General features: G+C 36.7%; 3 protein-coding genes and 1 non-coding gene across 7 annotated transcripts in view; 1 reads left to right on the top strand and 3 right to left on the bottom strand.

Moving 5' to 3' along the window:
• Positions 1-4,952, bottom strand: part of LOC132191460 (UBP1-associated protein 2A-like) — a 5,211-nt gene extending 259 nt beyond the window's left edge. The window contains exons 1-2 of one of the 4 annotated variants that reach the window (XM_059606478.1): positions 3,409-4,952; positions 1-422 (exon numbers count right to left, since the gene is read on the bottom strand). The exon at positions 1-422 is cut by the window's left edge and continues 259 nt beyond it. In XM_059606478.1, the coding sequence (XP_059462461.1) occupies positions 3,425-4,924 (1,500 nt within the window). In that variant the 5' untranslated portion in view covers positions 4,925-4,952 and the 3' untranslated portion in view covers positions 1-422; positions 3,409-3,424. Of the gene's footprint in view, positions 423-1,590; positions 1,978-2,708; positions 3,203-3,408 lie in introns of those variants that run through there. The other 3 variants (XM_059606477.1, XM_059606475.1, XM_059606476.1) reach the window with 3 other exon arrangements.
• A 35,619-nt stretch (positions 4,953-40,571) lies between these two features.
• Positions 40,572-41,093, bottom strand: LOC132162308 (uncharacterized). The gene has a single exon (XM_059572557.1). The coding sequence runs from the start codon at positions 41,091-41,093 to the stop codon at positions 40,572-40,574; it is 522 nt and encodes a 173-aa protein (XP_059428540.1).
• A 1,920-nt stretch (positions 41,094-43,013) lies between these two features.
• On the bottom strand, positions 43,014-43,535 carry LOC132162307 (uncharacterized). Its single transcript, XM_059572556.1, has one exon. It carries the CDS (start codon positions 43,533-43,535, stop codon positions 43,014-43,016), a length of 522 nt encoding a protein of 173 aa, XP_059428539.1.
• An 8,324-nt stretch (positions 43,536-51,859) lies between these two features.
• Positions 51,860-51,965, top strand: LOC132162683 (small nucleolar RNA R71). Its single transcript, XR_009438261.1, has one exon. It is a non-coding gene; the product is annotated as a small nucleolar RNA R71 (small nucleolar RNA).
• The last annotated feature ends 3,998 nt before the right edge of the window (positions 51,966-55,963 follow it).

Raw genomic sequence — 55,963 nt, 5'->3', positions numbered from 1 at the left:
CTTCTTATCTTCACGCTCATTGATCTTCACTCATCTTCTTGTTGGCTGACTTGATCACGTTGGCACTTATCTGCTACCTTCATGTTCACTGGCTTAGGCTGAGGTGTCCTTGGGCTCCTCCGTGGGATGCTATCATTCCACCTTACGATATTCTATCATTCTGCATCTTATACTACGGCTTCTAACAAACTAATCATAATTAGATAACTACGTAACTGGTGATAATAAGCAAACAAATATGATAAAGGAAATGATAACTACTAGTAGCCAATCTGATGAGCTACCCTTTATTGATCTACAGTAATCTTCTTATCTTCACACATGCTGATCTTCACTCATCTTCTTGTTGGCTGACTTGACCATGCCGGCACTTATCTGCTACCTTCGTGTTGACTGGGTTAGGCTGAGGTGTCCTTGGGCCCCTACATGGGATGCTATCATTCCTCCTTACGATATTCTATCATTCCGCATCTTATACTATGACTTCTACAAACTAATGATAATAAGATAACTACGTAAATGGTGATAATAAGCAAATACATATGATAAAGGAAATGATAACTATTGATAGCCAATCTGATGAAGAACCCTTTATCGATCTACAATAATCTTCTTATCTTCACGCTCGTTGATCTTCACTCATCTTCTTGTTGGCTGACTTGATCTGCTACCTTCATGTTCACTGGGTTAGGCTGAGGTGTCCTTGGGCTCCTACGTGGGATGCTATCATTCCGCCTTACGATATTCTATCATTCTCCCCCTTCCCAGTAGCCAATCTGATAAACTACCCTATATTGATCTCCAATAATCTTCTTATTTTCACGCACGTTGATCTTCACTCATCTTCTTGTTGGCTGACTTGATCACGTTGGCACTTATATTTCTAGATATCATGATTTTCTTGATTTTTTTTTCTTTTTCTAATTAGGTGTTTTTCATGTATATTTAGTATATACTTGGCTAGCACCCTCTAGTTTGTAATCAAATTTCTATTACTAAAAACAAAGGACTGAGAAGGGCTACTACTTGGACCAACACAAAACAACCCTAAAAAAACCATAATTGAGGCCTCCTTGAAAACATCAATTACTAACACTCCTTAGCAAAAATATTCAAAGTGATCAGTCCCAACTAAAAGGCCAAATTTTAAAGTGATTAGTCCCATGCAAACAATTTTGTCAAACTACCCTTTAACAGATAAAACCAGTCATTCAAATATCAATAAAATCTTTGCAAATAGGGAAATTTCCAACATGAAAATCAACTACTTCATCTTCCACAAAACATCTTAGCCTAATTGCTAGAATTTTTTTTCTTAACTAATTGCTAGAATGTTAATGCAAGTAACAGTCATTGCCGGTAGACTAGCATGACAATATTACCAGTAAAAATTGTGGTAAACTGACCGAACAAACCATATAGAGACATGAACAATGCGGTAGTTTTTTCACATTTTAATAGATCGTAATAAATAACCTTTTAACTTATGAAGCACATTTACAAAGTGAATGATAAAGCTAATTAAATATGGAAAATGTATGTCATAAACACACAAATGAAACTAATTCAAAGCCAGCTAAAATACAAGCATCAATTAACCATCTCAGAAAGGTATAAATAGCACACAACCACCATTTGATCAAAATGATCAAAATTTCAAAAGTTATGTCCATTTAAACTCCACAAAGTATGATAGGTCTTTTGTTGAAAATACCAAAAGAGTTCCAAAGCAGTAAAAACCATTAATTGGAAGTCCAAATACTACAATACTTTGAAAGGCAAGGAGAAATGAGGAAGAAAACAGCGACAGAAAACCAAAACTCCAAATGACAGTTTTAAGATTCTGTTCTTTGAAGTTTTCAAACATCCAAACATTAACATTTCATCATATACTATAAAGACACCATTTGCATCAGCTCCTTAAGCTTCAGAAGAATCCCAGGCCAATACTAAAATACTGATGCACTTAAGTAGTATCTGCAAAATGAATGAGAAAGCAAGAGAAAAGATTTTTAAAAGGTACCTATCAAAAAAAAAAAAAAGTGAAGACTTTAAACCAAATCCTTTGCAGAAAGGGTTGAACAGTGCATGTTTCAACAATTGACCAAGATCATGCAAGTTAAAAATTATTAGATAACATGATTAAACCAATGAACTTTAAAGGGAAACTATCCTTAATAGAATCTGAGAAATAATAGTAGCATGGAAAGGAAAACAGTTTGAAAAATTTGCCAAAAGTGCAGTTTCAAATGCAATACATCACCTTACCTTCGTAGAGGAAAAATAAATATGAAAACCCATGAATGATTAGAACATTAGCTTTGAGAAAGATAAATATGAAAACCCATGAATGATTAGAAAATTAGCTTTGTATGAGAAAAAAAAAATAGACAGAAACATGAGAGTTGTATCAGCCCAAAAGAGAAAGTCCGTAAGATTACTACAATTAAAAATGTAGAATGAAAAACCAGTTGTCAGTGTTTATGCAGCAAAATGCAAGACCATAAATTTTTTTCTCTTTTCCTCTACCAACATATAAGGTTGATATTAGCTCTTTATCAATGACCATGGCAGATACAGCATAATGCTCAGCTGCTACTTTTCAAGAATTGCGAAGTACACAACATCAAACAAAATTACTTATCCGGAAGGAAAAAAAAAAAAAAAAAAAAAAAAAAAATCAAACAAAAGAGAGCATTAAAGGAGACAAAAAATCACATGAATGTCAAGTGGCATTAAGATGATTGTAACTATACTACCAAATGGTGTGCAGTATAGACAGCTTCATGCACGCATTCATGCATGCATGGAAACACGCATAAATGCATACATAAATGTGTACAAAGTACATGCATTACTCATTGATATACAATGATGTAATATCTAAATAAAGCACAAACCAAGACATAATGATGAGAACGAGAAAACACATCCAGAACTCTCTTCAATTGAAAAGTATCAATAGAAAATTCAGAAATAAAGCGGTTCATCCAACTCTAGTTATCAAGTGGGGGGAGAACAAAACAGTATATTAAGAGTCACCAAAGACATCAACTCAATCTTTCAAATAAATCACACTTACGGTACTTTCTCTATTCCAGGTCCTTTCACATAACTATTTTACTCGTAAGAATGCCATGCTTCAGTTCATAGAAACACTCATTCACTAAAATAGAGCACTGCCGTCTTTGTAAAGATAAAACTGAAAGAACACAAAATGGCATAAAAACACATAAGAGCACAACATAATCTAATATATTGCAAATCACAATAGCAGACAAAATTAAACAAAAATCGCCGCATAGAAATATTAGCCTTAAGTTTATACTTTCTCAAGGTTAAAATCAACTAGAATGGTACCTGATAAATAAATTATAGAGGAAAGGAAAAGGAAAAACCATATTGTACCTGACCTCAGGGATACCTAGTGCCCCATGTAAGGTGGAACGCCACCATATTGCACGACACCATGCTGGCCTCTTCCGGAACCACCTTGTCCAGCTTGCTGGTTGGGGTATCCACCCTGCATTCCCCCTTGATTCCCATACCCTCCGATTATATTTGCCTGGTTCGTATAAGCGTGCCCCGCAGCAGCTGCGGGCACACCTGGGTTCATGGCTGCAGCCGATCCCAGCGTCCCCAACAGATTAGTCAGGCCCAACCCAGCACCCTGACTTGCAAGCAATGCCGTTATTGCCTGCCCAAGCGCAGGGTTCAACCCAATCCCCGCCCCAGTAGGTGGCGGAGCCATCAAGTGACCCGGTGCGGCCGCGGCCGCAGCGGCTCCACCAACAAAACCGGGGTTCTCATTTCTATGTAATTGCGCGTTGTGAGGGTTCGACTTGTTCTGCTTCGGACCATCAATAGCCTTCTGGCAGTGCAATACATTGCCCTCAAAATTCTTGTGCGGCTCTTCCAGAGCCTTCTTGGCGCTCTCAACCGTCTTGTACACAAACAAACAAAACCCCTTGGGCTTCCCCGTCGCCTTATCGAGCCCCAACGGCCCTTCCTCAATTTCTCCATACTTGGAGAAGAACGTAAGCAGCTTCTGAGGATTCAAATCAGCCCCAACATTGCTCACGTATATCTTCTTCAGCGTATATTCCGACAAGGGCGGCGTGGGGGCCGCCGCGGTAGCACTCGGCTGTGGGACCGGGCCGATCGAGGCCAGCTGGCATGCGGTCATCCGGTTGCCGATCTTCTTCTGGGGCTGCTTGAGGGCCTTCCGGGCCCCGCTGCGGGTCTTGAAGAGGACGAAACCGTAGCCCTTGGATTTGCCAGAGACCTTGTCGCACACGGCCTTGCAATCCTCGATCTCGCCGAACTGCTTGAACACGTTGGAGAGGGTATCGGCGTTCGTGTCCCACCCGAGGCCGTGGACAAAGATCTTGCGTTGTACCGGGTCCTCGTCCGCAGCCTTTCGTATCCGATCCGCCACGTCCGGATGCTTATCCGCTGCTTCGCAGAGCAGGTTTATAATCTGGTCCTTGCTAAACGGTTCAAGAACCTTCTGTATGAGCTCGTCGTCATCATCCTCGCCGTATCGATCTCTCCCCGAAGTCGCAGGAGCGGCTGACGTGGAGGTGTTCGCCACCTGATTGTCGGCATTCTGGGGTTTATATGGATCTTCGTCTTCTTCTTCTTCTTCTTCGGCCTCTTCCTCCTCTTCTTCTTCGTATTCGACGTTTTCCGGGTCTTCCTCGGCTTGGAAGTGGGTACGATCCTCTTCTTTCTGCTTATGCTGCTGCTGTTGCTTTTTCGGGGGTTGGGCTGCCCCGGCGGGTTTGGACTGGAGCTTTCGCTTCCTCGCCATTGCTGGGGAGCTGATAGAGTAACAAGTGTGTCTCAAGGAGATGCGAGTAGGGTTTGGGTTTGAGGGTCCGGAATCCCGTCCTTGCTGGTGAAGCGGGTATACACGATACATAGCTCTCTCAGCTCTCTCTTCATTTCTATTTATTACGTTCCTTTTTAGTTTTTCCTTTTTGGGTAAAGCTTTCTTTCAAAATATTTGAAAAATTTGTCATTTAACTTTGACTTTGAAAAAAATTCACATTTTTTCTTCACATTACTATCTAATTAACATTTTTCCTTCAAATTATTTTTTAAGAGTTTTTTTAATTTCTTTGAATTTATTGGAGTATTTTTGTCTTATTAAAAAAAAATTAGCGTTATTTTTGTCTTTTTGCCAATTTTAGAGGGATTTATCAATTTTTTAATAATTTAGGAGGACATTGTCAATTAGACAATAATTTTAGGGGTATATGGACTTTTCCTTAAAAGATAAGGCTCTCCAAAAAAATGGAAGTTATTTAGTTTTTTAAACTTATATATATTCATTTTCCTTCTCTCTTATGTACCAAGAACAAAAAAATAAAGTTAAAGTCCGCAGACCCCCTCAAATTATCATTCAATTAACAATGTCTTTTAATACTTTTAATTGTGACAATGTCCCTCAAACTACCAAAACATTGTCAGTGTCCACCCAATGATAGCGAAAAGATAAAAATGCCCCCATAGATTTCTCAATAAGATAAAAATACCCCAATAAATTCGAAAAAAATTAAAATAATAATAATAATAATTTTTTTTTAAAAAAAAACCGCTTTTTCTTAATTTTTATTTTTTAAAACGAAAATTTTTAATTTCTTTTTAAAACAGAAATTTTTAAATTTTTTAAAACCAACATTTTTATTTAAAAAATTATAAAATAAAAACGAAAATTTTTAATTTTTATATAAAAAAAAAATCAAAATTTTTTAATTTTTTTTTCTTGTAAAAAGGAATTTTTTTTTTTTTTTTTTTCATTTTTGAATTTGGCCACCTCTTGGATTTTATTTATTTATTTATTTTTAGTTTTAGGTTTTTTTTAGAAGTTTTAGTATTTTTTTGTGTTTATTTTACTAAGGATAGTTTCGTCACTGGAGGAACATTGACAATGTTTTGATAGTTTGGGAGGACATTGTCACAATTGAAAGTTTGGAAGGACATTGTTAATTAGGTAGTAGTTTGTGTGGGGCATGTGGATTTTCCCCAAAAAATAATTAAAAAAAAATAATATTTACCTAAAGTAGAGGAAGATCCCAAATTAAAGGGTATCTCTCACTTCTTCACACCCATTTGTACACTTTCTTATGTGATTTTGAAATCCATGATTAAATCAAAATCCAATAAAGATTCATTACAAATTTAATGATAATTTTAAAAATCACTTTAAGGGAATTTGAAAAGGACACAATTCATTCAACCTACTCCAATAAATAACAAGTATCATTCAATATCTTTGGATTTCTCAAAAATTAATGTTTGGGTTCCTAGGTTAGTAAAATGGTAATAAATAACTGTTAAAAATATTAAAGAAAACATGTGAGCGATGACACTTGGCACTTATTAAAATATGTTGAAAGAAATTTCTATCCATTTGAAAATGAGTGTAAAAAAGTGAACAGACTATATAGCATTACGTTCTTTTCTTTTTTTTTCTTTTTTTTTCTTTTTCCTCAATGCTCAATTTATGGGGCTTGTGCTTTTTTGGGCTTTAGGAATGGAACACAATCGCAACTTATAGCATTTCCAACAGCAAAAGTATTTTATCTAATTAAAAAGCATTTTTCTCTATTTTACCTACTCTTTTTTAATATAAATTCCAATAAGTTCTGTATTTCATTCTATACTTTCTTTACATATTATTTTTCAATGCTTTTTTATTACGGAAAATACACTTTACCCTCCTAAATCAGCTCATTTGTACTTTTAATTCTAATGTTTAAAAATTGACACTTTATCCCCTGAAGTATTTTGAATTGACACTTTACCTCCTAAAACTTAATTACTTCTGCGAGGGGGGGGGGGGGAGGGGGGGGTAAAGTGTTAGTTCAAAATACTTCAGTGGGGTAAAGTGTACTTCATGGGGGTCAAGTGTCAGGTCAGATACTTTGAGGGGGTAAAGTGTAACTTTTTAAATATTAGGGTTAAAAGTGTAAATTGGTGGATAATTCAGGGGGATAAAGTGTATTTTCTCCTTTTTTATTCTATTTTTTTCACCTCTCTCTCTATCTCTCTCCAATCTCGTTCACTCTCTAACTCAAAACCCAAAGTCACATAGTCATTACCTTAACAACTCTCTTTCCCTCCACACTACCACCAATATAGGCAAATGGATATGGATCCGGATCCTCTCCAGTTGAACTAAATTGGAGAGGAGCCGGTTGATTGATAGGATTGTTTAAAGCACTGCAAAGGTTACACAATGAACACATCATTTGAAATTATATATATATTAAAAAAAAAAAAAAAGTGAAACGTTAAGTAATGGTGTCTCTAAGTAGAGACCTTTTTAATATCAAAAAAATCAAAGATTCAAAACGATTTCTCTCTCTCTTCTATTCTACACCAAACGAAATGTCACCCCCAAAATTTTCCCCCATCTCTTCACTCCCCTTCATCCACAAAATCAACTGGATGAGTTCACGAATCCGCCACCCAACGAACGTAGAGTCATGAACCACCTCCATACACCGTCGAGTTTTAGGCAAAATCACGGACAAAAAGATTTGCCCCCAAAATTTTCCCCCATCTCCTCTCTCCCCTTCATCTTCAAAATCCCAAAATCAACTGAATGAGTCGACAAATCCGCCACCCAACAGGCGCTAAGTCACAAACCACCATACACAACTGAGTTTTAGTGAAATCATAGACGGAAAGCATCGTGCGACGCAGGGTCAAGACCGTACACTGCTAGCCCACAAGAACCGTACATCATCCAGCCCATAGCCACCATACACAGTTGAAGAACCAACACAATGTAACACCCCCAATCTAGCCTTGACAAGTCTGGTAGGGTTACTAGCAATTACCAAAATATAGCTAACTGGTAGATAACTGGGAAACCGCCCCTCTAAGCATTATCAGAGTTAATGCATAGGAATGTGAGATTAATCTGAGAAATCTAATAACCATAAAAAGCATATATTATCCACGAAACATAGACACGGAGCAACTAATAGAAATAATAACCTGATCAAACATGGTATCAACATGAAGATCTCGGTCTTCTTAGAAATAGGTTTCCTACAAGATGTAATAACTGCATAAGTCTAAAGACTTAGTAAGTAAACCTCACAGTTCATTACGACATGAGCCAGAATTTATGGAGCGTAAATAAACATGCAATTTGACAAAGGTTTGAAAGATGTATTATCTTTGTTAATTCACCATAAAAATATCATTTTGTTGAAGAAAATGGGTGTACTTCCAGCGATAATCGCCTAAGAGTTTTAATGTAGAAAACTAATGCATTATTACGTCATAATTATCATATATGGTTTACTCGAGATATTACCCATTCTCATTGGGGTGGGCAAAAATCCGCCCAACCCACAGACCCGACCCACCCCGCCCCAAACCGACCTGCGCGGTTTTTGTGTGTATTTTTGCAGGTTCGGGTAGGATTTATCCAACTCGTGCGGGATGGGGCGGGTTGCGGGTTTAGGAATTTTTTCCCTGCGAGTACCCGCCCATTAGTAACCTAACCTAAAAACCCAAAATATCTCCCACCCTCTCCCTCTTTTCACTCATCTCACGCAGCAGCCACAACACGCCTCTAGCAAGATTTTCTTCTCCTTCTCTTCCCTCCACGCAGCTTCCACTCACCCCAACTCCCACCCATGCTCTTTCTGTCGACACCAGAGAGCTTGGAGATGGAAAGACAATGAGATTGAGGAGGAGTCGGAATCGAAAGAGAGAGAGTTGGGCTGATAGTGAAATGGAGGGAGAATCAGTGAGAAAGAGAGATAAAGAAGAGAAAGAGAGAAAAGAATTTACGGTGAAAGAGAGAAAGATGGAATTATGGTTTTTACAGATTATGATTATTAGGTTCTCATGAGGTAAGTTGTGATTGATTGGTTAAATTTCTTCTCCTTCTTTCCATCTGATTTTCTTCTCTTCTTATCCTTCTTTCCCTCTGATTTTCTTCTATTTTTCTCCTTCTTTCCCTCTGATTTTCTTCTATTTTTCTCCTTCTTTCCCTCGATCTGTTTGCTTGCTGAGAAAATCCTTGGGAGCGTTGAAGAGAAATTTCTGATGCTTTGGATTCTTACCCGACCCGCCCCTCAAAACCCACACCTATTCAACCCGCCCTGCAATACCCGAACCCGCGCGGATATTGATAATTGTGTGCTGGTGGCAGGGTGGAATTTCCAAAACCCGCAGGGTGTGGGGCAGGTGAGAAAAAGACAAATACCCGCCCCACCCAGACCCGTGCCCACCCCTACCTTCTCAATAGGGTTGGCGCTATCCCGAGGGATGTGTAATACAATGCCGATGTTCCGACCATTGTACGCTACCGTCCATAACACTAGTAGCCCGAGTGAGTCCAACCTCGAGTGGCCCAGGCTACTAATAATGTATATCCTGTAGTAACCTACCAATTAAGGCTGCACCGGTCACAAAATACTCATTGGATCCAAGGCCCTTATATCACATCCACACAGTGTTTGACCATAGAATCAAGTTTATATAGTAAGCCCATGACCATTATACCACACATACTAGTATACCATGTCATACGATACATCTTATCAACCAATTATTAAGGTAGTTACTAAGTTATATAAAAAATATAGGCATGCTCATGTCATACGCGTGCTCACTCAGCTGACACATCGCATGCTTTTAAGGAAAGCAGTCGTAAGTGTTTACTTACCTTATGCACTCACTTGAGTCTTTCGACATCACAAATCCTATTAAGAATTGTGTCTAAAACTCCAATTGATTGGACAAAGTTTTGAATAGAACAAAGACATATACACTTATTCTTATATGGCATGTATACATGTGATTATGTATTGTCTGATTATATGCATGTGAGATCCCTAAGATGGATTGTATTTGAGTGATTGTGTGTGTATCATAGAAGATCATACTCAAAAGTCTTTGCAATTTATAAAACTAGTTTTTTGTCGTAAATGGAACTAGGAATTCCATCTAGACTATAACATGTTAAACCTCAAGTGACTTATCTTGGTCATGAGAAGTAGAGAGGCTTCATGCTGATATGTTGGAGTATTGGCAAGGTTGTGTCATACATCGAACATGACCATGTTAGTCATCAATTGCATATACTGTTACAACAATTGATGTACGTGCACGATGTCTTAACATTTTCTCTAAATCCTGAGAAGTTAGTGAACTCAGATGTGAAAGTGTTGATTACTTAGATGTATCTAAGAGTGAGACCTATCATCGGTCAATAGTACTCAGTACATTGAGCAATCACATCTAACATTGTGAGAACATCAACTTCAAGAAGGAATCCAAATCATTTTGCAGAGAACAAAGAGATAAGAAATATTCCCCTTGTTTTAAATTTAATGGAAAATATTATCCTAAAAGCTCAGGCCCAAGTTTTTTCAGTAGTTAAACTAAAAACTTATATATGTACAAGGTTAGATGTAATTTCACAAGGTACACAAGGATAATCATGAATTTAAATTAGTGACTCAAGGAAAAGAGGTAGTGAACAAAGTGACAGTTGAAAAAGACTTTGGTTTGACTGTATAATGATTCTATGGAGGGGTAATATATATAATAAGTATATCACGAGGATTGATTGATTAAATAAAAAATAATCATTAGAGTACAGTCATAATTGTTTAGTGGAATTAATTGTGATTAAATAATGTCGTGTGATACGATCTTGAAAGATATATTCATAGGCCTATTAAGCTAATGATATTTTACCTTAGGTTCCTCTTTGAACTGATATAAATTGATTGAAAAATTATATTGTTTCTCAAGTGTATATATATATAATGGGCCAAAATGTTTATTTAAATCTTAATTGGTTAGTTAGAGAATAAGAATTAAATAGAGCATTGAGCTCATAATTTAACTCATGTAGACTAAGGAATTAAAAGAAACCTTGAGCTTCTAATTTTAATTTATTTGGCTTGTGAAATAACTTTGGGCTATAGAAATTTAATTCCAAAGGGCTAAAGTTAATTAAAGGAGCATTGGGCTTGAGGATAAAACCCAAGCCCAACTAATAAACCAAGTGGAAGTAGGCTAGTGCTAAACTAGGCGCATTATATTCTCCCATGGCCTTGTGAATCAAAGGGCAAGGGAGGTCTTTTGACCCCCTTGGCCGACTTCACTATAGACAGGGATTTCTAATCCCAGTCCCACATAGTTTAGAATTTCTTCTTCTCCTGGATTCCTAGTATTATAAATAGAGGAGCAATTGAGAGCAAAATTACACATTTGGTTTAGAGCTTGTGATTTTTGTGAAAGACAAAAACACAACTCCACTTTCCCTATAGAGTGTATACACGGCCAAGAATTGGAGAAATTCCCTCCAAAGTTTTGCTTCCAGTTTTTCTCTTGTTCTTGAGAAAACTTTGTGAGGTCACACTTACAGTCATATTCAATCATCAAAGAGAAGATCCTATGGAGAAATCGCCACCCAAATGATAGAAGATCTTGACATTCTTGATGTACAATCAAGTGTTTAAAAAATTCTTCGTAAATATGGTGAAGAACATAAAGATGTTCTTAAAGTTCACAAAGAACGCAAAGAAGACGAGATGAGTATGGATGAGTACTTGACGTTTGCAAGCATGTTGGAACTTCAATTACTTAGTCCAACACTGACATAAGAATCAATGGATACTTCTATGACCTCATGCCTAGGGGAGGCCGAATCTACATGTAAACAATTATAACTTATATGTTTGCCTTAGATCTAAACATGTTTATCTTGATGGAAAAATGTCTTGGGGATTGTTTTTATTCTTTTGCGTAAAAAGAAAATTTTTGAAATTTACTTTCACAAACATACGCATTGATCCCAACAAATCCATGCTATAACGAAATAGGACACATCGTTATATGCAGTATTAGAGAACTCCTTGAGTGCACAATAAGTTCTATCTAACGAAACGGGTAATCGAAACCCTAAGCTCACACAGTAAGTTATGGGCATGTGTCATGCTCTTTGGGCAAACGTTGAGCCAGAGAGTAAAAACTCTCGGCCAGAAGTCCAAACATGGCATATGTAACATAATGAAACATGCTAACATGCAAACTTAAAGAAATTAAAAGCGAGTTGAAAACTCTTGAAAACATTCTTGGTCTTTGTAAGAAAATAGGTACAAGAACTTGTCAATGCATCTTTAAAACTTGTAATACTTATGAAAACAGCAAGAACACCATGAAAGCTATGGGAATGGGCAAGAAAATACCTTAGAAGATAGCAAAACCACCAAGGCTTCCTCCTTCTCCTTCAAAATCAATCCTCACTCTAGGGTTAGGGTTTTTTGCTGTGAGGAGGGACTGAGGGTCGAAGTGAGGGGTTTATATAGGGGCTTGGGGCGTGCTCTTCTCTAAAAAGGTGGAGAATTGGTTAAAATTACTATTAAGAGTATTAGGGAACGTTTGGGTACTATAGGGCCAACATTTAGGTACTATTATACAATGAATCAAAGGGTTCAAGCATACGTTTGGGTATTACCCAATGGCTCAAAGACTAGTCAACAAACGCTCGTGGTGGTCCCCCAAGCAAATACTCGTACTTAGGTTAAGGGCAAACGTCTGGGTAATCCCCCTAGCGAATGTTCAATTAGAGAGTGAAATTCTTTGTTTTGTCTGGAAAAACCTCAAGGGGTTAGGGCTACTCACTCATAAGGAGATTAGATTTTTAGTTTATAAAACCTTGTTTTATGAAAATGTTTGTCGTGTTCGAGTAAATCGTTTATCTTTTAAAATTGGTGATTTGTCGGGGTATTACACACAGGTCCGTTGGGATGAACCACCACCACTGAACATAGATAATTTTTTTTTTCCTTTTGATTTCTTATAGTAGTGTGACCCGAGATCTGGCTTTTCCTTGTTGTTCTTGATGTATTTTGGATTTGTAGGCTTTTTTTTTTTTTTTTTCCTTCTCTCTCTCTCTCTCTAGGATGAGACTTCACCATTTCAATAATTGATTTTGTGTGCCTAAAATGGTAAAAATGATCATGTTCGTAGATATGAAAATAGTGTGTGAAAAGGGATTGCAATAAACAAAACTTTCGAAAATTTTAGGTACTAATTTTTTTTTGTTCATGTTTTTGGTATCCGTGTGATTCGAATTTAGAATATATTGCTGAACTTTAACTTTCCTTGGTTCTGTTTTCAGGTCAGGTATGTATATTTATTGACTTATAAGCACAAACATCTTGAGTACCTATCTCTCTTTTTTTTTTTTTTTTTTTGCTTCTTATATTTTATGTTTTGTATATCAAACAAAAGTAAATAAATGATATTAGCATAATTTTCAAGAAGAATGCACCAAAATGAAAGAGAACAAAAATTGTTCAACAAAAATTGTGGTGATAGTCTTCTATAACCCCATAGAAAACTAACACCCTTGTCATGTATAGTCCCTTCTAACCCCACATTGTCTTCTACAAAAATTGTGTTGTGTCAAATAGTTGTGTAAAATCTTCTAACCCCCCATTGTTTGATGCCACTTTTGCTCTTGATATTGAATAAGATATTGACTACATATTTTTGAATGAATTTGTTACAGTTTTTGATGTAGTGTTTGACTACAGCAGGTTGTGATGGGTTTTGTATGATGAGCACCACATGGAGAGATCAACAACACCCATCTTTCATAAATTGTCTCCTCCTTCCTCGGTGCAAAAGAATGTTGTTGTAACTCTTATGTCACAAGAGCATCAAGATTACTCTGATTTAGATTGTGAGAGAGGCTTTTTTTTTTTTTTTTGGAGATATATGAACATAAATTTTCTTGTGTATTCTTTTATGGTTTTAGTTAAAAATTGTTACTAAAGATGTAGAAACAAATGTTTACTTGAAAGCAATGCTTACAAATGAAATAATAATCATGTGTATTCTTGAGATCCAGCATCTTACTTTTTTTTTTTTTTTTTTTTTTTTTTCTCTTATACAATATAAATGACCTCCATTTGTAGTTAACATTGGTAATTATGTGCTTGATACATCATTGGAAAAATATTGAAAACTATGCATTGTTGAAACGAAAACTAACATTATCAATATAATACCATCACAAGTCAAGATTAAAACTTCTATGAAAACATCAAGTAACATAATTCAAATACCAAACTAAGGAATTAGGAATAGCATTGGAAAAGTACCATAAAAAGGCATATGTTGGAGAAAATGCAATTGAAAAGACACTCATTTATATGGAGCATACCAGATATCCGCATAGCTTTAACTTTATATTTATAATCACAATATTTGTTACAACAAGCGATATAATATGTGCAGATTTTGTGTTCATTGTGTTCTATTAGAAATGGTGATTAACACACAGTCTATTTGTGCTATTGTACATACTGGCTGTGTTAATAGAGTCCTGCACATTCTCCAAATATGATAGATGGTGGTAGCTAATAGGTGATTCCTACATTTTTTTTTTCAAAAACAATTAAACAAAGCATTAAGCAAACGCTTCTAACAGTGTAACACAAAATGATCAAACTATTAAACAACGAAAACCCCCATCTTCTAGTGCATATTGATTTTTTTTGCCAACGACATTTTGTTCTCTCACTCATCCTTATTGGCTTCCTAAGGATTTAAAAAATAAAAATAAAAAAAAAAAGAAGAGAAAGAAACATTCAACCAATAATTCACTAAAAACTTTAAATTAAATCCTTAAATAAGAAAATAAAATAAATAAAAACTAACAAAAAATGACAAGGAATTGGAAGATAATATACCTTCATTTTTGAACTTATTTAGTTGTTTCCTCTTGTAGAAAGTTTGGATTAGGGAAATTCTCAGATGCAAGTATCTAGAAAGATAATAAAAAAAAGTCAAAAAAAAAGAGAGATAATTGAATGGGAAAAATATAATTTAGCCCCCCAAACTACAAGTCATTTTCATTTTAGTCCCATAATGTTCAAAAGTGATAAAGTAGCCCCTAAACTACCATACAGTTGCAATTTGGCCACTCCGTTAATCATTACCGTCAAATAGGATGGAAAATTCAAAACTACGTCATTTTGGCAAGGTTAAGTTATTAAAATGCCCTTTTGAAAAAAAAAAATCAATTTAAAAAATGCTCCAAAACGACGTCATTTTGAGGAAAGAAAGAAAGAAAAATAAAAAGAAAACCAATGGTTTAGGGGTGGCTCGCCGGCCACTCCATGGGCCATGGGAGTGGCCGGGGAGCCACTTCCAAGCCATGGAGGTGGCTGGGTGGCTACCCCACAGACCTGTAGGGTGGCCGTCCAGCCACACCCACAGGTCTAAGGTGACCGCCCAGCCACCCCCAGCCTGTGGGGGTGGCTGGGCGGCCACCCCCAGGCCTATTGGGGTGGCTCAGCGGCCACTCCCAGGCCTATTTAGGGGTATTAAATGAGCAAGTCGCTCGCGAGCGAGCTTGGGATCGGCTCGCATAAGCTTGGCTCGTGCTCGATTCGAATATTAAACGAAGCATTTCGTGAACATAAATCCTACCTCGAATATTAAACGAAGCAAGCTCGGCTCGTCTCGGCTAAGCTCGTGAGCGTGCTCGTATAAGCTCGTATAAGTGTGGTAAATAGTTATTTGTAAAACTGTAAAAGTATGTTGTACTTAAATTAAATAAGAGGTCAAATATTAATTAACAAAAGATAAAAATTAAAGTAAAACTCAGCTGCATTATTGTAAATAGTAAGAGTACCCTAGTCCAACTTTTTTAGCTTTTCATTTTTCATTTTCCAAGGCTATTCCACACATTGCCACGTTTGCCTTGAGATCTAGGCCCAAACGTCTAATCCTTACTTCTTCTGACTCTTCCATTTCTTTCTTTTAACTCTTTTATTCACTTTTCTTTAACTTCTTCATCTTCTTTGCAGACCCATTTCATTTTCCTTCATCTTTCATACACACATTCCTATACACTAAAACATGATTTGATTTTTTAATTGATTACAAAAACGCGAGTGTCGAATTGCCACACGCATGTCGAAGAGAGACCAAAATGCAGAGATTGAGAGAGAGACTGAGACACAGAGAGAGATATGGTCAAAAAAAGAAGACGATGAAGCCAAAGAGGAGGGTTTCCGATCATGGGTTGTTGTAAGGTAAAAATTTTAGATTCGTTATGTTTTCTTTACACCTATTGTTTATAAAGAACGAAAATCACATTGTTTGGGTGAGATTCCACTTAGGTTTGATTTTGGTTGAGATTTCGGGGTATATGCTATTCGGTTTGAGAGGTTGTATGATGTGTTCTTATGTGGGTTTTGGCCAAAATACTCGAGCTCAAGCAGGGAACCAACCTTGACGAGCCGAGCTCGAACACTGGTTTGAGGCTCGTGTCGAGCTCGAGCCCGAGCCTAACAGAAACTTAAACGAGCCGAGCTCGGACGAGAAAAGCTCACCCAAGCTCGTCTCGTTTACACCCCTAGGCCTATTGGGGTGGCCACTGAGCCACCCCAATAGGCCTGGGGGTGGTCGGCTAGCCGCCCCTAAACCATGGGATTTCCTTATTATTATTTTTCTTTTTCTTTTTCTTTCTCTTTCTCTTTCTCTTTCCTCAAAACGAAGTCGTTTTGAGGGGCATTTTTTTAATTTTTTTTTATAAAAGGGCATTTTAGTAACTTAACCTTACCAAAATGATGTAGTTTTGAATTTTTCATCCTCTTTGACAGTAATGACTAACGAAGTGGCCAAATTGCAATTGTTTGGTAGTTTGAGGGGCTACTTTATTACTTTTTGAACATTATGGGGCTAAAATGGAAATGGCTGGTAGTTTGGGGGGCTAAATTATATTTTTCCCTAATTGAATTTATGATAAGCTTAGCACTAAATCAACTAAGTCAATTATCCAACTTTGTAATTAAGAATATCAAATTACAAGTATTATTTATGAGTATATTAGCCTAGATATTTAAGTAAAGCTAGGAATATGGGTATATATAATATTATCCTCGCTACTCTTTTGTGTCATGCAGTCATGTGCTTCTATACTCTATAAAAATCATATGCATTTAGTAAGATTAATAATATACTATAATAACATCAAAACAAAGTTGAACATGGAAAAACTAAGGATAATTTAGTAGACTACCTTCAACACGTCAATTTCTTTTGTTTGATTATTTGATGTGCATTCTTTTGGTTTCTTCACACTTTCTATCCATGATTTGAGTCAACGTTTCTTATTACGATAACTCTCCTTTTTCTTTACTCATTTTGGTCACACATAGTTGATCTTATTTGTTCACAAAGTTGGTTGAGACCCTAATATTATCTTCTTCTGCTTTAGCTTGGCAATTCTTTGCATCACAAAGTCTTTTCTTCCAATTGAATATCTGACTCAATGTCCTTTTTTGTGAAATCTTTTACATTTTCATCTCTTGCATCTCTTCTCCCATCTCTTTGTAATATATTCATCAGAATCAACTTGATATCTAATACATCAAGAATTTTTAGAGCATGCTGACACAAAATACCAAATGTCTCAAACTTTCTACAACTACAAGACAAATTTTGATCCAAAGGATTACATATAATTTTGTATGTTCTATGTCCATTAAAAATCCAACAACATATGTATGTGTCGCTTGACTTGCAATGTGGTCTATAATGGAAAGTGGCGGTACCTCTTCAACTTCATTTTAAAATAACTTAAATGCCTTAGGCGTGCACACTTTTGCTACTTAATTTAGCATAGGTGAGCTCTTAAGATTCAATCTTGGTAATTTTTGTCTAAAGTTGTATTCTGCTTCTAACTCCTTGTCAAATTTATGTTTGACAACTCTTTCAAAATGAGTGAAGAATTATAGTATATTGAGATCAATATGCAAGCAATGCTTCAAGTCACAATTGAATCTCTCACTAAGTTGTGTACTTCTTATTCCTGTAGTGAACGTCATCTTTACATATGCTTGAGCCAATTTCTTCTTCAATTGAAATATACACATTAGCCAATTATTTTCACAAGCATTGTATTTTTCCAACATTATATTCTAGACAGAAGAAACTCATCTTCATCATCATACTCATAGACACATGCTAAGAAATCTTTATTAAATCAAGACCCGCCTTTAAGTAAGCCCAAGTGCCTATTAGTATTTTTCCACATGTGCCAACTACACAAGGCATAATATGTTTTAGGCATTACTTCTGATGTGGCATTTTTGTGTCAAAAAATATCAATTATAAAATTATCACCCGTAGTAGGACGAATCCCGTAGGATAGAGCTATATTGAGGGCGTCGAACCTCAAGGACTGCAGAGGTTTTGTTATCAAAATTCGAAAGATTAAAATTAACTTAATTAAAAAGAGATTTGATTTGTTTGTGTCAATTCAATGTGCATGAAATAAACGAAAATAAAGAGAGTAAATATATGGGAGAGAGAGAGAAGGGTATTGACTTCACCGTTATCCGCATATCAATGGTTAACCATATCTAATTCTGAAAATCCATTCTATGCATGTTATAATTCAAATAAGAAAACACATTATTGAAGAATAAAAATAATTCATCTCTTGTTGGCACGGATTGTCTACCTAACCACTAAGATGCGGTATGACCCGTCTTCCCTAAGTATGAATTATTTAATTCTTTAATAAGTTTCATACAATCAATTGAATATCATAACTCATTTTCGGTTGGCACGGATCGTCTACCTAAATTACACTAAACTAGGGTGTAGTACGATCAGTCTTACCTAGATATGGTCTATCTAACCCTATTGATTGCATGTCAATTAAAAAACCATTGCATAACCATCATTCTTATGATCACAAAAAATAAGAAGGATTTGAGTTCAATAACAGTAAAATACTTTCTAAGACAAGATAAAAAAATGTACTAGTATTGATTTAAAAATTAAGAACAGTTGCATTTAATATTAAGAACATAAATCAATTGTAGCAATTCACAGAGTTATACAATCAACATGCGTAAATTGAAAAACTAGAAATTAAATGCATTCAAACCATTGTGCTTTGAAAGGGTTACATTAATACCCCACAAGTGTTTTAGCCACTCATGATCTTTTAAGCTCCAAAGACAAATTTCTAATTTCTAGCTCCAAAAGTCGGTGTGTTTGTTTACAATGTTTAAAGGCCTATTTATAGGGACTAGGAGAACCCTAAAGGCCCTAGAAACCCTAGAAAATCGTAGGTCAGTCTTTGGGGAATTGAAAACCTAATTTCAAGCTATCAAAATGCGTGTCTGTGCATTCTTGGGCCGTGTACGCTCGATCCTACGGATGTGCGCTTGAGCGCCAGTGCGCTCGAGCTTAGCTGATATGCGTGCGAGCATAGGTGTGTGCTTGATCCTGGGTTGCATGCGCTCGAGCGCATGGCCGCTCAATCCCAAGTTCAGCTACGCTCGATCCTGGTACCAGAATGCCTCCAGCTTTTGCCTTTTAAGCCCGACTTTCAATGGAATTCTTGCATTTGACCAATACAGACCTGAAACACTAAAACAAAATAAAAATTAAACAAATAACAACGCTAAGGAATTAACATATGCTAGTTAAGGGGCTTGAATGTGCAATATTTAGCGCTTATCACACCCCCAAACTTACATATTACAAGTCCTTTAGTAATATAAAACCGAAAATAAACTGAAAAACAAAAAGATAAATCCATCTTTCGTGGGATGTACAATTGCATTTAGCGTATGCAACAAGCCGTTTAAACCCCTAGGCATTCCCTAGAGGACGAGTGAAGCCTCGTGAAGGTTTTCCAAGAATGATACCCACAAACATTGTCATCATTATGTCATTCAAAAGCATAAAGTATCACAAGAATAATGGTTCTCATTCATTAGCAAGTTTAAAATGATAAACCCCATATTCAAAATTTCAAGGAATTCACAAGTCAAATCATTTATAAATGGCAGATTAAGATACAACAAGTTTCAATTAGTGCAAAGTGAACTAACACAGAATCATGAGGCTTCAAAATAATTCCAACATAAATGAATCAACATCTCAGAATTTATTGGACTTCCTATAAGATAAAACAACCAAGGCAAACAATTTTTTTTTTTTGTTAACTTGTAGGCTTTGCAATGCTTAGCTCCCTTAAGCTTTCTAGTTGACCCATGTATCGAGTGTTAGGCCAATGACTCTCAAACCAAATGGCTTTAGAGCACTAGGTGTAATGACAACCCTAAGGACTTACTAACTCTAGTCAAATAGGCTACAAAGCTAAGCTAGCCATATTATTAATCAAACCATACTTCTCACTTTTTGGCGCGAACACTCATTATTTAATGAGATAAGAGGTCCGGTTACTCGGTGAAAAATTCAAACTTTATTTTTTATATATATATTTTTTATAAATATAATAATATAGCATGCCAAGGTTATTCATCCAATACGTCACCCAGCTTCATTCAAGATATTGAAAACAAATATAATTGGTTTCAAATTTCATACCTCACAAACATGTGCTAGTGTGCTCAAGATAGGCTTAAATTGTAAAAAAGAAGCATCTCATGTTGCCAAAAATAAGTAACAAGACTCAAAATTCCTATGTCAAATAATCATGTGTTCATAACTTTAAGCCTACCAATGAAATTCAAACCAAAATCAAAGCTTAACCACATGCTTAAGAATGACATAACAACAATAATGGACTGTGTTTTGTTTTTTCATACCCCCAAATTTTAATCATACATTGTCTCCAATGTATGTACTGAATTGAAAAACAAGAGTAAGAGGATAGGAATACTTGAATGAGTAGATGTGGGGCATATCATACCCCTAAACTTGTATGCAAAACATGTGTCCCTAGTGGAGTGAGGAGTCGAGTGCACAGGGCTTGCACTCAAACCTATGAATCTGACTCATTTAGTCAAAATATATGGGATTCGCCAAGCCAATGGAATCCTCATCCTTGATGCGCTCAGTGTTCTCTGACCTTTAAGTTTAAATTTGAAGCACCAATCTTTTTTTCTCTTGGACCAAAAAGAATAAATTTTATCCACAAATAGGTAATTCCAAATGTCCGCATATCGAGGTAGATCCCTCTAAGTATTCCAAAACAATTTCTCATCTGAAAAGGAATCATGAATTGGAATAAAATGGGGAGAATACTTATGGAGTTATTCTACCTCTGATGTACAAATTTAATTGTACTCGCAAGCGCACGAGTCGTGTGCAACATAGTGTGTGTGCAAGTGCGAGGTCGATCCACAGGGAATTGTGTTTGTGAAATTTAATTTTTAGCTAAATCAATTATATCTTAACCTAGTTCTGAATGATTTTGATTTTGAAAATAAACTAACATAAACTAAATAAAATAAAAATAATTAAAAGATAAATGACTAAGGTTTTAGAATTCACCTCACCAACTCAAAGCATACATTCTTATGTTTTCATTCATGCATCCGACAAACAATTAAACCCTATATATATGTTCTATTATTTTTTTATAAACCAATTGAATCATTCGATGAATCCATCTCTATTACAAATCACAACGAATATCCAATTGAGATCAAATCATCCATTGTATCCGTAAATCACAATGAATATAAGTCTCAATCAAATCATTCGATGTATACGTTGGATGAAACACAACGAATATCCAACATTTTCACGATTTATAAACAACAGTCAATCACAATTTTGTCACACAATTGAACTGAAACGAACATACATTACATTAAACGACGGATTTGTACGAACGAAACATAAAAATATAAAACTAATCAATGGTGAGGCTTCATCTTCAACCTTAGTTGAAGAATTAGCCTCTCATGACAAAAGAAATCATAAAGAAACTAAATTACTTCATTAAAATTAAAAACTTACAAAAGAATTTGAGTTCAAAGTTACAAAAACCCAGAAAACACGGAAAGCAACCAAGAACGGCGCCCCCGGCGCGTCTTCGTCTGATCCCCCCCAATTGTGAGGCTTAGAGGTCTATTTATAGGGCTTAGGAGAGTCCTAGAAGCCCTAGTAATCCTAGGAATTTCGGAGATTTAAGTCCAAGCCCAATTAGGTTAAAGAAAACCTAAGCCCAAATCGGAATAGGATTCGCCCAGAATTGCGGTCCTATCTTGCGGCGTGATTTTGGCCTTGCGGCGCTCCGAATTGGGAAAATGCTATTTCACAATGAATTGTAGTAGTTTAGTTAGCTTTCCAATGCCGCTTGAATCACCTCAATCGGATATCTGAGATGAAAGTTATGGCCAAAATACCGAGACGTATTCAGAATCCAATTTTGCATCCAATCCGATTTGACTTCAAATTGAGAAATTCCGAATTAATCCTTTCCTTTATTTGATTAAACTTTAACTATGATTGGTTAAGCTTAATCATATCTTCTAGATCTTCCCAATTTGCCCTTCAAGCTTGGAATTTTTCCAGAAACGCTTTATTTTCTTCCAAAAGCCTATAAAACAAAGAAAATACAAAAAGGAAGTAAAATGGCCTAATTAACCAAAACTAAAGGATTAAAACATGCAAGTTAAGGGACTGAAAATATGAATATTCTAGCACTTATCACACCCCCAAACTTACATATTGCTAGTCCCTTAGCAATACAAAACTAAAAACAAGAATGGAAAAACAGAAAACAAAAGATAAATCCATCTTTCGTGGGATGTACGATTGCATTTAGCGTATGCAACAAGCCTTTTAAACCCCTAGGCATCCCTAGAGGACGAGTGAAGTCTCGTGAGGGTTTAATAGAAATGATACCCACAAACATTTTTAGCACTACGTCATTGACAAACACAATTTTCATACAAACATATGGTTCTTATATCATGAGCAGGTTTAACAAAGTAAACACCACAATCAAATCATCAAGCCAACCACAAATCATTCAACTCAAAGGTGGAAATTTGAGACAACACAAGCTCCAAATGTGCAAAGTGAGACTAACACAAAGTTAAGAGGCTTCAATTTTTCTCAAAGTTTGGTGTACCTCAAAATTCATAGGAATTTACACAAATGAAAACACCAAAGGCTTAGATCAAGACATGCATTTTTTTTTTTTTATATATATATATTTTATTTTCATTTTTTTTGTGTTGGCTGTGCAATGTTCGGCTCCCTTAAGCTTTCTAATTGACCTATGTAACCAGTATTGGGCCAGTCACTCCCAAACCAGATGGTTTTAGGGCACAAGATGTAAAACATCCCTAAGGCTTAATTACTCAAGTCAAAAAGGCTACGAAGCCAAACTAGCCATACAGTCAACCAAGTTGAATTTCTCATCTTTTTCCGCGAACACTCAATGCTTAGTGAGGCATGAGATCCAGTTACTCAATGAAAAGCTCAAACTGATGATGACAATTTTTTTTTTTTTTTAATTTTTTATCTTCAAGCCAAGGTTTCATCAACACTTCATCCTACAAATCACAAGGCACACCCTAATCAATCCAAATCTCATACCTCACAAACTTTATGCTAGTGTGCTTGTGATAATCAACTCAGACATGTGAAGTCTCTCTAATCCACCAAATGAGTCAAAGGACTCGGATTTCTAATGACATGTAGTGTTCAAAAAGTTAAACACACTAATGACATGCAAACCACAGTTATGATGTAACTCATGACCAATCAACAACATAGCACAATATTTTTTTTTTTTTTTTTTTAAACAAAACAAACAGATAAAAACAAACAAAAAGACACAAACAAACAAAAAGACAATGTGTTTGTCCACACCCCCAAACTTAAATGACACATTGTCCCCAATGTAGCAAGAGACACAATACCGTAGGATGCGGAAACTCGAGTGTGCAAAGGCCAGGGCGTCCCCCGGACTTGAACACCAAAACACCTGTCAAAATCTAGCAGCAATATTTTCTCATAGAAACAAATATCAAAAGATTAATTGCTGATAGAAATAAAAAGAAAATGACACAAAATGAAATGACAAAAAGGAAAAGAAATCAAAATAAAGTGCTGAAAATAAAAAGAAAGAAAGAATACCACACTTTCCTCGATCATTTGGGTGTCCAACCAATCCCTTCCATCCTTTCTTCTTAAGAATTTGATATCCCTTTGGAAGGATGTTTTGCCGTCTCAGGTAGCCTAGTTGCTTGCTTCGAAAGATCTTCTTAGGAACATGGTTCCTAGATTTGTGACCTTGTGTGCATAGATCTTTGAGAATTTCAGCATGAGACGGCTCTTTGAGACATTGAAGAATTGAAGGTTGGGGTTCATGAATTGTCTCAAGAGGGATTTTGATGAAGGAGTGAGCTTCAGTACTCACTTCCTTGTCACTGGACAGATTTGGAGTTGATAGGGGCTCAATGTGATCAACCTGCTCCTCTTTTTCTTTCTCCTCATGGTTACCCACAATGAAAGGCTCAGCTGCTAATGAGGGTGAGTTAGGGAATGATATCTCAGTGGTTTCCCCATTTTCAATTCGCATCTTAGGAGTGGAGTCCAATAAGGCATCAGCTTGCTCAAGTAACTTGTCAAGGTCTAGGTCACATCCAAATTGAGCAAAGCACTTTCCCAATGGGTCCTCTAGACTTGTCTCATCAACAGTCTCCTCAACAATTTTCTCTCTCCTAATTGGGGTGGTGGCTTTGACATGCTCATGATAAGGATTGCTAGAATCATCATCATCAATCATGTAGTGCCTTTCAGCCATCAACTGACTTTGAAGCTCTTCTTCCTCTATTCTAGTGAGTTCAACAACTAAATAACCAAGCTGTCCTTCCAACTTTTCAATTGCTTGAGTGTTGGCCATGGCTGCATTCTTCACTTCATTTATGGCTTGGGAGTTGACCATGGTGGCATTTTTAAGCTCTTGCAAGGTTTGGCCATTAGACTGTATGAACTCTTTGAGGGTGTTTTCCAATGATAAGTCTTGTGGAGGATAATTGCAGGGTGAAGGGGTAGAGGATTGGTTGTCGAACTGCGGATATTCAGGATGGTGCAGTTCATCAAATTGGGGAGCATAATTTCCCGTAGCATTAGCTTGCCACGAGAAATTAGAATGGTTGCTCCAATCAAGGGTGTAGCAATTGAAATTTGATTCAGACCCCAAACTGGAGAAATTGGTGTTCATCTGCTCATGTGAAAAATTGGAAAATTGTCCCCAAGATGGACAATTACCTGAACTATGATAAGGGTTAGAGCAGTATGAACATGGTCCATGTGGGTGAAAATGATGAGGATGGTTGGAAAAAGCGGGTGTCCTACAACTAAGGGTAGCATTAAAATTACCTAAAGGAAAAATTCATGCTTATCCTCACTCTTTAAACAAAGCACACTTCCACATGAAACATTAACCAAATTTTTTTTTTGGATTTTTTTTTTTTAAAAAATAAAATAAACAAAAATACCAAAAATTAAAAACAAAAAATCAAAACAAAAACTCACTAAACGGACCAAACATAAGTTTGGCAAAATTCAAGGTGCTGGCCCATTTTGGTGTAGTCTGCGAAGGTGCACTCGAGCGCAAGTGATGTGCGATCGAGCGCTTTGGCAGGGACTAGTTCCTTCGGCAGAGCTGCAACAGAAACAATAAAAACAAACAACTTTTTCTCTTTTTTATTTTTTTATTTTTATTAGTAACTATAAACAGAAACAAATAAAAAAAATAAAAATAAAAGGCAACAAACTGTAAAAAGAAAATAACTAGTAGAAAAATAAAATAAATTTAAACAAAAATCAATTTTCACAAACAAACAAATTCCCGGCAACAGCGCCAAAATTTGATGTACAAATTTAATTGTACTCGCAAGCGCACGTGTCGTGTGCAATATAGTGTGTGTGCAAGTGCGAGGTCGATCCACAGGGAATTGTGTTTGTGAAATTTAATTTCTATCTAAATCAATTATATCTTAACCTAGTTCCGAATGATTTTGATTTTGAAAATAAACTAACATAAACTAAATAAAATAAAAATAATTAAAAGATAAACGACTAAGGTTTTAGAATTCACCTCACCAACTCAAAGCATACATTCTTATGTTTTCATTCATGCATCCGACAAACAATTAAACCCTATATATATGTTCTATTGTTTTTTTATAAACCAATTGAATCATTCGATGAATCCATCTCTATTACAAATCACAACGAATATCCAATTGAGATCAAATCATCCATTGTATCCGTAAATCACAATGGATATAAGTCTCAATCAAATCATTCGATGTATCCATTGGATGAAACACAACGAATATCCAACATTTTCACGATTTATAAACAACAATCAATCACAATTTTGTCACACAATTGAACTGAAACGAACATACATTACATTAAACGACGGATTTGTACGAACGAAACATAAAAATATAAAACTAATCAATGGTGAGGCTTCATCTTCAACCTTAGTTGAAGAATTAGCCTCTCATGACAAAAGAAATCATAAAGAAACTAAATTACTTCATTAAAATTAAAAACTTACAAAAGAATTCGAGTTCCAAGCTACAAAAACCCAGAAAACACGGAAAGCGACCAAGAACGGCGCCCCCGGCGCGTCTTCGTCTGATCCCCTCAATTGTGAGGCTTAGAGGTCTATTTATAGGGCTTAGGAGAGTCCTAGAAGCCCTAGTAATCCTAGGAATTTCGGAGATTTAAGTCCAAGCCCAATTAGGTTAAAGAAAACCTAAGCCCAAATCGGAATAGGATTCGCCCAAAATTGCGGTCCTATCTTGCGGCGTGATTTTGGCCTTGCGGCGCTCCGAATTGGGAAAATGCTATTTCACAATGAATTGTAGTAGTTTGAGTTAGCTTTCCAATGCCGCTTGAATCACCTCAATCGGATATCTGAGATGAAAGTTATGGCCAAAATACCGAGACGTATTCAGAATCCAATTTTGCATCCAATCCGATTTGACTTCAAATTGAGAAATTCCGAATTAATCCTTTCCTTTATTTGATTAAACTTTAACCATGATTGGTTAAGCTTAACCATATCTTCTAGATCTTCCCAATTTGCCCTTTAAGCTTGGAATTTTTCCAGAAACGCTTTATTTTCTTCCAAAAGCCTATAAAACAAAGAAAATACAAAAAGGAAGTAAAATGGCCTAATTAACCAAAACTAAAGCATTAAAACATGCAAGTTAAGGGCTGAAAATATGAATATTCTAGCACTTATCAACCTCGATGGTCTCTTTTTGCTCGTCTAATAGCCCTAACAGACTACCCTCATGGCCTCTTGGTAAGTCATAAGAAATAATGACTAAGATAGTGTCATCTGTCTCTAAAAATGAAAATTTCAGATTACTTGGAACAGGGACTCGGGGCTCATATGGCATCTCGGGAATAGGAGGTGATGGTGAAGAAGCCCCAGTGCTCACTTGCTTTTTTTTCCGATGTAGATCCTATGGGACCTCAATTTGCTCCTCTTTCCTTTCTTCTACGTGGTTTTCGACCGCCTCTCCACTCCTTAGTGTGGTGATAGCTTGCTCATGATAAGAAGTACTTTCATCCTCCATGTAGTGTCCATTAGGATTGGCCACCGGCTGACTTTGAAGCCCTTCTTCTTCCACCCTATTGAGGATATCAGCTATTATTTCTACCTAAGCCTCTAGCCTAGCAATGGATTGAGAGTGCGAGTTTACTGTCTAAGTCATCTCGCACACCTTGCCACTTATCTCGCCCACCTTGTGGGTCATTTGATCTTCAAAGTTAGGATCTGACCGAGGAGGTGGCTCCTCTTGGTATTGTTGTCGTGGAGGCCAGTAGATGGGAGATGCTCATCTTTGTAAGCTTCTATCTTGGCAATGGATTCAAAGTGAAAGTTTGTTATCTGAGTCATCTCGTCCACCTTGCCGGTCAACTCGCTCAACATTTGCAGCATCCGATCCTCAAGTTTAGAATTTGACCGAGGAGGTGGTGCAGCTTGGTATTGCTGCTTTGGAGTTGCTTGATATTGAGGGGAATATGATTGATCATTGAACTGCAAATATGATTGATGGTGCAGTTCATTACATTGTGGACCATACTTTTTAGGAGCTTGAGCTTGCCATGAGAGATTAGACTGGTTGCTCCATGCCGGATTATAGGGATCAGAATAAAGGTCATTCCTAGGTCTAGAGAACAGTCTGTTCATATGCTCATAAGAATAATTAGAAAATTGTCCCGCAGTAGGACAATCTCTAACATGATGATAAGGACAATAGCAATATGAACATGGTCCATGGGCTGTTGGAATGCCTCCCCACATGAACTAAACTAATATAATTAACAGAAAATAACAACAGAAAAAAAAAAAAAAACAAAAACAAAAAAAATAAATAAAAACTCACAAATGGCCAGTAGGTGCGCTGGAAATTTGGATGCCGACTGCAGCTGATGCGCTCGATCTCACGGCAGGGTATGCTCAAGCGTACTGCCGTAGATGGGTGTAAGCGCAGGCGTGGAGGGATCGAGCGCAGAAGGTGGAGTGCGTACGTGTGCTCAATCGCACTTCAAGCTGCACTCGATCGAATTGAAATTAAAATAAAATAAATTTAAAAAAAAAAGCTAAAATTAATCTTTAAAATTTGATAATGAAACCATTAAGTAGTCCCTGGCAACGGCGCCAAAAATTAATGTGGCACTTTTGTGTCCAAAAATATCAATTAGCTAGTTTAGGAAGATATTTTCGTCATTAACTTAAAGAAAATCCTTCATATTATTATGCTTTTCAATTGGTTGCTGAAGAGTTGATTACTAATATCTTTTGGGCTGATGTAAGAATGATAGTTGACTGTAGCCACTTTGGTCATACAATAACATTTGATACAACCTATAGCACAAATAGAGATGCAAGGCTAATTGGTGTATTTTTGGGACTTAATCATCATAGAGAGATTGTCGTATTTAGAGCTACACTATTGTATGATGAAACAATAGAATTTTTTCGTGGATATTTGAGACCTTCTAAAAAGCAATGTCTGAAAATAAGCCAATGACTATTTTCATCGATCAATATGTAGCACTATCAGTTGCTATTTAGGAAGCTGATAAGCACTGAATGTTGTACATTCAAACCCCTTAACTCGCATATGTTAATTCCTTAACATTGTTATTTGTTTAATTTTTATTTTGTTTTAATGTTTCATATCTGTATTGGTCAAATGCAAGAATTCCATTGAAAATCGGGCTTAAAAAGCAAAAGCTGGAGGCATTATGGTACCAGGATCGAGAGTAGCTGAACTTGGGATCGAGAGCATGCGACCTAGGATTGAGCCCACACCTGCGCTCGTGCGCACATCAGCTAAGCTTGAGCGCACTGGCGCTCGAGCACACATCCATAGGTTCAAGCGCACACAGCCCCAGAATGTGCGGACACATGTTTTGAAAGCTTGAAATTATGTTTTCAGTTCCCCAGAGATTGACCTACGATTTTCTAGGGTTTCTAGGGCTTCTAGGGTTCTTCTAGTCCCTATAAATAGGCCTCTAAATATTGTAAACAGACACACTGCTTTCTAGAGCTAGAAATCAGAAATTTGTCTTTGAAGCTTAAAAGATCATGAGCGGCTAAAACACTTGTGAGATATTGATGTAACCCTTTCCAAGCACAATGGTTTGATTGTATTTAATTTTTAGTTTTACAATTTACGCATGTTGATTGTATGACTCTGAGAATTGCTACAATTGATTTCTGTTCTTAATAGTAAATGTAATTGTTCTTAATTTTCAAATCAATATGATCTTGCTTGGTAAAACCAAGGTTATCACTTCCACCAACTTGCTTACTCATAAGTTGATAAGAATCTTTTAGTCTTATTTCTGATTCATGTGCCAAACCAATCTCAGCAGCTTGTGTTGTAGACATTTTTTGTTGTGATGGCATCATGTGTACAGTTGTTGAGAGATGAAGATTGTGATTATGCTCAATAATGAAGTCAGTCACCATGTATTTGCCACTCTCTCGATTATATACGATAACTATACGTGCATTGCACCCACATCTTGGTTCTGCTCAAGCTTTCCTTGTTTTACTATCTCGCTTGTCTATACCTTAAATTCCCTCTTTCTAGCATACCTTGAAGTAACAATTCTAGCCTTTTTACACTTGTTCACATATTCTTTTTTGATACTAAAACTTATCATTCTCCTATACTCATTATAAAAATTATATTTTTTATGCAATATAAATAGAAAGCATACATGTTATGTCTTTCATAATATAGTTTTAAAAATGTGTTGTATCTATCATTACGCTACTAAAAAAAATGAGTTAAGTCTAGGAGAGATCAACGAAGCATAATCTTAGCGACAACAGTTTTCAACAGTTGAAATCATAAAACATAAGAGTACATTAACATTATATACATAATATACTTATACATCATAGCTTTGCTCCATATAATCTATACGGACCCTTAACCCCTTACCATTAAGGTTTGCGTGTTCTTGAAAGAACCTTTGGTATATCATTGGTGCTTCGATGTGCACAAACTAGCGGTCATCATCATCAACTTGACCGAATCTGACCTCGGGTGGCCTATGCTGCTAACAATGCCATATGTCGTGGCCACCATGCAAACATGGCTACACGTGGTCACTCAACTAGCCTTTTGGATCCAATGGCAAATCATAACTAAACTTGACCACAGGGTCAAGCCCTTATAGTGGTAGCCCTTGACCCTTAGCAATGTCATACTAAATGCAATTATTATCAGTTAACATAAATTATATTTCTTTCTCAAATCACAATAATAAAAACAGTTTTAATGATAACAATTATCAAAAGATCATAAATTGATACTTTCAAAATCTATAGGCTCACAACATAATCATAAGAGATATGAATGAAAGATTTGACAACTTATATAAACATGGTATGCTCCAAAATGGTTTTCTTTTCCTAATTTTGTAAGTATTCACATACCTCGACCAATCACATGATTCTTCAGACATCTTAACTTTATGCACTCGAAACCAATCTAGAATTAGACAAACATTAAACACATATCTAAATGTGATGCCCCAAAATTTCGAAACCCAAAAAGAAATACAACCATTTGTACTAATCACTTTCATAATGCAACTATTACTTGCAATTGTTTAAAAATATTTTTTTATTATTATTATTATTTATTTGAAAATCAACCAAAAATCCAACTTATAATTTATGGCCGAACGTTTGACTTTAACTCTAGCGCGAACGTTTGACCATGGAATACACCGAACGTTCTACCTAAAACCCTGTAATCATTGTGTAATAGTAAACCGAACATCCAAGTATAGTACCGAACGTTCAATGATAGTCTGAAATGCAATTTTAACCCATTATCCACCTTTTCTAGCATGCTGCATGCCCCTGATAAGTGCCAAAATATTCATATTTTAACTTTTAACTTATATTTGTTAATTTCTTAGTTTTGTTAGTTTGTGCTATTTTATTTTCTTTTTGTGTTTTTTGTGTTTTTGTAATTAATGAAAGAAAAGAAAGCATTTTCGGAAAAATTCCAAGCTTAAAGGGCAAATTGGGAAGACCTAGAAGATATGGTTAAGCTTAACCAATCATATTAGAGGACCTATATGATGTAGTTAAGTTTAATCAAATAAAGGAAATAATTAAATCGGAGTTTCTCAAATTGGAGTCAAAATCAGATTGGATTCAAATTTGAATTCTGCACATGTCTCGGTATTCTTACCATAACTTTTAGCTCAAATATCCGGTTGAGGTGATTCAAGTGGAATTGGAAAGATAACTCAAAATTATACAAATAATTATGAAATATCATTTTCCTAATTCGGACTGCCGCTATGCCAAAATTACCCCGAAAAATAGGAACGCAATTCTGGACGAATCCTATTCCGATTTAGACTTAGGTTTTCTTTATCCTAATTGGACTATGACTTAAATCTCCAAATTTTCTAGGATTACTAGGGCTTCTAGGACTCTCCTAAGCCATATAAGTAGACATCTAAGCCTCACAATTCAAAACACAATCAAGGAGACAACTTTGGGTGGATGAATTAAAGGCTACTTCAAGAAGTCGTTCTTTGGTTCTTTCTTTCCCTTTTCTTTTTATTTTTATTTTAATTATGTGTAACTAACTCTTTAGTAAGGCTAGAATGAAGCCCTAATTATGTTTATTTAATATTTCAATATTGGCGTCTTTGTGATAATCATATTGTGATGCTTAACTTGATTAATTCCCGTTTTATTGAATTTCTCATATGTGCGTGATTGGCCATTATATGCATGTGGTATGGATTAGTTATTTAAATCAATTTGGATGATCGAGTCCTGGGTTTAATAGAGTAACAAAAGAATCTCACATCGAGTTCTTTAGTTAATCAACATGGGGAACCGGGAGTAGACACTCATGCCCTAGGCCTCATGTGTTTGTCAATTTCCATAGATTTATGCTTTCTTAAAGAACAACTTAGTAGACACCCATGCTATATTCTTGAAGAAAGAAAAGAATTAGAGTAGACATTCATGCCTAATTCGTTGCTTAGGAAGATCAATAGCTTAAGGAGTAGACACTCGTACTCTTAAGTTGGCAAACATTAGGTATTCATAATATGATTAGAGCATTGACATACTGTTATATTATTTGAGTATGATTAGTGGTGGATATCAAAGCCCTACCTTTATCTTTATCTTTATCTTTATTTATTTTCATAATATCAATTTCGTGACAAATTTGATATTTTAATTAATTCTAAGCGAAATCAACAATCTCCGTGGAAACGATCTCGTATTTGCTACACTATACTATTGTTTTGATCTTGTGCACTTGCGAGTTAAAACATACAAATTATTATCTATAAATTTATGTAGTATTTGGCTTGTGCATTATACTACTGTTGTACCAAATACTACCTAAATTAATAGATAATAATTGGTATGTTTTAATTTGCAAGTGTACAAGATCAAAACAGTAGTATAGTGCAGCAAGTACGAGATCGTTCCCATGGAGATTGTTGATTTCACTTAGAATTAATTAATTATCAACTTTGTCACGAAATTGATATTATGAAAATAAATAAAGATAAAGATAAAGATAAAGGTAGGGCTTTGATATCTACAACTAATCATGCTCAAATAATATAACAATATGTCAATGCTTTAATTATATTATGAATACCTAATGTTTGCCAACCTAAGGGTATGGGTGTTTACTCCTTAAGCTATTGATCTCCCTAAGCAATGAATTCGGCATGGGTGTCTACTCTAATTCTTTTCTTTCTTAAAGGATTTAGCATGGGTGTCTACTAAGTTGTTCTTTAAGAATGCATAAATCTATGAAAATCGACAAACACATGAGGCCTAGGACATGGGTGTCTACTCCCGGTTCCCCATGTTGATTAATCCAAGAACTCAGTGTGAGATTCTTTTGTTACTCTATTAAACCAATGACTCAATCATCCAAATTGTTTTAAAGAACTAATTCATACCCCATGCATATAATGGCCAAACACATACATATGAGAAATTTAATAAAACATAAATTAATCAAGTTAAGCATCACAATATGATTATCACAAAGGCGCCAATATTGAAATATTAAATAAACATAATTAGGGTTTCAATCTAGCCCTATTAGAGAGTTAGTTACACATAATTAAAATGAAACTAAAAGAAAAGGAAAAGAAAGAACCAAAAACGACTCCTTGAAGTAGCCTCTAATTCCTCTCTCCAAAGTTGTCTCCTTGATTGTGTATTGAATTGTGAGGCTTAGAGGTCTATTTATAGGGCTTAGGAGAGTCCTATAAGCCCTAGTAATCCTAGGAAATTCAGAGATTTAAGTCTTAGTCCAATTAGGATAAAGAAAACCTAAGTCCAAATCGGAATAGGATTCGTCCAAAATTGTATTCCTATTTTACGGGGTGATTTTGGCATAGCAGCAGTCCGAATTAGGAAAATATTATTTCACAATGATTTATAATTATGAGTCATCTTTCCAATTCCGCTTGAATCACCTCAATCGGATATCTAAGCTGAAAGTTATGATTAAAATACCGAGATGTGTGCAGAATCTAAATTTAAATCCAATCCGATTTTGACTCAAATTTGAGAAATTTCGATTTAATCATTTCATTTATTTGATTAAACTTAACCACATCATATATGTCCTCTATTATGATTGGTTAAGCTTAACCATATCTTCTAGGTCTTTCCAATTTGCCCTTTAAGCTTGGAACTTTTCTGGAAACGCTTTCTTTTCTTCTATTACCTACAAAAACACAGAAAACACAAAAAGAAAATAAAATAGCACAAACTAACAAAACTAAGTAATTAACAAATACAAGTTAATTGCTAAAATATGAATATTTTTGGCACTTATCAGCCCCTCACTCTTATACCCCATCAACCCTAAACCTAAGAAACAAGAGAGATTTTAGAGTGAGAATGAGATTTTGAAGTTGCTTTGCCATGTTCAAGGTAAACCCCTCTATACTAAGTTGGTTTTTCTGTTGTTCTTAGGAATTTTTTTCATGCTTCTTACAAAGTTTTAAAGTACCATGATAAGTTTATGCTAATATTCTCATTGAAAAGCAAAAAATGTTTTCAAGTGTTTTAAAACACCTATTGTTTTTCCTAAGTTTTCATGTTGTTATGGTTTATTATGTCTTTATGTACCTATTAAGAGCCTAGGGTGAGATTTGTTACACGCTGGTTCGGACATAGGAGCCTTGCATGCATTTTAACATTCTGATCGAACGTTCACTACACTGTGATTGAACGTTTGACCTAGACTCCGAATGTTCAACCCTAAGCCCGAACATTCAAACAGTGTCCTTAATGGGTAAATTAGGGCTTTGTGACCTTTTATCCAATTTGCCTCTCGGTTAGAACTCTATGTGTTTACAATAGGTTCTCTAGTACTATGTGTAACGCTAGACTATGTTTCGTTATAGCAGGAATTCGAGATGTTTGAGGATTTGAGTGAGCATACGAGGTAAGTAAATACTTGTAATGCCCAATAAACTATTACATGGATTTATTATGATTAAATAGATAATTATGGGTTAGTGTGTTAAAATAATATAAGATTTCTATTTCTTATACTATGGTCTTTGAGTAAAGCCCAAATAAAATGAGAGATTAAACTACTCATGCTTGGCCCAAGTATGAATTTCTATTTTATGGCCCATTATTCCAAAAATTCATTTAAACTAGAAGGACATTTTTTGAATTTTTGCACATTCCCCTTACCCACTCACTTGGCTCACGTGAGCCACACCATGTGGTCTTTCTTGCACATTCTAATTCTAGCATCTTCTCACTTGAGGAAAAATCAGCCACCGAAAGTCTCATTTCTCCCTCTTTCTCTTATTTTTCTTCCTCCATGGCTGGAACGTGAACCTTGCAGCCCCATTTCCCCTCTTCTTTCATCATCACGTGAGAGCTATGGTTTGGGTTGTGAGCTTAAAATTGCTCATGGTAATGCAAGAGATGGTTTAGCACCATAAGTCTTCTATTTCTCTAAACTTTTCCTTTTTCTCCACATGAACTTGTGGTTAATTTTTGTGGGTTTTTGAACTCGAAATCTTCCCTAATAGGAGCTGTACAGGGCAGCAACTAAATGGGTTTTTCTCATTCTCATCATCTCTCTCTTTCATGTATACTCTAGGTTTTGCTTGTGTTTGTTCCAAATTAACTCTCTCATCATCCTTGAGTGTTAGGTAACATTTATAAACGTTGGAACATCAAATCTACCGATTGAATTAAGGTAATTTCGTAAACTCTAAATTCTCTCTAAGTTAGGTCAATTTTGGGTATAAGGCTAAATTCCTAAAATTAATTTGGGGCTTTTGATGTTTAAACACTAAGGTTATGGTTTGGATGGGTTAAATACAAATAAGGTAAATAACCATAAGTACCCATGGATTCCATGGACAATAGGCATACATGGGGTTTAGGTTCTCTGAACAATATGTGGTATAAATTGGAGATTGTTAGTTATAAACCTTAGAGTTTCTCTATGGGTTAACTTAAATACTTAATGGGTTGTAAAAGTAAACCGTTAATTTTAATGGTTAGTTATGGAGGTATGATACTTTAAGAGAAATTTGACATTATGTAACACTCTGTGGAAATCAATTAACTGGTAATTGATCTCATGGTTCGTCTCCCGGCCCTATCCTTCTCAGGACAAGACTCAGGAATCTTAACCTCTCCTAAACGAGAGAATACAACAAAAGACTTTAACTACAACAATAAGAAAGTAACAACTATATACCACAATCAAGATAACCAGAGTAAAGATAAAAATCATAACATAGATAGATCTCCCAAATGTGCCGGTCAAAGATCGATCATCAAATATAGGTTACAAACTAAGATAATTTTTGAAAATAAGATAACAAAATCAACACCTAATTTTAGGTAGTGAAAGCATGATCATTATCTCTATTATCTTCCCATGGGGTTCCTCCATCGTCCTACATGGACTTCAGCCAAACCAGGTCCATATCCTCAAAAATGACTTGGATCAAGTCTTGGGCCACCACTATTATTCTGTCCGAAGTCATCATCTTCTATTATAGCTAAACCACGCAATTTATACGTAATGGAGGGGAAAAATAAAAGGGGTAAGCCCAGAGACTTAGTGAGTAATAATGCACATAATACCCATGCCATTTAGTGATGAACTCTATTTAGTAAATATGCAACATTTTAAGTATGACAGTTATCCATGAATGCAATATATATATAATACGCGCTATAATCATGAGAATCAGTTATAGTTCAACTGTATGGTCTACCCGAAATATTACCCATTCTCAGTACCGAGGGACTTGTAATACAACGCCGGTGCCCCGACCATTGTATGCTATCATCCATAATACTAGTAGCCCAACCAAGTCCAACCTCAGGTGGCCCATGCTATTAAAGATGTACGTCCTATAGTGACCCACCCGTTAAGGCTGCGCCAGTCATGAAATAACCATTGGATCCAAGACCTATATATATCACATCCTTACACACATTTGACCATAGAGTTAACATGTATAGTAAGCCTATGGCCGTTATCCCCCACATACCGGTGTACCATGTCATACATTGTAAGTAGTCTTGTCTGTATTTTACATGCATGCTTTTACAAGTCTCATCGTTCCATTATCTTGTTAAGTAGCACATTTTCACAAATGATAGATTTCATAATGTAGCAAAATGTATTTCATGAGAGTTGTAAATATGCATGTTTGGTATACAAAATAGTCGTGCAATGCGGGAAAAGAAATGGCGAGCATTATGTGAGTTTGTACTCACCCGGGTCGTATAAATCCTCCGAAAAGTCCTTCAAGGGGTTTGGGTCCTCCAAATCTGTGGAAAACCTACTATTACTCTTAAGTCCAAGCTAAAACAAACCTAGAACATAAAATAGGGGTTATAGAATGTCGGGCCAAGATGATGCTCTCCTGAAGCGCTTCTGGGTGAGCGCTCAGACCATATGTTGAGCGTTCAGCCAGAGAGGTTCAGGTAGAACCTTATTTGGTCCAATGCCATCCCAAGCAGTCCTAGCAAGTTCTAAGGCTACAAAAAGGGTTTCTAACACTTCTTATCCCAAAACACATCATCATGCGTAAGGAAATACGTTCAACAAGAAAGAAATGCTCGGGTTCGGCTCGGCTCGTGCTCGACTCGAATATTAAATGAAGCGTTTCGTGAACACGAATCCTGGTTCGAATATTAAACGAAGCTAGCTCGGCTCGACTCGGCTAAGCTCGTGAGCAGCTTGTATAAGGCTCAAATTGGTTGTTATTCACATAATTCCTCATATTAATATTAAAAATTGATGATTTTTTTTTTTCCTAGGAGCATTGATGTGGTATTTTTGTGACCAAAAATATCAATAATAAAAATAACCACTCGCAATAGGACGAATCTTTGTAGGATACAACTATATTGAGGGTGTCGAACCTCAAGGACTGCAGGGGCTTAATTATCAAAATTTAAAACATTAAAGTTAACTTAATTAAAAAGGAGATTTGATTTGATTTGCTTAAAAACTAAAGTGCATGAAAATAAAAAGAGTAAATATATGAGAGAGAGAGAGAGAGTAGGGTATTGATTTCACCACAATCCGCACATCAATGGTTAACCATATTTAATTCTAGCAATTCATTCTATGCATGTTATAATTTAAACAAGAAAACATAAGAAAATAATTTCATACAATCAACAGAATTGCATAACTCATCTTCGGTTGGCACGGATCGTCTACCTAAATTACACTAAACTAGGGTGTAGTACGATCCGTCTTTCCTAGGTATGGTCTATCTAACCCTATTGATTGCATGCCAATTAAGAACCATTGTATAACCATGATTCTTATAATCACTGAAAATAAGAATGATTTGAGTCAATAATAGTAAAATAATTTCTAAGACAAGATAAGAATTTTACTAATATTGAATTGGAATTAAAGAACAATTGCATTCAATATGAAGAACATAAATAAATTGTAGCAATCCTCAGAGTTATACAATCAACATGCATAAATAGAAAAACTAGAAATTAAATACAATCAAATCATTGTGCTTGGAAAGGGTTACATCAATACCCCACAATTGGGTTTAGCCGCTCATGATCTTCTAAGCTTCACAGTCAATTTATTGAAATTTAAACTCTAGAAAGTGGTGTGTCTGTTTACAATGTTTAGAACCCTACTTATAGGGTTTAGGAGAGTCCTAGAAACCCTAGAAATTCTCAGAAAACCGGAGGTCAATCTCCCAGTCAAATTGGGAGACTGAAAACCAAATCCATGCTGGAAAAGGATTGCTGCCGTGCAGTACACGCCCGAGTGTGCTCAATTCGAGGTCTTGTCCGCTCGAGCTTAACTGTTGTGCGCACGAGCGCAGGCATGTACTCGATCCCTGGCCGCAGACGTTCGAGCACAGGTGCGCTCAATCTCAGGAGTGCTGCGCTCGATCCTAAATCCAGAATGCTCAGCTTTTTGCCCTTTTAAGCCCAATTTTTAATGGTTTGTCAAATAAGACATGAAACACAAAAACAAAACAAAATCAAACAAATAACAATACTAAGGAATTAACATATGTAAATTAAGTAGCTTGAATGTGCAACATTCGGCGCTTATCACACCCCCCAACTTACATATTGCTAGTCACTTAGCAATATAAAATAGAAAAAAAAAATGAAAAAAAAAACGAAAAGATAAATCCATCTTTCGTAGGATGTACGGTTGCATTTAGCATATGCAACAAGCCTTTTAAACCCCTAGGAGTTTCCTAGAGAATGAGTGAAGTCTCGTGAGGGTTTTCTAGGAATGATACCCACAAACATTTTGTAACCATGTAGTTCCCAAGAATGCAATATCATGATCATCATGGTTCTCAATCATTAACAGGCTTAATAAAACAAACACCATCTTCACAATATCAGGTAATTACAACTTAGCTTCAATCATGGCAATTATGAGATATTACAGAATTCAACTAGTGTATGTGAACTCAACACATAGTCATGGGATTTCAAAACTAATCTCAATCATGCATAGATCAATACTCAAAATTCATTAGACTTCCCATCAGATAAAACAACCAAGGCAAAAATTTCCTCCCACTTTTTATTTTTATTTTTATTTATTTATTTAATCACTTAGCTCCCTTGCTTGTTTGTCCTTATAAAATGTTATATATTCCCTCTCCTTTTACTTATTTCCCAGTATTTGGTGCGATCAACAATCATGGAGAAACCGAAAACATTTTCGATTAATTAAGGAAACCTCCTTTTAAGCAGTACAAAATGATATAAATATATATAATTTTTTTTCCGAAAACCATTTTTGAGTTTGACCTTCTCCTTGTTGCACACAATCTTTCGCTCCACTCATTTTCTGGCTCCGCCGAGGATAGATTGGACTAATGCACTAAAGGAGACGACGCCGTGTTGAATATGCGCCTATTTAAATTCAATTGAGGGTAAAATCAATCCTATAATACGTGATTCAAAAATGTATGAGTCTCATTACTTAATCTTAACAAAAAAAGCATGTGTTCATCAATTATTATAACGACATATTCTTTTAACTCAGTTTACAAGTTACTTGATTAAATAGGTTTTTAACTTTATTCCGTTTTTTCACTACAAAAACATTTAGGAAAAAATGTATTCAAAGGACATATTTTACTCTCAATATGAATGCATGCTTGTTTGTTCTTATAAAATGTTATATATTCCCTCTCCTTTTTCAATTTCCGCTCCTTCTGCACTCCTTATTCTATGGTATAAAGTATCTAACTGATTTTATTAATTGGTACACGCCGCATCTATAATGAATTTAATATTTTCCTCAGACCAAGACCAACCATTTGCATGGAGAAAAAAAGAAATAATGAAATAGAAAATCAAGAGAGATTATTTGGTGCATGTGGTTCTATTTATACCAATATCATAGTCATGACTGCATTATTTTGATTACGAGAATATCATATAATCTCATTGAAAAGAAGAAAAAAAAAAAAAAAAAAAACAATTAATTTACTAATGACCAAAGCAAATGGTTGATTGAATCAATTTCTATACGTTTATTTGTTTCTTAGATAACTCCGCCGATGGATATACAAATATAATTTGTGGGGTTTCAGATCACACTCATTCTCATCCAGAGAGAAAAGAAAAAAACACATAGAGTTACTGAAAGGTAGGTATATCAACTTTTGTTTTAGAGATGTAGTTCTCAATGAATTTGTTTGAGAACTCCGTTGGCGGCTGCACAGAAACCCTGAAGCGTACGTAATTCATTTCCAAGAGCTGGAGAGAGTCTAAATTTCTGCAGCTGAGTGCTGCACTGCCGGGCAGCATTGAGAGCAACTAACATCTGGTTGCTAGCCACCGCATAACGTGCATTCTGAAAGCTCTTGAGTGCACCCGTTATCTGGTCATCCCCAGAACGAAGCTTCAACGCACAATCAATGTACGAATTCTTCATGGCCTTGTTTGTGGCATTGACCACAAATTTATCCACGAGACCCGTCACGGTTATTGACTCGAGGCTAGCACAATCGAGGGATGTTCTTCCGAGGGCTTTGACATCCTCATGGGAGCTTCGGCTGTACATGTTGTAGCACTTGTGGCAATACACGGGGTCTCCAGTTTTGCTGCACACGTTGTTTATTAGTGCTGCATTTCCACTCACAAATGCAATGAGGCCAACAAGCATGGCCACAACAACGAGAACAAATTTCCAAGGGGAAGCCATTTGAGAATATATAGATGTGTTTAATGCAAATTAATTAAGAACAAGTACAATGAATCAACTCAAGGATGTTATTATGAGCCATGAACTTGCCATTTTATAGCTTACAAGGCTCCTTGAAGTCCCTCAATAAAGGGTGGAAGTAGGCTATAATTAGGCCATTTGGTATTGCTACATGGGTTGCTCGCCTATTCAGGCCATTTTTGCCTTTTATTTTCTATTATTCTCAAAACAAAAATATTAACAAATAACCTAAAAACACTCACAAAAACGCTTCTTTTATTTTCTGTTCTGAGGAAAAAAAACTTTAACAAACGGTCTTTCGCGTTTAATTGATTAGCAGCTCCTTTTTCTAACCACTGAGAAATTGCCTAAAATTTATTTTCTTCTAGCAACAAATAAGGACCTCAATTTTATATATGAGTTTCGACTTCGTGGCAAAACGACATTTTGTCAAATTTTTCATTTAGGCTACGTTTCTTTCCGAATAATACATATTTTTTTTTGTTAGAAAATGTTTTTAGTGAAACCCTTTTTTGGCAGTTTGTTCGTACAGAAAATCAACTACAGTGGGTTACGGCTGACGACCTACTATAGTTGATTTCAGCCAGTTCCGTCGGAAAATTTTGGCACCCTCCTATGGGGCGGTTGGCGAACTCCGGCGGTGGATTCTTGCGAATGTCAACAGCAAAGTCTAGCGAACTTCAGCGATGGATTCCGGCGAACTCTATAAGCGACCGATGACCACCGTCGAACGATTCTCGCAACTTCTGGTAAACTTCTGCAGTGGCAGAAAATAAACTGCGGTTTAGAAAAAAGGAACCCACTTTATGGAAATTAAAGACAGATTTTCTAGTCAACTGAAAATGCTTCATTTATTTTGACGTAAAACCTTTTACTTATTTCCCAGTATTTGGTGCGATCAACAATCATGGAGAAACCGAAAACATTTTCGATTAATTAAGGAAACCTCCTTTTAAGCAGCACAAAATGATATAAATATATATAATTTTTTTTCCGAAAACCATTTTTGAGTTTGACCTTCTCCTTGTTGCACACAATCTTTCGCTCCACTCATTTTCTGGCTCCGCCGAGGATAGATTGGACTAATGCACTAAAGGAGACGACGCCGTGTTGAATATGCGCCTATTTAAATTCAATTGAGGGTAAAATCAATCCTATAATACGTGATTCAAAAATGTATGAGTCTCATTACTTAATCTTAACAAAAAAAGCATGTGTTCATCAATTATTATAACGACATATTCTTTTAACTCAGTTTACAAGTTACTTATTAAATAGGTTTTTAACTTTATTCCGTTTTTTCACTACAAAAACATTTAGGAAAAAATGTATTCAAAGGACATATTTTACTCTCAATATGAATGCATGCTTGTTTGTTCTTATAAAATGTTATATATTCCCTCTCCTTTTTCAATTTCCGCTCCTTCTGCACTCCTTATTCTATGGTATAAAGTATCTAACTGATTTTATTAATTGGTACACGCCGCATCTATAATGAATTTAATATTTTCCTCAGACCAAGACCAACCATTTGCATGGAGAAAAAAAGAAATAATGAAATAGAAAATCAAGAGAGATTATTTGGTGCATGTGGTTCTATTTATACCAATATCATAGTCATGACTGCATTATTTTGATTACGAGAATATCATATAATCTCATTGAAAAGAAGAAAAAAAAAAAAAAAAAAAACAATTAATTTACTAATGACCAAAGCAAATGGTTGATTGAATCAATTTCTATACGTTTATTTGTTTCTTAGATAACTCCGCCGATGGATATACAAATATAATTTGTGGGGTTTCAGATCACACTCATTCTCATCCAGAGAGAAAAGAAAAAAACACATAGAGTTACTGAAAGGTAGGTATATCAACTTTTGTTTTAGAGATGTAGTTCTCAATGAATTTGTTTGAGAACTCCGTTGGCGGCTGCACAGAAACCCTGAAGCGTACGTAATTCATTTCCAAGAGCTGGAGAGAGTCTAAATTTCTGCAGCTGAGTGCTGCACTGCCGGGCAGCATTGAGAGCAACTAACATCTGGTTGCTAGCCACCGCATAACGTGCATTCTGAAAGCTCTTGAGTGCACCCGTTATCTGGTCATCCCCAGAACGAAGCTTCAACGCACAATCAATGTACGAATTCTTCATGGCCTTGTTTGTGGCATTGACCACAAATTTATCCACGAGACCCGTCACGGTTATTGACTCGAGGCTAGCACAATCGAGGGATGTTCTTCCGAGGGCTTTGACATCCTCATGGGAGCTTCGGCTGTACATGTTGTAGCACTTGTGGCAATACACGGGGTCTCCAGTTTTGCTGCACACGTTGTTTATTAGTGCTGCATTTCCACTCACAAATGCAATGAGGCCAACAAGCATGGCCACAACAACGAGAACAAATTTCCAAGGGGAAGCCATTTGAGAATATATAGATGTGTTTAATGCAAATTAATTAAGAACAAGTACAATGAATCAACTCAAGGATGTTATTATGAGCCATGAACTTGCCATTTTATAGCTTACAAGGCTCCTTGAAGTCCCTCAATAAAGGGTGGAAGTAGGCTATAATTAGGCCATTTGGTATTGCTACATGGGTTGCTCGCCTATTCAGGCCATTTTTGCCTTTTATTTTCTATTATTCTCAAAACAAAAATATTAACAAATAACCTAAAAACACTCACAAAAACGCTTCTTTTATTTTCTGTTCTGAGGAAAAAAAAAAAAAAAAACTTTAACAAATGATCTTTCGCGTTTAATTGATTAGCAGCTCCTTTTTCTAACCACTGAGAAATTGCTTAAAAATTTATTTGCTTCTAGCAACAAATAAGGACCTTAATTTTATATATGAGTTTCGACTTCGTGGCAAAACGACATTTTGTCAAATTTTTCATTTAGGCTACGTTTCTTTCCGAATAATACATATTTTTTTTTGTTAGAAAATGTTTTTAGTGAAACCCTTTTTTGGCAGTTTGTTCGTATGGAAAATCAACTATAGTGGGTTACGGCTGACGACCTACGCTAGTTGATTTCAGCTAGTTCCATCGAAAAATTTTGGCACCCTCCTGTGGGGCGGTTGGCGAACTCCGGCGGTGGATTCTTGCGAATGTCAACAGCAAAGTCTAGCGAACTTCAGCTATGGATTCCGGCGAACTCTATAAGCGACCGATGACCACCGTCGAACGATTCTCGCAACTTCTGGTAAACTTCTGCAATGGCAGAAAATAGACTGCGGTTTAGAAAAAAGGAACCCACTTTATGGAAATTAAAGATAGATTTTCTAGTCAACTGAAAATGCTTCATTTATTTTGACGTAAAACCTTTTACTTATTTCCCAGTATTTGGTGCGATCAACAATCATGGAGAAACCGAAAACATTTTCGATTAATTAAGGAAACCTCCTTTTAAGCAGCACAAAATGATATAAATATATATAATTTTTTTTTTCTGAAAACCATTTTTGAGTTTGACCTTCTCCTTGTTGCACACAATCTTTCGTTCCACTCATTTTCTAGCTCCGCCGAGGATAGATTGGACTAATGCACTAAAGGAGACGACGTCGTGTTGAATATGCGCCTATTTAAATTCAATTGAGGGTAAAATCAATCCTATAATACGTGATTCAAAAATGTATGAGTCTCATTACTTAATCTTAACAAAAAAAGCATGTGTTCATCAATTATTATAACGACATATTCTTTTAACTCTGTTTACAAGTTACTTGATTAAATAGGTTTTTAACTTTATTCCGTTTTTTCACTACAAAAACATTTAGGAAAAAATGTATTCAAATGACATATTTTACTCTCAATATGAATGCATGCTTGTTTGTTCTTATAAAATGTTATATATTCCCTCTCCTTTTTCAATTTCCGTTCCTTCTGCACTCCTTATTCTATGGTATAAAGTATCCAATTGATTTTATTAATTGGTACACGCCGCATCTATAATGAATTTAATATTTTCCTTAGACCAAGACCAACCATTTGCATGGAGAAAAAAAAAATAATGAATCTTGTCTAAAATTAATTCCCAAAGTGAAATAAAACAAAAGATTGGATTTAAATTGATAATGATAAAATGGTAGGGCTTTGGTATCCACCACTAATTATATTTAGCTAATATATCAATATGCCAATGTTTTAATCATGTTATGAATATCTAATGTTTGTCAACCTAAGGGCATTGGTGTCTACTCCTTAAGCTATTGATTTCCCTAAGCGACAATTTAGGCATGGGTGTCTACTCTAATTCTTTTCTTTCTTAAAGGATTTAGCGTGTGATAAACGCTAAAATATTCATATTCTCAGCCCTTATCTTACATGTTTTAATCCTTTGATTTTGGTTAATTAGGCAATTTTACTTCCTTTTCGTGTTTTTGATGTTTTTACAGGCTTTTGGAAGAAAGTGAAGTAAAACTGGGTGATTTAGGCTCAAAAGGAGAATATGGGAAAATTGGAGCTCCCTGGTACTGCGATCAATCGCAGGGTACCTACGATCAAGCGCAATACCAGAGAAGATGCTACATGAGCCAGGCCAGGAGCGATCGAGGGCAGGCAAAAGAAGGATCGATCACAGACCTGCGATCGAGCGCACACAGGCTGCGATAGAGCACACCCGTGCGCAGGAGGCATTCCAAGTGGCGGCTATAATGTCCCTATTTCCATATTAGTGTTTTTCAAACTCCAAATTGTAATAGGACTAAAACCCTGCGCAATCCCTAGGGTTTACTACTTTTCCAAGGACTTCTAAAGCCTATAAATAGACTCCTAAGCCTTTAGAATAGGTAGGCTTGGAGAAGGGAGAAGAATAGGAGCTCTCAAGTTCAAGTCTCGGGTTTATTCTTTCATTTCTTTTCTTTTATGAAGATGTTTAACATCAACTCTATGTGTAGCTAATTTACTTAATAGGGCTAGATTGAAGCCCTAGTTATGTTAAATTAATATTTCAATATTGGCACCTTGTGATGATCATGTTGTGCTATTTAACTTGATTATTACATGCTTGCATGAATTCCTCATATGTGTATGCCTGATCAACATGTGCATGTGGTATGGACTTGTTAGTTAGATCAATTTGGATGGCCGAGTCCTGGGTTTAACTTAAGTAACAAAAGAATCCACACTGCGATTCTTGGGTTAATCAACATAGGGAACCGGGAGTAGACATGCCCTAGGCCCTGTGTGTTTGTCGATTTCCATAGAACATATGCTTTTCTAAAAAACAACTTAGTATATATCATGCTAAATCGTTTAGGAAAGAAAAGAGTTTAAGTATACACCCCTGCCTAACTCGTTGCTTAGGGAAATCAATAGCTTAAGGAGTTTGAGTTTAACCATTAGGTTGGCAAACATTAAATATGCATAACTTGATCAAAGCATTGGCATATTGAAATACTAGTTTAATATAATTAGTGGTGGATATCAAAGCCCTACCCTTTGTTATCATCACATCAATAATCAATCTTTATTTTGCTTTTGCTTAAGGAATTTATTTTTAAACATAAATTCAGCAATCCTCCTGGGAATGATCCTGTACTTGCACCCTATACTACCATGTTGACCTTGTGCACTTACAGGTAAAACGTATAATTATTTACCTATTAATTTAGCTAGATTTTTGCACAATAGAGTGGGTGTCTACTAAGTTGTTCTTTAAGAAAGCATAAAACTGTGGAAATTGACAAACACATGAGGCCTAGGGCATGGGTGTCTACTTCCAGTTCCCTATGTTGATTAACCCAAGAATCCTCTGTCGATATCTTTTGTTACTTATGTTAAACCCAGGACTTGATCATCCAAATTGATTTAACTAACTAGTCCATACCACATGCTCAATAAGCTTTCTGATTGACCCATGTATCGAGCGTTAGGTAAATGACTCCCAAACCAGATGGTTTTAGGGCATTAGGTGTAAAGACACCCCTAAGGACTTACTAACTCGGGTCAAAAAGGCTACAAAGCTAATCTACTTTTTGTTCTCTTTTTTTTTTTTTTTTTGAAATTTATGCCAAGGTCATTTTCCCAATAAGTTGCCCAACTACATTCCGAATATTAAAACCAGACATTATTGATTCTAGATTTTATGCCCCACATACTACATGCTAGTGTGCTTGTGAAAATCAAATTGAAACAAGTAATATTTCATGCTGCCAATGAAAGTAACACAATTGTAATTCCTTAATCAAGTGATCATGTGTTTGTCATATTAAGCCCATCAATGAATTTCAAATCACAACAGGAAAATTAATTGCATGCTCAGAACTAACATGTATGCCCACAGAGCCTTGTGTTCTAATTCTACAGGGAGGTGACACACCTTGCCATATACCAGCCTATAGGGAGACATTCCAATGGGGGTTTTGTAAGCTGTGCGGTAGGCCCATAATGCATCATTGAGGCGCAAGGACCAATTCTTTCGGTCTGGCCTAACCGTCTTCTCCAGAATATGCTTAATCTCCCGGTTAGAAACTTCCACTTTGCCACTTGTTTGAGGATGGTAAGGAGTGGCTACCTTATGTGTGATAGAGTACTTGAGAAGCAAGGCTTTGAAAAAACGATTGCAAAAGTGTCTACCTCCATCACTGATGATGGCCCGAAGAGTACCAAATCTGTTGAAAATGTTGGCTTGGAGGAACTTCACCATAACCTTGTGATCATTGGTTTTTGTGGCAATAGCTTCTACCCACTTAGAAACATAATCCACTCATACCAAAATGTACTCAAACCCACAAGATGGTGGGAAGGGTCCCATGAAGTCGATACCCTAGACATCAAAAATCTCAACAATGAGGATGGGGTTCAATGGCATCATGTCCCTCCGAGACATAGTTCCCAGGAGTTGACATCTCTCATATGCTCGGCAGAAGTCATGGGCATCTTTGAACAAGGTAGGCCACGTGAATCCGTATTGTAGAACCTTGGATGCTGTCTTCTTGGCACTGAAATGTCCTCTACAAGCGAGAGAGTGACTGAATGTGAGAATACTGGAAAATTCACTCTCAGGGACACAGCGTCGGATGATCTGATTAGCACAATACTTGAACAACTCCGGATCTTCCCAAAAATAGAAGCGAACTTGCTTGAAGAAGCGGTCCTTATCTTGCTTAGACCAATGAGAAGGAATCCATCCTGTAGCTAGATAATTGACAATATCGGCATACCATGGCGGATTTCGCGGAGTGATTTCAAATAGTTGCTCATCTGGGAAAGAGTCATGAACAACACCCGGCTGGGTTGTCTCCAATAAAAGTCGTGACAGATGGTCAGCAACAACATTCTCAGTGCCCTTCTTATCCCAAATCTCAATATCAAATTCTTGTAGAAGTAGTATCCAGCGAATCAATCATGGCTTTGTTTCCTTCTTGGCCAGCAAATGTCGCAAAGCAGCATGATCAGAAAATATGATAACTTTTGATCCCAAAAGATATGAGCGGAACTTATCCAGGGCAAAGACCACGGCTAGCAATTCTTTCACGGTAGTTGTGTAATTAACTTGAGCATCCATGAGAGTCTTGCTAGCATAGTAGATGACATGAGGAAGCTTGCCTACCCGTTGTCCTAAAACTACACCCACAGCATAGTCAGACGCATCACACATGATTTCAAAGGGCAAAGACCAGTCAGGGGGCTGCATGATGGGGGCAAAAGATAACAGAGACCGGAGCTTCTGGAATGCCTCGTGACATGCTTCATCAAAGTGAAAAGGGGTGTCCTTAGTAAGCAAGTTACATAGGGGACTTGCAATACTAAAGTCCTTGATGAAACGGCGATAGAAACCGGCATGCCCTAGGAAAAAACGGATCTGCTTCACTGAAGTGGGCGGTGGTAGATTTTCAATTAGCTCAACTTTAGCCTGGTCCACCTCAATACCTCTTTTGGACACTATATGGCCCAAAACTATACCTTCCTACACCATGAAATGGCTCTTCTCCCAACTTAGAATTAGGTTAGTTTCTTTGCAATGTTGAAGTACAAGTGAAAGATTATGGAGACAGTTATCAAATGAAGATCCAAAAACAGAAAAGTCATCCATAAATACCTCCAAAAATTTCTCCACCATGTCGAAGAAGATAAACATCATACATCTTTGGAATGTGGCAGGTGCATTGCATAAGCCGAAGGGCATGTGTCGATAAGCAAAGGTGCCAAATGCACATGTGAATGTTGTCTTCTCTTGGTCTTGGGGATCAACTGCAACCTGATTATACCCGGAATAGCCGTCTAAGAAGCAATAATAGCTTTGGCCAGCATGACGCTCCAAAATTTGATCAATGAATGGGAGCAGGAAGTGATCCTTCTGGGTATGGGAATTAAGCTTTCGGTAGTCGATCCAGACACGCCATCCCGTGGTTGTGCGCTATGGAACCAACTCTCCAGCAAAATTCTCCACGACGGTGATGCCGAATTTCTTTGGAACGACTTGAGTGGGGCTCACCCATTTGTTATCTAAGATAGGGTAGATGATGCCTGCATCAAGTAACTTGACTACCACTTTCATGTTGGGATTCAACCGGCGCTGTGCCTCACGGGAGGGTCGAGCATCTTCTTCCAAATGGATCCGGTGCATACAGATAGAGGGGTCGATGCCTTTCAAATCTGCCACGGTCCATCCAATGGCCTTTTTGTACTTCTTTAACACTGCGAGCAGACTGTCTTCTTGGTCCTTTTGTAGGTAGGAAGCAATGATAACCGGCAGAGTGTTGCTAGATCCAAAAAATGCATACTTGAGCTTTGCTGGCAGGGGCTTCAACTCAAGCCTCGGTGGAGACAGTAGAGAAGGAACAGGAGGAGTGCTCGATGTCACAGGTAGGGGCTCCTTTACTACTCTCCATGGGTGAAAATCTACACTAGCGGCTGTTTCTAGCAAATTATGGACCTCTTTAATGTACTGGTCGGTGTTGAATTCTTCAAAGTCAAAGTAATTCAGGCAGGCTTCCACTGGATCCTTTGTCAGGAGACTAGGTAGTGAATCTTCTACATATTCTTCAATGCTGTCCAAAAAGAAACACTCATCCTGATCAGGAGCATGCTGAAATGCAGTAAAGATATTCAACCGAACCTTCATATTGCCAAATGAGATCTCCATGACTTCAGTTCGACAATTGATACATGCATTCGCTGTGGCTAAGAAAGGACGCCCAAGGATGACAGGAACCAGCTTCTCAGGATTGCGCACAAGCTCGGTGTCAAGCACTATAAAGTCGACTGCAAAGAAAAATTTATCCACCTAGATGATTACATCTTCCACAATCCCTCTAGGCTTCTTAATTGAATGATCAGCTAGTTGCAGAATCACTGTGGTGGGCTTCAGCTCCCCTAGGCTGAGCTGCTGATATACTGAATATGGAAGTAAATTCACACCAGCTCCCAGATCTAAGAGTGCCTTATCAATCACCCTTTTTTCCGATGATGCATGAAATTATAGGAGCCCCAGGGTCCTTGAACTTCGAAGGAGTGTTGTGCCTAATCAGGAACTCACTTGCTCAGTTAGAAGGACTTTCTTGGGGATGTTATTTCTGGTCTTCCTCTTTTGAGTACACAAGTCTTTAAGGAACTTGGCTTAGGCAGGCACTTGTGCGATGGCGTCAAGAAGAGGAAGGTTGATTTTGACCTGTTTGAACATCTCCATCATTCCTTGTATTTTCTCTCCTTGTTTCCCAAAGTGGGACGGTGCCTTGAGACGTTCTGGGAAGGGAGCCCGTGGCTCATATGGAATCTCTGTAGTGGGAGCTACTGATGACGAAGCCTCATTGCTCACTTGCTTGCATTTATCATTCTGTAGATTCCGTGCAACCTCCATGTGCTCATCCTTCTTTTCCTCCACATAATTGTCAACTATTCTTTCACTTCTCAAGGTTGTGATGGCTTGAACTTGCTGATGGTATGAAGTGCCCTCATCTACCATGTAGTGCCCCTTAGGATTTACCACCGGCTGACTCGGGAGCTTTCCTTCGTCCCTTCTATTGAGGGTGTTGGCAAGTTGTCCGACTTGAGCTTCGAGCTTGGCAATGGTTTGGGAGTGTGAGTTTACTATTTTCCCCCTGAGATTTGACTGTCTGCTTTATCTCGCCCGCCAGCTCACTCATCATTTTGAGCACCCAATCCTCAAAATTAGAATCTGCGGCCTGGTATTGCTGCTGTGAAGGCCGGTAAGTGGAATGGGGTTGATAGGGCTGCCTGTTGGATTGAGCTTGATTGTGTGGCCCTGGGGCTGAGTTGCCCGAATTTGAATTCTTCCATGAGAAATTTGGATGCTTTCTCCACCCGGGGTTGTAGGAATTGGAGTACGGATCATTACCCGGTCTAGAGAAAGCTGCATTAACCTGCTCATTAGCAATATTAGTATAATTTCCAGTAACAAGGCAATTATTTACATGATGCATAGGACTGGAACAAAATGAACATGGTTTAGGTAGTGTGTGTGTGTGTGTGAGCAGCATTAGGAGCAAAACCAGCAATCATCCATTGGTCTAGCTTCTTGGTGATAGCCTCAACTACTTGGTTAACCATATTTGGGGAATGACCTGCTTCATACAAACTCTCTGTCTTGACTGCTTTAGGTGATGGTGCCCTTCGTCTGGTGGAGACCTGTTGAAGAGAATTGTTACTAAAATTTTCAAACATAGCTCATGCTTCATCTTCACTTTTTAACATGAAAGTTCCCCCATATGATACATCCACCATTTTTTTCTATTGGACTCGGTTAGGCCATCATAAAAACACTGCACTAGCTGCCATTTTGGAACAACATGGTGTGGGCATGATCTAAGCAAGCTCTGTAACCTATCCCAAGTCTCATGGAAATCTTCTCCCTCATTTTGAGAGAAGGTAGTGATGGCTCTCCTATTGTCATTGGTCATTCCTATGGGGTAGTACTTCTTAAGAAATTCTTGTTGTAATTGAGCCCAAGAAGTGATAGAGTTGGGTGTTAAGGATTGGAACCAATGTTTGGCTTTTTCCTTGAGGGAGAAAGGAAAAAGACGCATCCTTAGGGCATCCTCAGTGAATCCGTTCATTTTAGTGGTATCACAAATTGCTTCGAAATCACTGAGAAAGTCATAAGGATTTTCAGTGCTAAGCCCTAGGAATGAAGGTAAACTTCGTATAGTGCTAGGCTTAATTTCATAATGGGTTGCCGTAATTTCCGGCAGCCGAAGACATGTGGGAGTAGTGTAAGTGGTAGGAAGATAATGATCTTGCAAAGCTATGTGGTTACCGTCTCCCGTGGTCTCAGTGGAACGCTCTTCTAGCAAATTAGGGGTCCTTTGAGATCTAATTTGTCTAAGAATGCTTTCAATTTCAAGGTCGCAAGAAATTAATGGAAAAGACAAAGAAAAACTATGCTAAAACAGAAAAGTAAAACTCACAAACAGCCCTTAGATGCACTTAGGGTTCTAGATGCAGGTTGCCGCAAGTGCGCTTGATCGCACGGCAAGGTGCGCTCGAGCGTACTGCCGCAAATGGGTGCGAGCACAGGAAAAGAGGGCTCGAGCGCTGCGGACTTGGTTCTTGCTGGAATGTGTCTGTGCGCTCGATTGCACTCGACCGGCGCTCGATCGCAGTCACAGAGAGGGCAGCTACGGACCTGTTTGCAATTTCTTAAATAAAATAAAAATAAAACACAAAATAGAATTACAGTTAGTAACTTGAAGCAGAAAAATAAATTATTAAGCTAAAATCAATCCTTAAATTTAGATAATGAAACGTTAAGCAGTCCCTGGCAATGGCTCCAAAAATTGATGTGGTATATTTGTGACCAAAAATATCAATAATAAAAATAACCACTCGCAATAGGACGAATCTTTGTAGGATACAACTATATTGAGGGTATCGAACCTCAAGGACTGCAGGGGTTTAATTATCAAAATTTAAAAGATTAAAGTTAACTTAATTAAAAAGGAGATTTGATTTGACTTGCTTAAAAACTAAAGTGCATGAAAATAAAAAGAGTAAATATATGAGAGAGAGAGAGAGAGAGTAGGGTATTGATTTCACCACAATCCGCACATCAATGGTTAACAATATTTAATTCTAGCAATTCATTCTATGCATGTGATAATTTAAACAAGAAAACAAAAGAAAATAACTTCATACAATCAACGGAATAGCATAACCCATCTTCGGTTGGCACGGATCGTCTACCTAAATTACACTAAACTACGATGTAGTACGATCTGTCTTTCCTAGGTATGGTCTATCTAACCCTATTGATTACATGCCAATTAAGAACCATTGTATAACCATCATTCTTATAATCACAGAAAATAAGAATGATTTGAGTCAATAATAGTAAAATAATTTCTAAGACAAGATAATAATTTTACTAATATTGAATTGGAATTAAAGAACAATTGCATTTAATATGAAGAACATAAATCAATTGTTGCAATCCTCAGAGTTATACAATCAACATGCATAAATAGAAAAACTAGAAATTAAATACAATCAAACCATTGTGCTTGGAAAGGGTTACATCAATACCCCACAATTGGGTTTAGCCACTCATGATCTTCTAAGCTTCACAGACAATTTACTGAAATTTAAACTCTAGAAAGCGGTGTGTCTGTTTACAATGTTTAGAGCCCTACTTATAGGGTTTAGGAGAGTCTTAGAAACCCTAGAAATTCTCAGAAAACTAGAGGTCAGTCTACCAGTCCAATTGGGAGACTGAAAACCAAATCCACGCTGGAAAAGGATTGCTGCCGTGCAGTACACGCCCGAGTGCGCGATCTGAGCATTTGCTAACTGTTGTGCGCACGAGCGTAGTCATGCGCTCGATCCCTGGCCGCAGACGCTCGAGCGCAGGTGCGCTAGATCTTAGGAGTGCTGCGCTCGATCCTAAATCCAGAATGCTCAGCTTTTTGCCCTTTTAAGCCCAATTTTCAATAGTTTGTCAAATAAGACCTGAAACACAAAAACAAAACAAAATCAAACAAATAACAATGCTAAGGAATTAACATATGTAAATTAAGGGGTTTCAATGTGCAATATTCGGCACTTATCAAGCATCCTTTTATTATAAAATGATGCATATCCTCTCTTCAAAACCAAGTGCCTAGCTGTATTGACTCGGGCTCCATACTCTGCTAGCTAATCTAAGCAAATGCTCATATGCAAGCTGGCTTCTTAAGCCGTTTAACAGTACTTGAAGTTTAAATTTATAATAAAAAAATAAATTAATAAATTAAATTAAATATAAGAGCCAGCTCGTGAATTGGCTCGGCTCGGCTTAACTTATTATGAGCTCGAGCTCGAGCTCGATTTCTTGGCTCGGCCTTAAGCTCGGCTCGAGCTCGAGTAAAATTTAAACAAGCTGAACCCAAACAAGGGAAGCTCGCTCAAGGTCGGCTCGTTTACACCCCTGAGTGCAGCGAGCGCTTGGTACTACAGTGCCAAGCATTCGTGTATTGTTTACCCAGTGGTTTTTAGGTTGCAATCGTACGCTCGAGCAATAACTAGTGGTCAACCAAAAGTCAACGCATGCTCGGGCTAGTCCTTACACAAGCGCTCATGTACTGTTGGCAGGCGAGCGCTTGCGTGGTCCCTACACGAGCGTTCAGCCTAAATGTCTAAAATTCTCAAAAATGACACTCCAGTTGTCTCTAGTGACCCAAAGTCCAATTAACCATCTAACCAAGCTACCTAAGCCTAGTTAATTATTTGGGTCACTACACATTATGAGTTATTAGAATTAAAATATAATTATGAATAAAGTATGATAGTAATTTGCAATGTGGTGAATGTAGTGAGCATTGCAAAGGCTTGGTTGAGGGATCCTTCGCAAGTGAGTTAAGGATAGGTAAGTATTTTACTTACTAAGGATTACACTTTTAATGTTTTACTGATTTAAATGTTTTAAGGTTTAGTAAGCAATTCTACTTACTAAGAAAAAGAGATGTCAATTATTATTTGAGAATGATTGCTAAAAGGAAAGCTAGTTTCATTATTACGCATGAGCACAAATGAGTAAATGAGAATAAGATGTTAATAAGGAAATGTAATGATGTGATGTCATGATGATAATGACAAACCTAAATTACGAGGGTTAATAACCGTAATACCTGAATTTTGGGGGTCAGAACCATAATGCCTGATTTAAAGGGGCCAGAACTATAATACCTAAATTATGGGGTTAAGAACCGTAATACCTAAGTTATGAAGGTCATAATCATAATGCCTGAATTACATGGGTTCAGAACTGTAATACCCAAATGTGCGGGGGTCAGAACCGTAACAATTAATAAAGGAAATGGAAATATGAAAATAGCTAAAAGCATGCATGGCATATGTTTTATGATGTGTTTTGTGAGGGATTTCATACTAGATGTATCAATATGCATATGTGGAGGGAGATGCAATCGAGCATATGTCTATCGTTACAACTAGATGGCATATAATGTTTTATATGAGATTTTACATTAGATGTACTTGTATGAATATGTGACTGAATGGAACATAACATATGCATACTTTTACAATTGGATTACACATGATGTTTATTAAATGTTGGGAAAACTTCACTTTAGATTCCTAAACTACCACGTGATTTGACATACCCTTAGAACTTTGAAACCTCTCAATTTGGACTCCTGAACTTTCAGTTGCAATCAATTGAACCCCTCAATCAAATTGTAAACGTTAAAAGTGATACAATAACATTTATACCCCTGAATTTTTTATAAAATTTCAAATTAATTTTTTTTTTTTAAAAAAAAAAAAAACGGTTGGGCCACCTTGTGACACTTTTTTTTCAATTTTTTTTCCCATTTTTTTCAATTTTTTTTAATAAAAAGAAAATTAAAGGGTAATTTTGTCTTTTTAGGGGTTTTAATGGCAAAAATTGACGAA

Source organism: Corylus avellana, chromosome ca9 (genome assembly GCF_901000735.1).
Source record: "Corylus avellana chromosome ca9, CavTom2PMs-1.0".
NCBI classification, from domain to species: Eukaryota; Viridiplantae; Streptophyta; class Magnoliopsida; order Fagales; family Betulaceae; genus Corylus; species Corylus avellana.
Note: the sequence above shows the minus strand (reverse complement) of the source record. Positions and strands in the feature narration are given on the sequence as shown.

What these genes read in the sequence shown, in the direction of transcription:
- LOC132162308 (XM_059572557.1), bottom strand. Translation starts at nt 41,093, where the DNA reads ATGGCTTCCCCTTGGAAATTTGTTCTCGTTGTTGTGGCCATGCTTGTT.
- LOC132162307 (XM_059572556.1), bottom strand. Translation starts at nt 43,535, where the DNA reads ATGGCTTCCCCTTGGAAATTTGTTCTCGTTGTTGTGGCCATGCTTGTT.